General features: G+C 47.6%; 1 protein-coding gene across 3 annotated transcripts; it reads left to right on the top strand.

Moving 5' to 3' along the window:
• Positions 1 to 12,111: 12,111 nt before the first annotated feature.
• Itgb3 (integrin subunit beta 3) lies at positions 12,112 to 69,800 on the top strand. Of its 3 annotated transcripts, XM_050120433.1 has the most exons (15): positions 12,112 to 12,251; positions 28,260 to 28,345; positions 37,423 to 37,618; positions 38,677 to 38,929; positions 41,655 to 41,817; positions 42,425 to 42,586; positions 44,714 to 44,809; positions 45,391 to 45,480; positions 46,419 to 46,558; positions 48,443 to 48,867; positions 58,124 to 58,346; positions 59,355 to 59,455; positions 61,406 to 61,525; positions 64,977 to 65,143; positions 66,825 to 69,800. In XM_050120433.1, the coding sequence occupies exons 1-15, from the start codon at positions 12,176 to 12,178 to the stop codon at positions 66,888 to 66,890; spliced, it is 2,364 nt and encodes a 787-aa protein (XP_049976390.1). In that variant the 5' UTR covers positions 12,112 to 12,175; the 3' UTR covers positions 66,891 to 69,800. The 3 variants fall into 3 exon arrangements, with proteins under 3 accessions (XP_049976390.1, XP_049976392.1, XP_049976391.1); XM_050120435.1 differs by lacking the exon at positions 44,714 to 44,809; XM_050120434.1 differs by lacking the exons at positions 12,112 to 12,251; positions 28,260 to 28,345 and adding an exon at positions 34,572 to 34,942.
• The last annotated feature ends 1,028 nt before the right edge of the window (positions 69,801 to 70,828 follow it).

The following is a 70,828-nucleotide window of genomic DNA, read 5'->3' as shown; positions in this document are numbered from 1 at the left end:
AGTCTGGGATGATTGGAAGCATCACCCCAGTCCCTGGCATCCATCCTAAGCCACTTCCCTTGGGTGATGCCTTGGTCCGGACTTCACCTCCAGGAAAGCCCACCAAATGCTGACCACTCCCACAGGCTATTTAGGCTGGGGAGAGGGGTAGGAACACGTGGTTGCAGGTTTTTTCTTTTTTTTTTAAGTTTTTTTTTTTTTTGGTTTATTTTATTTTTTTTAGTTGTTGCAAAAAAAAAATTTCCGCCTCCTCCCCATTTCCCATTTCCCTCCCCCTCCTCGCACACTTCACCTCCTCTCCCTACTCCCTTACCCCTCTCCCTCTCCCCCCCACTCCATTCCCCCTCCCTCTCGAGAATGAAGAGCAGTCCAGTTTCCCTGCCCTGTGTGAAGTCCAAGGTCCTCCCACTTCTATCCAGGACCAGGAAGGTGAGCATCCAAACAGGCTAGGCTCCCACAAAGCCAGTTCATGCATTAGGATCGAAACCTAGTGCCTTTGTCCTTGGCTTCTCATCAGCCTTCATTGTCCTCCACGTTCAGGTTTGCGTGGCCTCTCCCTCTCTGTCTTCACCCCTCCCCCCATGCTCCCTACCACCCGGGAGCGCTGCATTCATTAAACGTGGGCATCTTTGATTTGGTCTAATCTGGTCTGATTGGAGTTATTTTGCCTTGGCGGAGAGGCTTCTTGTAAGATTATACCTAACAGTTCCTTCTTGGGAACTTCTTCATGGCTTCCCTCTGCTCCTTCCTGGGGACTTCTTCATGGTTGTCAGACCAGGGCTGAGGACTCCCGGGTCTTCCCGGGTTGGAAACAACCAGGGGCACAGGGAAGTGAGGCCCGCTGCTGCTGCAGGAGATTCTGCTCCAAACTCCCAGTCTCCCAGTCACCCTACTCTTCGTCATCCTCCCAGGGAAAAGCCGAATCCCGGGAGGGGCTGGGGTGGGGGTGCTGTGTTTCACCGAGGCCTTGGTCTAATGCCCGGCTTTTTCCGGTGCTGTATCAGGATTCAGTCAGACAGAGCTGGTGACTCCTTGTAATAGTCAAGACAGGAAGTGGTCAAGACCTAGAAATAGAGCAGGCGGTGGGGGTGGGAGGGTGCGACTGGCTGGCCCTAGGTGCCTTCTTGGCACAGAATTCCTGGGCTTGGTTTGGGCTGCATGGCACTAGAGATCACTTCTCTACGGGCTCCTAAGTTTTATCTCAGAAAGCAAGATATTCAAGCGCATTTTAGTCAAAAGATGGGAGCTTTCCCGTCAGCCCACAATGAAACAGTCAAGGCTGTCTGGCACCTTGTACCTTATTTACAGCAAGGGAAACTGGATTATAGAGTCAGCGTCGAGTCAGATGGATCTGTTTTTAATCCCATCTTTGCCACTAACTACTTGGGCTCTCTTAAGCTAATTACCCCGTCTCTCTGAGGTGCTGTTTTTTGCTCATGTAAAATTAGTATTCTCGTGTCTATTTTGTGTTCACTGAAAATAAGAAGTATAATGGGAAAAAATGTTTAACATAGTATTTAGCCCCTAATACTGCAAGAATAAATGGCAAGTAATAGAATAATAATGAACAATATAATAAATATATTTTCATACCTCCAAGGCTCAGTTTCCATCTCTTTAAGATGCGCTATTGTAGCTGTGCTGTGGTGGTGCACACCTTTAATCCCAGCCTTAAGGAGGTAGAGGCAGGTGGATCTCTGTGAGTTTGAGGCCACCCTGGTCTAACAGAGCGAGTTCCAGGATAGTCACTTACACAGAGAAAACCCTGTCTTGAAAAACCAAACCAAAACCAAACCAACAACAATAAAACAAACAAACAAAAAACCCAAACCATGAGAACAGGAAATGATCAGTATTTAATGCTAAATATGGTGGGTGCTCTCGGTTTCTATTTCCTACCCTTAGGAGGAACTCTGGGGGGGGGGGTGGGCCTGGCTCAGGAGCCATCACGGTAAAGGAAAGTAGCCTAGCATGAAGGAAGGAGGCCATTCCTTTGCCTGGAGACCTGTGGAGCTAACTCCTCTCACCCTCTTTTTTTGTGGTGTTGGGGGGCCAAACCCTGGGTCCTGCATATGCTCAGGGAAGTGAGCGAGAGCCCTAGGCTTGGAGGTGACTCTTGGAGGGAAGTGTTAAGGGACTGGGGAGCCACTGACTAGGTCCTGCTTCTACAGAGAGGCTGGCAGAGTGGCAGAAACAGTGGTTAAGCCGTGGACAGTGGCTAGCGTGAGGCCTTCCAGTACCCTAGGGCTCTAGACTCCAGGATTCCCCCTCTCTTCTTAACCCTTGAGGTTGCAGACCCATTTAGAAGCTGGTGAAACAGAGACAGAGCACAAGCGTCTGCCTACTAGAGAGGGTCCACAAAGCTCCCAAAACTCTTCGGTGAAGAACATCTCCCTGGCAGCAGTAGAAGCAGGTTTGCCAGTGCTTGGGACGAGGGAGCTTGTCTTAGCAGCACTACTTCAGAGCTAGGGAATAGCCACTGGCTCCTCCCAAGGTGTAGCAAAGGGGCAGAAGACCGGACCCGGATCTTTGGTGAGTTTGTTCAGCACCGACAGTGCCGCAACTTACCATACCCTCTTGCCTCAGTTCAGCCAGCACTGGCGAGAGCGGACAGCTAATGACAGCCAGCGGCATCAAAGCCATTGGTTTCCGGACTTGTAGGCAGATGTTGGGACTAGACTGAGAACCCAGACCCATACCTGCTGGCACTTCATCTCTTTAGTCTCATGGAGAAAACATTTCTTTGGCTCATAGCTATAGAGGTTCAAAGGCATGGTGCCTGCGTTAGTTTAGTTCCGGGGGGGGGGGGACCCTATGGCAAGTGGCAGATGGCAAAGGGGAAGTGTGTGTGGGGGGAGCAGTACGTCTTCAACTGGAAGAAGCACATTGGACAAGGCCAGACCTGCTCTTTTTATAATAGCTTTCTTTTTTCTTTTCTTTTCTTTTTTTTTTTTTTTTTGGTTTTTCGAGACAGAGTTTCTCTGTAGCTTTGGTGCCTGTCCCGGAACTAGCTCTTGTAGACTAGGCTGGCCTCGAACTTCCAGAGATCCACCTGCCTCTGCCTCATGAGTGCTGGGATTAAAGGCGTGCGCCACCACCGCCTGACTTATAATAACATTCTTAGGAAGAAATGACAAAGGGTCTTAGGGACCTGCTGAGTTGGCCATGTGTGAAGCATCTCACCCTTCCAGGGGCTTAGACCTCCTGTTAGGCTCCATCTCAAGGCTCACATTGCCTCCCAGTGAACAGAAACCTTTGGTGGGATACAGTCAGACCACATCTAAACACAAGCACAGGAGGACTGGTTCGGAGAGGAGCAGCAGGCTCACATTCCTGAGCCACTATTGCACACCAGCTAATGAGCTAAATGAACATTACTTCAGTCCCATCTCACAGGGCAGGGAACAGAAGTTTCGGACAGTTAAATGCCTTCCCAAGGTAAACTGTGAGGCTGAGATTAAAATTCTGGCTATTTTCAGCCAGAACCTGGAGACAACCTAAATGCCCCTCAACTAAAGAATGGATAAGGAAAATGTGGTACATTTACACAATGGAGTACTACACAGCAGGAAAAAGTAACGACATCTTGAAATTTGCAGACAAATGGATGGAGCTAAAAAAACATCATTTTGAGTGAGGCAACCCAGGCCCAGAAAGATAATTATTGTATGTACTCACTCATAAGTGGTTTTTAAACACAAAACAAAGAAAACAAGCCTACAAATTACAATCCCAGAGAACCTAGACAACAATGAGGAACTAAGAGAGAAATACATGGATATAATCTACATGGGAAGTAGAAAAAGACACGATATCCTGAGTAAATTGGGAGCATGGGGACCTTGGGAGAGGGTTGAAAGGGAGGGGAGAGGCAGGGAGGGGAGCAGAGAAAAAAATGTAGGGCTCAATAAAAATCAATAAAAAAATTCTGGCTATTTTCAACAGTCTCCTTTTTAAATTAAAAATTACTTTATTTACTTGTATGTGCATGTGGTTGTGTCCATGTGTGGCCGCTTAGGTGTGAAGGTCAGATCCTCCATGTAGGCCTCAGGGATCTAAAGTGGTCAGGTTTAGTCTCAAGGGCATTTACGGAGCCATTTAACCAAGTTGAATAAGGACACCGGAGACATCTAAAACGCGTATTGGGAGCTGGGTAGAGAATTTGTTCTTACTAGAGCTGAACCCTTGGAGTTGGGCTGGGGGACTAGCGACTTAGAGAGGCATCAGAACAAGAATTTGTGGCCAGGGCACAATTTGAAGCCAAGAAGTAGCCCATATCAGAAGGAGGCATCTTTCATCTTGAGGATTAGCTGCGGAAAGTTTATGAATTGCTTTGAGGACATGACATGGGTTGTCACGTGACATCCTTGTGGGCACAGTGTTTCCGTCCAGGCTTGATGAGACTGTCACATATATGTGGAGCTGGGATGCCAAGTTGAGGGGCTCTCACTTTTTTCTCAGCAGAGGCAGGGCTGGCTCCGTGAAGACATAGTTTCCTTCTGAGCCTGAAGTAGATTTCCCAGGGCCCTCGGTCATTGCATCCTTAGCTTCCTGGGAGCCGTCAGGCACATGGGAAACATTTCCCAATGTGGGCGAGTGACTGATAGGGCCGAGTTCATTCCTCCCAGTTTCCTTGATCCCTTCCAAGGGCACTTTCTAAGACAGCTTCCAGAACAGTGAAACTCTAAGTTAGGCCTTTTGATTTTTTTTTTTTAAATCAGTGTGAACTCAGTTAAGCTCATTCTTCTGTGAGCCAAGGACCAGCTGGGTCATTTCAATGGACAGAAGGAGATCCTCTGCCAAGCATGTAGGAGGAGAAGCCTTTGAGCCAAGAAGCTACATCACACTTCGTCTCCTTAACCAGAGGAGTGGATTTTCACCAAGAGCTCTGCAGTCTTTCCACAAATAATGGCACCGAGAACACCATTCTCTGCGGTGTACCAGTTAGGGGCTTTCCTAACTCTGGTCTCACAGAACTGAGTAGCCTGGACTGTGGCTTGGGATCAGGTGTGTGTGGGGAGATCGGTAGACACTAGGGGGAAAGTGTGGAAAACAGAAGACCAACGACAGGTCTCGGGGTTGGGTGGCAGGATGCACGCTTCTGCATGCAGGAGACTCACTATGGCTTTCTCAGTAGTTTAACCGAGAGCTGGACACTGGGGGCTGCTGATGTGGGATTCTCCTCTGTAGGCTGTGAATATATTTTATTGCCAATGGATAATAAAGAAGCTGTTTTGGCCAATGGCTTAGCAGAGTAGGAAATCAGGACAGAGATAGAGCAAGAGAAAGTAGGCGGAATCAGAGAGATGCCTTGTAGTAGCCGAAGGAGACAGATGCCAGAACTTTAGCCAGTTGGCCACAGCCTCGTGTTGATACACAGAATAATAGAAATGGGTTAATTCAAGATATAAAAGCTAACCATAAATACCTGAGTCACTGGCCAAACAGAATTGTAATTAATATAGTATCTGTGTGATTATTTGGGTCTGAACAGCCAGGAAACAAAAGAGCAGTCTCTGCTACAGACTGCTGCCACCTCTTGGAGATGTTGGGGGGCAGGGAGTCAGCCCCAACCAGAGTGATGAATTCTCCCTTAAGTGACTCCCCAGAAAGCTCATGCCCCAGGAATAAGGACCACGCTCTAGAGTGAACAACCAGCTCCCTAAAGGCTACTGATGGCAACCATGCTCAGGAAGAGATGCTCCACAAGAATCACAATCCTGGAGATGCAAATCCAAACAAGTAGGGTTGGATGATGGGTTGCCATGGCCCCAATCCAGACCCTTCTATCCACCAACAATACCTGCATGTGGATGGTTACGCTATGCATTTGAAGGAAAAGGCGCTAGCAACCAAGAAAGGCAGGGGAGTGTACTCTCGTAACCTCAGTACAAGGAGGCTGTGGCAGGAGGATCACGAGTCTAGGGTCAGCCTGCATGGTATAGAGAGATGCTGCAACAAAAGCCAAAACAAAACAAAACAAACATAGAACAAAAGACTATCCAGATGTCTGAGGATGCTTAGAGACATCAGTCTGATCCCTAGATCCCTGGAGGGAGAAAACCGACTCCCCTAGAGTTTTCTTGACCTTCACACGTGTGCAGTGGCACACACATGTCCCTTCCCCAACAATAATAAATAAAATGAAACAGTAATAAAAAGATTGAATGTGGAGACACTGGGAACTGAGTCAGGAGTTAATAATTATATTATAATTATATACTTTTTATAATACATAAATCAGTACTTATATAACAGTCCAACAAACCCCAAGAGAAACAGACCCTTAGGTGAAACAGAATTAGTTAATAAGAATTTTGTGCGTGGCTGTGTAAGAGCACATGTGTCGGGTCTAGAGGTTGACATTAGATGTTTTTTGTTTCTTTATGCCACAGGGTCGCAAGCTGAACCTAGAGTTCACCTTTTGGGAAGACTAGCTAGCTAGTGAACCTTAGAGAGCTTCTTGTCTTCACTGCCACACTTTTTCTCTCTCCTTTCTCTTTTCTATTTTAAACTGTGGGTGTTAGGTGGGGGTCCAGCGCAGATCTCTAAACTTTGGGGAAGACACTTTACTTACTGAGCCATCTCCCCAGGGCCAGCTGACTAGATTTTTTTTTTTTGAGACAGGGTTTCACAGTATATCATTGACTGTTCTTGAACTCATTTTGTAGACCAGCTTGGCCTCGAACTCACAGAGATCCACCTGCCTCTGCCTCTGGAGTGCTGGGATCAAAGGCTTGTAACACCTCTCTTTACCCTCCCCCCATCCCCTGCTAGAATTTTAAACAACTATTGTAAACAGACTTAAAAACTTAAAGAAGAGCCGGGTGGTGGTGACACACGCCTTTAATCCCAGCACTCGGGAGGCAGAGGCAGGCGGATCTCTGTGAGTTAGAGGCCAGCCTGGTCTACAAGAGCTAGTTCCAGGACAGGAACCAAAAAGCTACGGAGAAACCCTGTCTCAAAAAAAAAAACAAAATAAACAAACAAAAAACTTAAAGAAGAACAGGGACCTGACTGAAGTTGAAGAGATGAGGAATCTCAACAGAGAAATTGAAAGCAAAAAGGGAACCAAAAGAAAATACTACAGTTTGAAAAGCAGATTTTTTTTAAAAAGCAATGTCTGAAGTGACAATCCTTCCCCGATAATCTCAGCAGAATTAGGAGAGGCAGAAGAAAGGATCAGAGATCATGAAAAGAGCTCAGTAGATTGGTGCACACTACAAGCAATAGATGGATTGAAAAAAAAAAAAAAACAAACCCGGGTGTGCTCGGCAATAGAGCAAGCATCTGGGATTTGTGAGATCTTAGAGACCATCTCAACAGAACAAAACCTGAGCCTCAGCAGTGTGCAAGACACCATTTAGTCTAAAACACGTAAAGAGAAAAAATATTTGAAGAAATGATGGCTATAGGTTTCTAATATGTACAGTGAAGACAAACCACTTATATATCTAAGTTTCTGCCCCAGAACTCAAACACAAATACAAAGTTACCAGAGAGTGAAGTGGCTTTAAAAAAAGTCAAAGACAAAGAAAAAAATGTAAAGGTAGTCAGGAGAAAAACTGGGACAAACTGAACAACAAAATAATGATAGTATTGGATTATAATAATCCATGGAATAAATATCCATGGGCGTATAGTGATATGAATCCATTAATTTTAGAAACAGAAGCAGGACAGCTCTTCCTTGTGTAGAATACTAATTAATCCCTTGAAGGAAGTAGGAAAGCCTTGTTAAACACGTAGCAGCGAATGTTGCAGTTATGAAACACTGATGGAAAATTTAAAAAATAAGGGAGACACCAGTGAGAAGCACTTGCTGGCAGGCCTGACAACCCACTAATTTTGCCATCCAGCCTTCATCACTTGTTCTTTTGTTTTTAAAATTACATTTCATTTATTTACTTGTGTGTGTATATGTGTGTGTGTCTCATCCCCGCCCTTCTGCCCCCAGCCCTCAGTCCACAGTGGCTTGTGTGGCATTCAGAAGCGATCTTGTTGGGGTCAGTTCTCTTTTCTGTTCTCTTCCGTGTGGGGCTTGGGGATGGAACTCGGGTCTTGGGACACAGAAATAAATTACCTTTCTTATGAAATATGCATTAATTAATGAAATACGCATCAGTAACAAAGAGGAAAATGGTGGCTTTATAGCGAGCAAACCTGGGAAGATACTATCATAACTTGCCATCAAAGTCAACCTTCTCAGTAATAAGACATATTAACATTATGTGCTCCTGAGGTTATCTTCAAAGGCAACCATGCTGATCATTTTTGTGGCATTCTTGTCCAAAATGAGGCAATCATGAGAAAACAGAAGACAAACTAAAAAAAAAAAAATTGGCGGCTTTTTAAAAACATCTAAGTGATGAAAAAGAAAGAAAATGTGACACTCTGCACCTTCCTGGACATTCTTCCTGGGCTTTAATCCCAATGGCTATTCTCCACCTTGAGTCTGTTTGAGAAAGCGGCTTAGACTTCAGTCTGCATTTTCATGCACTCTACTCAAAATGGCTTTCCTGGGCTGGAGAAATGGCTCAGTGGTTAAGAGCATTGTCTGCTCTTCCAAAGGTCCTGAGTTCAATTCCCGGCAACCACATGGTGGCTCACAACCATCTGTAAAGAGGTCTGGTGCCCTCTTCTGGCCTGCAGACATGCACACAGACAGAATATTGTATACATAATAAATAAATATTTAAAAAACATACAAACAAACAAACAAACAAAAAACAAAATGGCTCTCCTGGCCTCAGCTTTCAGGGGACCTGCAGCTCCCAAGCTTGATTGCACAGACCCAGGCACTCAACACTCACTGGGTGTCCTCCTAATCCAGGATTCTGGGAATGGGCTCTCATTGGCAGAGCTCTTAGCCTACACAGACCCTTGTTTATTATTCTGTATCCACAAAGCATGCCACTGGCTGAAATATGGCCACCAGGAACTGTCCTTGTTCACTTAGGGTTTAGAGAGCAGGGCGAGGAAGCAGTTAGAGAAAGAGGGTAGGCCATTGACCCAGGCAATGCCTGCATCTCTGCCAACTGCGCCGTGTACTCTTCTCGGCATAGTTAGAAACCATCCTTTCAGTTTTCCAATCAGGGATGATGTTTAAAAAGTAAGACTATGCAAATGTCAAAGATTGAAGGAGAGTTGGGAGATACAACTTCAAATTTGAAGCCAAAACGAATATTTCTTCCTTTAAATTGTGTCTGTCAGGTATGTTGAGAAAGTAATGTAATACTGGAAGTACTAAGGGGAGGGCCAGCGAGATGGCTCACTGGGTGGAAGAGCTGGTTGAGCAAACCAGATGACTGACCCGAGTTCCATCCCTGGATTCCACGTTGTCCTCTGACCTCAACGTGTATGATGGCATGCATGTACCTGCATACACCACACACACATGCACACACACACACACACATGCACGCACACATAGACACACACCCATACACACACATAGACACACACATATAGACACACACAATGCAATTAACTTGAGGATGTAATAAGATAGGGGGACCTCTGACAAGCTATAAAGCTATTTCTAAGAAATATCATTAAAACCAGAGTGAAGTAACTGGAGGTTAGGCATATTTGTTTAAGGAGAGTTGTAAGCATTGCTAATTAAAAAATAATTAATGTATCTTTATTTTATGTGCATTGGTGTTTAGCCTGTGTGTATGTCTGAGGAAGGTTGTCGGATCACCGCAGTTACAGACTATTCTGAGTTGTTGCCATGTGGGTGCTGCAAACTGAACCCAGGTCCTCTGGAAGCACAGCCAGTGCTCTTAACCACTGAGCCATCTCTCCAGCCCCAGGAGTTGCTAAACTTCAGATACTTCCCAGGATGAAGGGAAGTGTTTCTAGATAGAAACTCAGAATTATACAATGGTGTTCAGTACCAGAAACAGGAAATATGTGGATGAATCTGATCTCCTTATTTAAGGGATTAAATAAATTAAAATACTGTTTAAAATTAAAAATGACATTGTGAATTACTGCTTTGTGTGTATGTGTATATGAGTGTGTGTGGGACAGGTACACATGTGTGTAGTTGTAGGTACCCATGCGTGGATGGGACGCTCAGAGCATGAGGGGGGTGTTCTGCTCTGTTACATTCTGCCTTATTGTTTTAAGCTGAGGTTTCTCACTGGACCTGGAGCTAGGCTAGCTGCCAGCCAGCCTTCCATCTCTGCACTCCTTCCCATGGCACTGGGCTCACAGGCCAGTGTATGTCTGTGCTTGGATACAGGTGCTGGAGATTTGAACCCAGGTTCTCATGTTGGTTCAGCAAGCACTCTTACCCATTCAGACGTCTCCCAGCCTCACTAGTATTATTATTTTGCTTGAGATGGGGTTTTGCTATGTAGCCTAGGCTGAGCTCAAATGGCCATCCTCCTGCCTTACCCTCAAGTGCTAGGACTGAGACATGTATCATCATGTTCTGCTATGGCTCACTCACTATGTATAAGACACTAGGTTGTAATAGCATAAAAATGCAATTGTGGTGGAGCCATGGTGGCGCACACCCAGCACTCGGGAGGCAGAGGTAGAAGGATCTCAGTGAGTTTGAGGTCAACCTGGTTTACAAAGTGAGTTCTAGGACAGCCAGGGCTATACAGAGAAACCCTGTCTTGAAAAACGAAGGAGGAGGAGGAGGAGGAGGAGAAGAAGAAATAGATAAATAAATGCAATTGTGTGAACTAATTTGTACAGTTGTAAAGTCCTTACCTGTTACACAAAATGCTATAATATCCTGGTGTTGGGGAGGTCTGAGGGAGAAGTTCTCACCTCTGCCTAGGATGAAGCCGGAAGATGAGGAGTGTCAGACAAGATGGTATGGAAGAGATGACATTTGAGGTGTTTTGAAAAAATAAGTGGAATTTTCCAAATGGAAAGAGGAAGGGAGGTCAGTCAGATGGAAAGGCATGGGACATTAAGGAGTAAAAAGAATCTCCTGGGGGAAGAGCGAGTGATGGGTCAAGGCGTCAGGTCTCTTCTTGCCACGCCCCTCCCCCAAGGTTTCCTGTAGCTCAGGCTGGCTTATATTGCCCTAAGTACTCAAGAACTACCTGGAACTTCTGGTCCTCCTGCCTCCTTAGCGCTGGAATTACAGGCATACACCATCACTTCCTGCTTTTGTAGTGCTGGGAATGGAACTCAGTGCACACAAGTAAGCGCCCTACAGATTCCAGCATCGCCAGCCCTACTCTCGTTTTCACACCGTTACCGTTCTTGCGCCAGGATACACAGCCCCAATCGCTTCCTATGGCCTCAGCTTCAGTATTTTGCAACTTTTGAGCTTCTAGAGGTTTCCTATCTAAGGGAAGACCCAAGGAAACTAGCGTAGGGGATAGGAATAGCAGGCAAGTGATCTCTGGAAGGAAAAAAACTAACAAAAATAGTGAAGTTGAGTTTGGAGGCAATACAGTGGTGACTGCCCTGAAACGGCCAGAAGACGCGTGCTAAGTGCAAGCGAACATTTCTAGACAGAGGCTCTTCACAGATCTATCTTCTCTAACACAAGTTGGAGACGTGGAAACTGCCAAGAGGCTGCAGGGAAAGCTTTCGACAGCTGCCTGTTAAGGAGTGACAGAGAGACTGAATGAGACTGGAAATAATCAAAGTGAGCCAGGCGAAGTGAAGTATCAGTGTGTTGCTGTCTCTGCGGAGGTGGGACTAGAAGAGTCCAGGAAGTGGCCCTGTAGCTACTTTCTTTCCTTCTTTTCTTTTTCCTTTCTTCTTTCTTTCTTTCTTTCTTTCTTTCTTTCTTTCTTTCTTTCTTTCTTTCTTTCTTTCTTTCTTCCTTCCTTCCTTCCTTCCTTCCTTTTTTTTTTTTTTTTTTTTTAACCAAGCATCCAGGCCCAAACCCCTGGGACCCAGATGCGCACTCGACCCTGTGGAGCTCGGTCCCCACTAGTGAGTTCTCAGGTGGATCCTCGTGGAGAAGGAAGGGCTGGGTAGGTTCTAAAGAGAGGCGTGTCAGTTTTCCCGTAGCGCTCGCAGCCTCAGGCAGGGTCCGGACCGGCGCCCGAGGGGAGGGAGCGCACGCCCTTGGCCCGCCCCGCGCGTCCCACCCACTGCGTCCCCTCCTCTTCCCTCCCCTCCCGCCGCGGGAAAAGCAGCCGTGGGCGCCAGGCTCGCTGTGGCACGCGGTGTGTGAAGGACAGCGGACAGGATGCGAGCGCGGCGGCCGGGGTGGCTCTGGGCAGCTCTGCAGGCGCTGGGGACACTGGCGGGCGTTGTCGTTGGAGGTGAGGGAGGCGAGTGTGCCAACTGCCATGGGGCCGTGGGACCCCGGAGCTCGGGCTGGGAAGCTGAGGAGCTGGGGGGCGGGTCCTTCCTCCGCTGGCCTCGAGGGCGCGTCGCGGGTGGCAGAGGCAAGGTGGGGCTCCGCGGGGCGGCCCCAGTGCCCTGGCAGAGGGATGCGGCTCACCTGCTTGGGTGAGTGCGTACACGCGGGATTGCCCCTTTCTCCGAGTAAGGCATGTCTCTCCCCTCGAGTTTGTTCATTTGGCTGCTCCACTCTTTAAGGAGGAGCATTCGAGTCCTTCTGGGACAGATCTCGTAACCAACACGCCCTGACTGTGTGCTGGGAGTCAGCACGGACATCCTTGGGGCTGGCTTTGTCCCTTCTAAGGGCAGCTCACACCATCAGTTAGTTGCCTGGGCAGTCAGCTTTTAGTCTCACTGGTGCTGCGGGATGGGGAGTGGTCCAGTCAGCAGAGCCGTAGGGGAGCGGGAGGTGATATTGCTGGAGATGGAGAAACTGACGTTCTGGGTCAGCTGGAGCAACTTCGTGTGTGTGTGTGTGTGTGTGGTGTGTGTGTGTGTGTGTGTGCGCGCGCGTGCGCGCGTGATAGGGTCTCACGTATTTCAGGATGCTTCACACTGTGTAGTCGAGGGTGACCTTGAACTTCAGACCCTCCTGTGCCTTCACTAATGAGTGCTAGGATTACAGATGGGCACCACTGCCCAGGGTTTATGCGCTGCTGGGATTTGAACCCAGAGTCTCCTCATACCAAGTGCACTTTATTAATTGAACTACATCTCCAGACCCAGATGGACTAACTTTTTTTTTAGGGTAAAATTTTATTAAAGTTGATTTTGAGGCTAAATTTTAGTGGTCACCTTCAAGACCCTTCCGTGAAGATATAGATAAACCACCATGGGCCGGGCAGGATATTTCAGGAAAACTTTCGGTTGCCCATTGTTGCTGAAGCTTCCCAAGGACAGATGAAAACTGTGATCTTTACCCTACATTGGACGAGCCTTGTGACCACAGAACAGAAAGCAGAATCTCCAGCATTGTGCCCTGGAGATGTTTGAGCCTCTGGTAGCTGCTGCTTGCCATTGACTGGGAATGGGGAAACTTACCAGAAAACATGATGTTTCTTACAGATAGACAGGCTAACTTCCTCGAACGTAAAACCTTAAAAAAAAAAAAAACCTCACCACTTCTGAATTTTAAATTGACATAGATGGCAGGGTAAAGTGTGGAAATGCACACACAAGTACCCTGTGCAATCAAACCAAGGAGCTGGTGTTCTTTGTTGTATCTGATAACTTCCAGCTCTTCTCTGCTTTTTCTTGAGATGTATTTCAAACACTTTGTGGTTTGTTTCTATCGAGATAGCTTTCAAAGTAACTCCTGGGTGTCATCATCATCATCGCCGTTATCATCATCTGTAATTTGAGAAGAGAGCCCTGAGTTCACAGATGGTGCCTAGATAGCAGAGTGCTTGATCAGCTCTAGTGAGGATGAAGTATATCTGCTACTTTGGTCCCTCACTTTCTCTCACCTTTCCTGAACTCACGTATTACTTGTTGGCTTGGTTCACACAGTTGCAATGATCCATACAGGATCACACTGCTCGGGTATAGCTAAGTCTGGGTCTAAAGATTCTTTAATGGGGATGGGGAATGTGGGGAGGCTGGACTGAGAAAGTGGGAGGACCTGGATTCTGTCCCCAGAACCTATTTAAAAAGGTTGGTGTAGTGGTGTGCTTGTAATTCCAGTACTGGGGAGGAGACAGAGGCAGACAGCTCCCTGGGGCTCACTGGTGAACCAGTCTGGTCTATTTGGGGAGCTCCAGCAATGATACCCAAGGTTGTCTTCTGGGCTCTGCCCAGGAGCAATTGTAAATGAACATGCTTGGGTAGGTGCACATACTCACCAAAACAAACAGACGAAAGCTGCAATACCGCTAGGCTATCTGTTCCCAGATCTGCTGTGATTGAAATACCCCAGAGAGGTGACGGCTTGTGCTGAGCTAGCCTCAGATTCCCTCTGAGAAGCAGGTGGAGTCCTGTCGAGGATCAGAGGACTCTAGAGCACCCTGTGAAAGAAGTGTTTGTCATACTTGCGGCAGAGCTGCAAGTATCATTAGGGCCCCAGGGAAGCAGGTGTCCTGGGATGAGGGGACAGCTGTTTGGGGACACGCAGTGTTGAAGGGACACAGAAGGAGTGAGGTGGCACAGAGAGGCTGTCCGGAGTAGGAGAGTCTGCTGTGAGGCGACAAGAGTTGTGAGTTTCAGTTTTTATCTACAAAGATAATCATTTATTTTCATCTGAATACTGGGTTGGGTGGCTTCCTCCTATTTAGTGCTCAGTCTAGCCAAGTAGGCCAGAGATGGAGTGCTTATATTTCTTCCAGAGTTTATATTCTGGAAATTCTCCAACTGAAGCCCTCTTTCAGAATCCTCAGGGCCCGGAGAGACGAGGAAAGGAGGAAGGGACCGCTGGGGTTTAAACCAGCAGGATGTAGGTTTGATTCTTGACTTTGCACCTCATTGATCATGTGATCTTGCTAGTGTCTTAGTCATGTTTCCTCACCTGTAAAGTAGGGCCTCTATTGCACAGACTAAACGAGACAAAGGCATAAATTGAGTGTTCTATAGATGGTGGTTCCTGTTGTCATTACTTTTCCTATCAATCACTGGCGTGTACTATGGGCTGTAGACCAGAGCTGCCGCTACTTCATGCATCAATGAAATCCAGGCTCCCAGTTGAGAATCCATTTCTCACATCCTCTTAATTCCGCCCATCTCTCTTTGGTGGCTTGGCACATTCCAGCCCCTCTGGTCCTGTAAGAATCTACAGAGAAGGCCCAGGAGGAGAGAGGCCCACATATTCATTTTTCCCCCTATGAATCTCAACTTTGTAAGATGAAGGTGGTAAAACCCAACACATAAGACTTCAGCCTCCACAAAGTGAGCAGTGTCTGTTTTGTTCAACACTGTGCCCGGTGCTTGGCACACAGGCAGCAAAAGAACTATGTAGGGAATGGTATAGAAAGATATCTAAGCCGGGCGGTGGTGGCGCATGCTTTTAATCCCAGTACTTGGGAGGCAGAGGCAGGTGAGTCTCTGTGCGTTTGAGGCCAGCCTGGTCTACAGAGTGAGTTCCAGGACAGCCAGGACTACACAAAGAAACCCTGTCTCAAAAACAACAAGAAAATAAACAAAACAAACAAAAGACATCTAGAGGTGATGTCTCTTAATTTGAAGAAATCCAATATTTATACATTTGTAACCACAAGTGTTCTTACCTGAATACTCTGGTGTGTGTGTGTGTGTGTGTGTGTGTGTGTGTGTGTGTGTTGTTGAGAACTGAACGCAGGGCTTTGTGCTTGCTGAATGTGCTCTACTGCTAAACCACAACCCCTTTGGCCGTTTGGGCTTTTGCACTGTTGCACATCTTCCGACCAGAGAAGGATGAAAACACAGGGATCCTCTGAAGTGTCTCTCTCCCCTTTGTCCTGTCTTTGGAGGAGTCACTAGAACATTCTTTTCTGTTCTTCCCCTTTGGTTCATGAGCGTGAAGGCGAAGGTGACATGATGGCGAAGGTGACATGTGTCTTCTGGGAATAGCATAAGATAGGACGAGGAGGCCGTGGTGTGACGAGGGGAACCGAATGTGACTCTAGGATTTCCTGAGAGAAATTCTCCCTTTGCAACTCCCTGCACTCCCCGGGTCTCTGTTTATCATCTCCTCCCAGCTGCAAGGATCCTGCCCTTGTTGGCAGGAACAGCCAGGAAGCATGCCCACAGGAACCGCAAGTCATGAATCAGCAGACGGATAATTAACCGGGCAAGGGGTATGTGTGTGACTGAGCAGCTTCGGGGACAAACTACCCTCCTTGCTGCCCACAGGCTGGCCTGCTAGAACTCACCATCCCCTCCTCTGCCTTCTCCCCAAGTGGAAGAGTCCTGTGCCTACCGCTACTCAGGTCACCAGTGGATATGAACCTAGGAGCTGGGAATGATGCTACCCAAGGCTTCTTCTCTTTAGGAACTGACAGAATTTATTGGCACTTGAGACTCTGCAGCAAAATAATAAACTCTAACTTTTCTCTCCAGGGACACGGTGTCCCCAGAAAATTCCCACCCCTTTAAAGGGTTAGAGTTGGGGGCAGTTAAGAGTGCTTGCCGATCTAGCAGAGGACCTGAATTTAGTTCAAGAACCTATGTAGGTGGTTCACAACTGCCTGGAACTTCAGTTTCAGGGGACCTGACACTCTCTTCTGATCTCCCTGGGCACCGAACACATAGTGCACACACATCCATGCAGGTACAATACTCATACACATAAAATAAAAACATATATCTTAAAAAAGGAGGATTGGGCTAGAGAGATGGCTCAGGGGTTAAGAGCATATAATACTCCTCTAGAGGACCTGGGTTCAGTTTTCAACACCCACATGAGACAGTTTCCAACCACCTGTAACTCCAGCCCTTGCATGCATGTGCTGCACATAAACTCATGTAGGTGCACACACACACACACAGATGAAAATAAAGAAGTCTTTAAAAATGAGTATCACTGAAGTATAACTTACTGTGCCATGGAGTTCAGCATCCTCACTGTGCAATTCTGTATACTCTTGGTAAAGCCATACAGTCAAATAATCGCTACCATCATGAAGATGGGGAGTATTTTCAGAGAAGTTCCCTCCAGCTTTGTCGTGAATCTTCTCTTCCCACTTCTGTTCCCTGGCAACCACTGATCTGTCTCCTGTCCCCATAGATCTGTTTTCCAGAATGTCAGTGAGCTAAAACCACGGTGTGTAGACTTTTAAGTCTGGCTTCTTCTACTTGTAATGTACTTACAGAATTCCAAGAGCTCCCTGGGGCCATCCCATCCTCCTGCAGTGAGCTATTACCTTGAAAGCGGTGAGGCTATCGCCGCTAAACCATGGAGGTGCCATCAGTGTTCAAACTGAGAGACACACACCGCCATGCTTCAGTCACCGGCGGTTCCAGATGCCAGATAAAGACCTGAGAGTTTTACATCAGTCTCCTCTTTTTACTTTTATTTTTCTTGGTACTAAAAGCAACAGATATTTTCATATATATTTTTATTAGTTTTTAAAAAATATTTTCACACAATGTGTTATGATCCTTTCCCTCTCATTTCTTCCTCCAATTCTTCCCAGGTTCATCACTCCTAACTTGGCCTCCGTTTTTTCTCTTTCTCTCTCCTTTTTTTTCTATAACCCACTGTGCCCCATTCGTGCTTCCTATACACTCGCGGGTGTGGGACTACACTGGAGCAGGGGCTATCTTCGGGAGGGGACACATCCTTAAAGAAAACTGACTCTCCCGCCCCCAGAGGCCATCAGCTGTCAGTTGTGCTTCAGTTGGGGGCGGGGCCCGTGAGCCACCACCCCTCTGTGCTGGAGTGCTGACTAACAAAGGTGCTGTGATTGCCTCACAGCCAGAAGTCACCGTGTTACTCCAGCCCTACCCAACCTCTGGCTCTTGGAATCTTTCTGCCTCTGTGACAGATGTTTTGTGGTCAAATATGTCACAGTTCTTCAGGCCAAAGGGCTGGTTAATACACTTGGAGCCATTCTTCTGAGCATGTGTTTGGTAGCAGCTCTGAAAAGCAAACCCAGCAACTCCTTAGCGGTCACATTCCTACAGAAGATGACTGTCATCCCCGCTGTTCCTTTCCCAGCAGGTCGGGGAGGAAGAGTGAGGTAGCTTCACGTTCGTCATTATAGAAAGCCTGATTTTGTAGTTGCTGGTGTCCCAGGTTGACCCCTCTACAGCATCCTTAGGCAGGCAGGTGGTGCGTTCTAGTTAGACATTTCCCGCATGTATGAGATTATCGCCTGTGTGCAGATGAGTTTTCCTGTACTTACATGTGTGCTACATGTCACTTACATTTCTGTAGAAAAAAAAATCCTAAGAAAAGAGCAGTGAACCCGCAGTTAAGAATTACATCATGTTACAGCTCTGTAGGCTCTTATGTCTGTTCGCTGGATGGCTGAACCTGTGGGGCTTCGTCCGGTATCCCAGAAGCTGTGGAGTGGGTGAAGAGGCAGACAGAGAGATTTTCTTTTGCTCTGGTCTTGCTCTGTCATCCCTTACTGGAGACATTCTTCCTTAGTGATTTGGAATCTCTACGGGAAGATTCTTTGGGAAACAAGAAGTCCCGAGGTTAGAATCAGGCTTGAAATATGGCACTAGAAGAGAGTTCCAGAATGTTGACAAAAGGCATGCTCAGTAGCCACTTTATAGGTCCCTGTAGTCGATGCATTTTGTGGATAAAGTCTTAGAGGAAAAGAATCTGGTCTGTGAGCTCTCGGACAGTTCCAAACCCTGGTGTCATAGATAATTGTCCGAGAATAAACCCTTGCTGGAACTGTTTGTGAGGACTGTGTTTGAGCATCTTGCCTAAGACCAGAGAGGGCCGACTCTTGCTCTTAGGCACTCCACTCTTGAGAACGGAGCACACTGCCCTGAGCAGCTCCAGAAGCCCATGGGGAGAGACTGGTCAAAGATCGCTTTTCCTCATTCTCTTCTAATCAACAAATACTTCTATATATGATGTATAACATATTTTAAAATGTTACACATTAGGAAATGGCTAAGCCAACCTGCATAGCACATGTGTTAGCTCACAGAGTTATCACTTATTTCTGGCGAGAACACTTAAATTGCTTATTTACTTACTTTGTTTTCTTTTACTTTTCGAGACAGGGTTTCTCAGTGTAGCCCTGGCTGTCCTGGAACTCCCTCTGTAGACCAGACAGGCCTCGAACTCACAGAGATCTGCCTGCCTCTGCTTCCCAAGTGCTGGGGTTCAAGGTGTGCAATACTAACCCAGCTAAACTGCTTTATTATAAAAGAAAATTTCAAGTAGAAGATATATAATTGGTAACTCTAGTCACTGTGTTATATATAGATCTCTTGATCTTTTTTTTCCATTCTGCAATCTGGGCCAGCATTCTCCTTCTCATTGTATCTGACAAAGCTTATTGTTGTGTTCCTGACTGGCTTTGGGATGTTGAAGATGTAGTTTGTAGAAGCCAACCAGGCTGTGGGGAACCTATTTTAATGAATACAAGCACGGAAAAAGAGGCAGAACCAAGGACATTGAAAATTAGCCTTACTTTGCTTTTAGAGAACAAAAGTGATCCAGCTTGTAAAAATAGGCAGTTCAGGGATCAGAGATGGCCCAGTGGGTAAGAGCATTTACTTGAAAGCGCAAAGATCTGAGTTTAAATCTCCAGAGTCCATGTAAAAGGTGGAGAGTGGTAGAACAGGACACCTGACATCTGTGCTTCCACATACATGGTGTGTGCAGCTGCACACACAGGTGCACTCGAAATGAAATAAATGAGCAGCGCAGAAATGCAACAATGTAGACAATGCAGGTTATTTGTAGGTTCAGTTTAGATACACTGTTGACAGTTATCCTAGAGTTTCCCTGTATATAGGTCCTCTGTATCATTATTGTTATATCTCAAACACGACCTCCCATGGTAGGATCGTTGTCACTTAATAACATCCTCTAGGCATCTTTTTAAGATATTTATTTTTATTTTATGTGCATGACTGCTTGCTTACATGTCTGTGTGTGCCCTACATGCATAGCTGGTCTCTGAAGAGGGCGTTGGATCCCCTAGAACTGGAATTACAGGTGGCTGTGAGCCTTCAGTGGGTTCTAGGAATTGGACCTAGGTCCTCCACAAGATCAAGTGCTCTTAAGCACAGGTCCATCTCTCCAGCCCCTACTCTATGTGTCTTTTATGTCAGCTTATGGATTTTCATTGTTTATTCTGAAAGTTATAGTTCTTGCAGGAGATGGCCAAGAGAAGAGGGATATATAGGTATATCAGAATACGCTTATCTATTATGTTGGCATTTATCTGCTGGTACAAATAAAGTCACAGAGACATAACCTTGTATATTATGTTCATCTGTGGAAGTGTTTCTATAAACTTATTTTCTTTTCCCCTGTCTAGTCCCTTCCTTTCCTTTGATATAGATTCTCATTTTTAGCCCAGTCTGATCTTGAACTCACCATCTTGTCTCTGCAGTCTCTGTACTGGGATTACAAGAGTAATTTCTTGAATTTATGTTGGGTAGGCCAAAGGGCATGGATTTTTTTTTAAAAAAAAATTTGTTTTTAATTGTTCTGTGATATTAGTGTATGAACTACTATTGGGGCCTCACGTTCGGTGCCATTATGTAAATGGAGACTGCTTTTGTTTCCCAGTCCCCCAGACCCGAATAATCACACAATAACTATGTTAATTACAACACTGTTTAGCCAATGGGTTAGGCATATTCCTAGCTAGCTCTTATATCTTAAATTAGCCCATTTCTATTAATCTATGTATAACTATGAGACTATGGCTTACAGGTAAGGTTCTGGCATCTTTCTCCTTTGGCAGCTACATGGCATCTGCCTGACTCCACTTTCTGTCTCCCTACATTCAGTTTAGTTTTCCTGCCTAGCTATATTCTGCCCTGCCACTGGCCAAAGCAGCTTCTTTATTAACCTATAGTAATAAAACACATTCCTAGCATACAGAGGGGAATCCTACATTAGCCTTCATGTGTGCTAGACAAGCATTCACCTACTTAGGCCCCCTCCTCCCAGTTTATTTTTAGATAAAATCCTGCTGTTATCTCGATTAGATTCCAAGTCTTAGAGTCAAACCATCTTCCATCTTAGCATCCAGAAGAACTCAAACTACAGGCATTGCTGTGCCCAACTTTATCTTTTGAGATAGGGTCTCATTTAGCCTAGGCTGGTCTCCAGTTAACTTTATAGGTGAGACAGTCCTTGAACCCCTGATCTTCCTGTTCCTATCTCCCAGGTGCTGCGATTATATCTGTGGGCTACTGCTCCCATCTCCAATTGTAATAAATGTTGCCCAATGATCTTCCAAAAACAGTTGAACTGATTTGACTTCAAGATTGGCTCTGACAGCTAGAGTTGTTCACGCCTGCCCTCCTACCATTGAGACTATGGAGAAAAGAGCTGGAGGGACCCTCAGAGCTGCAAAGCTGGATGCCAAGGTCACCTTCAGGGCATCACTGGGCTGGGTGTCAAACAGAGCATGGTACAGGCATGCTTCGTCTGTTCAGTGAATGAGTCAGTTGGGAGTGGAGCTGATGTGAGTAAAATCTTCCAGACCTCTAAATGCAACATTTGACCCAAATTTTAGGCCATAAAGAAGAAATGTTCACTGGTGTAGCAAGGGACCTCGCATATCTATGGATTCTAGAGTATCCATGGTCCTGCTGACATTTGCTGGTTCTGGAAAAATATACATGTTTAGGGCCAATAGCACCTCAAAGGTCCTCTGATCTAGTTCAGCTTGTCTTAACAGAAAAGCTAAAAAGAGAGTTTCAAAGAAGCGAGGGACTCACCAAAATCACAAACTAGTTTAGTGACTGGTGAGGTCTGCTCCTGGGGGCTCCTGTCTCCAGCCAGGGTGATTTCCTTCCTACATCTCACCAGAGACAAAGGGCCTTCTTACGTGTGACCCTGAGGTAAAAGGAAAGATGAGGTGCATTTGTGGTGCAGGGAGTATAGCTGGAGTGAGGATGAGGGAGAAGGAAGTAGCTCATTTATTGAACATGGGGGTTATTCACATATGTTACTTCACTTAATCCTCATATAGTAAATATTATACCCATATTTGGGAGACCGAGTTGGTGGGGAGGGGATAAAAATAGCTGTCTGGGTTTTCAGAGCTTGTCTGATAAAGCTGGGTGGTTGTCTAAGTCCTGGGGAGCAGTTTTAAATCTTGAAATAGGCATGCGACCTATTTTAAAGAGAGCACCAGAGAGGCATAGAGGTGACCCTGCAATCGTATGGTCTGCAGAATGGCAAAGCAGACTTTAGACCTCTTGAACTGTCCTCTGCTACATCCGCTCTGTCCCTTGTTTCACTGGCCCTGCTCTATTTCTGGAATTTCTCTAGAGCTAGGTGTTAGCTTTAGGCCACAACCGTTCATAGGAAAGGATCTCGCCGTCTTCATCCACAGCTCTCTGACTAACCTGTTAAGAGATGGTGACCAGATATGATCTGGCTTCACTTATAAAGTGTCTCATGACCAAAGAGTCGGTGAAGCGGGATGACCAATAGTCAAAATATATGAACCTTTTCTAAAGGGAGCATACTTGCTCAGGTTCAAATCCTTTCTCAGTTCTACATGCCTAGCCCATCAGTACGTCCTGGACTACATTTCGAGCTGACCGCACCATTAACCCACTGCCCTCCAAACCCAAACCATTGACATCTGTTGCCCGGACTGTTTTAATAATATCCTGCTTGACTACTTGATCCACTCCTCTGCTGGCTTCCATCCTGTCTCTGTGCCCGATGACTGAGCTTCTCTCTTCTCTTCTCTTCTCTTCTCTTCTCTTCTCTTCTCTTCTCTTCTCTTCTCTTCTCTTCTCTTCTCTTCTCTTCTCTTCTCTTCTCTTCTCAGATCCCTTCAGCATGCCCACTGAGTGGCGAACACCTCTGCCTCTCTCCTCCTCCTTCCTCTGTCTTCCAGCAGACAGGAGGAAGTCTATCTAGCTCTGGTCTTTGTTCTTTGGAGAATGCTTCCCACAATTCACTCCTCAGCATCACTGTAGAATGTCAGCTTCCCAGAAAGGCCTCTCTGGACCCCCTTCTCCAGATGAGATGCTCTCATTTATTCAGCTTTGCTTTGTGTTTAAGCATTGGCCTCTGTCTCTGCTGTTGGTTTCTTTGTTGCCACTTTCCTCACTGAAACACAAACATCACAGAATCAGGGCTTGTTTAGTTCACCCATGAGTCTCCAGCACCTGAGAGTGCTGAGTGCACGTAGGTACTCCTCAAATGCTTATTGAGTGAATGAATGAATGGACAAATGAATGAATGAAGGCTAGTACCATTGACAAATATTGGTGGAAAGTTTTAAAACTAAAGGAACCTCTTATCAGATCTTATCTGTGATTTAATGAGACATGGCAAAGTTTCCATTCCAGGGTGGCTTTTTTTCCCAGTTCATGGCAGTATCTCAGGACACCCTTCATCAAAATAATGCCATAATTGGCTATAGAAATGCAAATCCACTTAGAATTAATTTCTTAGGGCTGTTGTGACATAAATTGGACATCAAAAATGTATGTCTGGGAGTCTGAGTGGAACCCGTCTCTGCCTGGTGGTGGTGGGTACCCCTTGGTACTCCTTGTCCCTCCCGGTTCTGTCCCTGACGCCACAGGGTGTTTTCCGTCTGTGTCTGTCTCCACCTGGGATTTTCCCTTCTTACAAGGGTATCAGTCATCTTGGATTACTGTCCACAGTAATGACCTCATCTTGTTTACATCTATAAATTTCCAAATAAGGTCACAGTCACAGGTACTGGGGGATTAGGACAGCAGGATATCTTTGTGTGTCAGGGGATATATTCAAACCCATAACATATTTTAATATTTACTCTCGATGGAGGCAAACCACACATAATTTCTATTGTTAAATTCCACATTTAATTGGCATTGGTACACTTTAAAATGATTTAAACTCTGAAATCAGATACCCCTGCATCCATGGTCTTCAATTTGATGAGATATTGGAGTCTGAGTTCTCTACCCCCTCTGCAATGCTTCTTGGGCCATTTGCTCCTTAGCCCAGAAGTCCCTGTTGCCTTGAGCTTCTCAGCTTTCTCCTTTCCTTCAGCTACTGAGCTCCCCTTAAGGGAGAAATAAAAACCCAAAACATCCTTTGCAACGTGTGCTTAGTAAGGCATGTGTGCACACATGGGGCCATTAGCGTGAGAGACTTTGTTCGTTGACTCATTCCGGAACCTGCAATGGAAGATCAGGCTCCACCTGGTCACCTAGCGTCCCCATGGACCTCACTGGGAAGCAGCTACATATTAGTGGCAGGACTGAGGCTCCTGGCCAGGAATTTTCTCCGGCAGGCAGTAGCAAAGGTCTCCGAGGTGCTCACTAGTGTGGACCATCTTCCTTTCTCACCCTAACTAAGCCCTGAAGGTCTCTGGCCTCATCAGGGCGTCCTGTCTCTACTCTTTGACATCCTGTCTCCTTGGACGGTATGTCCTCAGCACAGCCTTTTATGACTTCCCCTGGTTCCAGCTCCCTTCCTCGTTTCCTTTTTGCCTATTTTCCCCCACCCTTTATCTCTTTTCTGGTTCTGCAAACCAGGCCGATGTGTCAGACCACAGTCGTCTTTATTTCTACTTTCCAGGCAGATTCCTTGGCTGGCCTCATCTGTCTTTCCCACCGTCTTTTCTCGGCCATGGTTCCTAGATTGGAGTTTTGAACACACACATTCCTTGCTCTGTTTAGATTTTCACCTCATCGTGATACTTTTTGGCTCCACACTCCCATCTTTAATCCCCTGTTCAGGGTTTAATTAGCTTTGTGCCTGGTGTCCTATAAATGACTTTAAGGAATTCTAAAAAAAAAAAAATAGTAAAATAGTTGTCTACTCTAAATAGCTTGACGCTAAGGATAAAAACGGCCACAGAAAAAACAACGCTGGCAACAATCTCCATTGAGCACTTTATGCATGCCAGCTCTTGCTTTCAAGGATGGTCCTTTAAGCATTACAACCTCAACAGGAGGTTGTAATGCTTATCTTGCTTGGCTTTTTGGATGAAGTCTTGGGAGCCATCCACTGTCTTCACCGACATTCTGGTGAGGCTCCCCTCTTCTCCAGGAAGCCCCTCCGGACTACAGAGGCCGAGAAGGCATATAGGCTTTATGAATGACTGGAAACAGGCCTGGAGGAGGCCCACATGTTCAGAAGGGAGGGACAGCCTGGGAGCAGCAGTCCTGACTTCTGACGAGTCAGCCACTTTCAACCACTGCATTCCAGGGCTCCTGCCCTTTGTGGCAGGGCTGGTTGGGGAGATTGTTGGGGGATCCTTGGGTCTTACACTTTCAATCTGGGATTCATTAAAAATAAAAGATCAAGGGACCAGGGTAACCATGACTTCCTAAAGGACAGATCCCCACAGCTCGGCTCATCCTCTGAGGTCAGGGACTGCTGGTACCCTGGGAGGGGCCTGCTGTTTCTTATTTCACATCTGGCCAGGCTTTCTATTGCAGCTGTAAGTCAAGGACTCATGGGGAATGCTAATTTGAGAATGGATGAATGGATAAATGGATAGACTGGGAAAGGTTTTTTGAAAATAACTTGGGCTGGGCTGTTGAAATGGCTCAGGAGGGTAATGGCGCTTGCTGCCAAGCCTGGAGTCTGAGTTTGATTCTCAGGACCTACCCAGCAGAAGGGAGAACTGTCTTGAGTTGTCATCTGGTCTCTACTCTGTGGCATACGTGTTCATACATTCTCTCTCTCTCTCTCTCTCTCTCTCTCTCTCTCTCAAAACAAATACATGTAATAAAAAAGAACTTGACAGTACCCATACACCTACACTTCATTTTAACTATTTTCTCTCTTTCTAGTGAACATTGATGATATTTATGTCCAGGTTCACTCTTAGCTGCTAGTCTCCATGGAAACGCCCCCAAGAGGAAAACTATCTAAAATAGTCCAGGCCGGGTTCCTGTCAGAACTCTTCTGATGGAGTGATAATGAAGAGGGGCTGGCTGTGTTCATGTCCCAGGGAGAGAACAGCAGCGAAGCTGAGATCTGGCCAGGCTGCACTTGAGGGAGAAGCCTTGGGTGGCACTGTTGGCTTTGTAGGCTCGGAACCTCGCCGGCATCTGTGGAAAGATCAGCTACCTTTTCTCTGCTACACATTGTGTTGTTGAGAGCTGCCCCACTTTGGTGCGCTGGGGCCAGGCTTGGAATCAGTGCCACAGCTGCCAGCTCACGAGCTCTTTGTCTCTGTCTCTTGTGAGTGCACACACACACACTCACACACACTGTCTTTCTCTCACACACATAGGCTCACTCACTCACAGTCACACTCTATCTCACTCTTGCACACACACTCACACATATGCACACACTCGGGTTTTATTCATGTCTGAGAATAGAGCTCCGGAAGTTAGTCATGGGCTTGTAGTGTTGTCTCATTGGTGACACCTGGAATAGAGAAAGGCTGTGGAAGAAAGATGGAGCCAAGCCTTCGAAGAAACCTCAAGCGGTGCTTCAAGGATTCCACGTGCAACCCAGTGTTTTGAAGAGGTTCATGATAGCCAAATTGTCTGAGGTTCCCTTGGTATATGTATGGTTTACGTGTTTATATATCTAAATGTACATCTAGATATTGAACTAGACTCTTGCTGTGACTGGCCTCTTACTTGCAATGTAGAACTGGCTGGCTCCAGCTCATGACCCTAATCTTGCTGTAACCACCCGACTGCTAGGGTTATAGGTGTGCACTACCAATCCTGGCCTATAGGTTTTAGTCTAGAATTCTGGTGTGCTGTTTAGAAATGAGCTCAGTGGCAATGAGATAGAACTATTTAGCCCCAAACCTTTCAGTTGGTACCAGTATGTCTTTGGACTGGTTCAGACAGGCAGACAGTCAGGCTTCAAGGGTTCCATGGACCTATCTTTTTCTTTCCCCCTCCTTGTTCCTCCCCCTCCTTTCTTATTTTATTTCTGTGCTGGGGATGGAACGCAGGGCCACATACATGCTAAACATTCATTGTACTCATGAAATATTTTTCTAGGCTCTTAAAATGTAATTTGAAAAGGTATTATTTTCATATATACAAACAAGAAGAGCATCTGTCAAAAGTTTTAGTCAGTTGAAATAGTGTGGGAACCAGAAAGACATTGGGACTGGTTCCAAAGGGAATTCAGGAAGGGGGTTTTATAGCTGGCCAGACATATGGAAATGAATTGGCCATTGGGTTTTTAAAAGCAGGCTAATGTCTGTAAAACAGTCAGCTTTAGCCTTACTTATGTTCTCTACCAGGTAGACACCATTGGTCATTTTGTTAGAAGAGATTCACATGCATTTTTCTCATAAAAATAGATTTACATTATCATAAATTTTCTGTGTTAATCTCTACCAGTAAAAGTTGTAAAATACCCTGATCGGTTCAAGACAAAGATACAGATAGTCACCAGGCAGCGTTAGCACATTTAATCCCCCGCACTGAGGAGGCAGAGGCAGGTGGATCTCTGAGTTTGAGGCCAGCCTGATCTACAGAGTGAGTTCTAGGACAGCCAGGGCTACGCAGAGAAACCCTGTCTTGAAAAACCAAGCCAGAACAAAATAAAAGGTGCAGCTAGTCTCTGACCATGGCAGGTCATTTTCTGAGTGTGTTCTGTTCAGATGTTGAAAGGGACAGAATCCAGTCATAATAAAACAGACGTTTGCCTAGATGAGGAGTTTTGGAGGTCTTGGGAAAACCCCCAAGTACTTAGGATAATTTCTTCAGAAATAGATTTGCTGGGGACAAAGCCAGAAATAGCAGTTATAGGCAAAGGAGGCACTTCAGAAACTGGGCGAGAGAACTAACAGGCAGCTGGAAAAGTGAGAAGGAACCAATCTTCATCGAATGCTTGGCCTCCAAGACAGAGGTACTGGGACATCTCTTGAGACGGTGGGACACAGCCATTAAAGTTACCTTACCACCCCCCCCACCACAGTATTTAGGTGTTAGCTGTAGTGCACCTGAGTCTAGGTCCTCTGTGCAGTGGCTCTGACTACTGGACAGCTGGAGAAGGCCCCTGGCCATGACTCTGGGCCTTGGATTTTCATTCGTCCAGTGTAGGTATAAAACCATCACTAATTAAAGCCATCCTATCGGTTCTGATAAGACATTTGGGTCTGTGGCCCAGTGCCATCAGCTGCTGTCACTGTGGCCTCCCCTGCTAATATAGTAATGAGTTTCTCCCCATCTTTTTAATTTTCTTTCTTGCTTATCAATAGCCCATGTTTGGTAAATGTCTATGGTAAAGTTAGGGCATGTTTGTGTGTACCTGGGAAATGTTCACCTGAGTGTTCGAGAAGTCTGGGGTAGTTGGGGCAGGATGGTCCCTGCCTTGAGCAAATGAGGTGCTAATGTCTTTCTTGGTCTTCTCGTTGTAGAGTCCAACATCTGTACCACCCGAGGCGTGAACTCCTGCCAGCAGTGTCTGGCTGTGAGCCCTGCGTGTGCCTGGTGTTCAGATGAGGTAAGGAGCCTGTACCTTATTTTGTCAATGCCCTCACTCCAAAGGAATCTGAGGAAGTTTATTCCAGAGCCAAGCGTAAGTGACAGTGGCCAAGCGGATTCAGGTTGCTTCAGATGCTGTGTTCCCAGGAGGATGGCCAGTTTAATCAAGGTTTTATTGTAAGAGAGCAAAGAAAGTAATAAACCAAGGTGGTTTAAAAACACATCGGTGAGACATCAGGTATGGTGGTTTGCAGCAAAGAGGCGGAGTCCCTGCTATAAGCGTCTGGTGCCCTAGCCTGGGTTGGTGGGAGCTAAGAATCTGTTTGCAAATTATTTGACATCTTAATAATGTTAGGTCAAATCCAGATGTGGGTGACAGATGTCTATTTAGGGGGATAATATAGCTACAAATATTTTGACTCCCAACCTGTAGCATTCATTTAGCCTTGTAGAATGATCAACATGGGTATGCCCCCCAAACTTCAGTTCACACCCCATTTGATTTAGGTGCTTTTGTGTAAGCACAGATGCATGGGACTCTTTTCTCCCTCCTGAATACAGTCTCTTTCCCCTGTGGAGCAAGACTAGGTGAAGCCTTCCCATTGCCGCATGGTGGGAAGCCGGTACCTGAACCGTTGAACGTTTGTCACTGGGCAGGCAGTGCCTCTAATACTTTTTATGCTAGAGGTGATGTTTTTGGTAAACAGGCGGGATTCTTGTTTGCCTAGTTCCTTTTACTTCTTTTAATCTTTCCTTGCTGCATCTAGAGCCTGCTTTGCACTCCCAGGCCCAGCCAGTTTGCTTGGGCCTCTTTTCTTGTAGTGACTGTTGCTACCCTTCACCAGGCTGTACTTGCTTTGGGCTAGACCATCTCAGGGAAGAAGGGCTTTAGTCTCAAAGTGAGAGAGGGGTGCTAGGGTGCACAGAGGGTGCTGTGGAGGGATGCTTATTTTCCCCCAGAGTGAAAAAACAATGCTAAAACCCAAAGAGCAATCCTGTGTGTGTGTGTGTGTGTGTGTGTGGTGTATGTGTGTGTGCATGCGCATGCGTGCAAACACATTTTTAGAGATCCCCTTTCCTTCTCTTTTCTCTGATGATGAGGCCCTTCTGTCTCCCTCCCTCCTTCCCTCCTTCCCTCCCTCCCTCCCCCCTCCCTCCCTTCCTTTTTGAGGTGTCAATGGGGGAACAAGCACAGCCCACAGGAGAGGGTCAGCCATGTCTGGGTAGAGAGTTTGCTGTGTCTGAGGCCCTAGGGAATGAGTGTGTCTGAGGGAATGCTGTGTTTGTGGCTGGGAATTGGGAGCTGGCAAAGGTTGATGCGGAGGTAGGGGAGGTGCATGTGTCTGGAGAGGTTCCCAGCAGTTACAGAGGGAATGAGTCACCACCCCCAGCAGATGGTCACCTGAGCTGCTAGCTGGCTCCTGAGCCACCTGTGGTCAGCTCCCTGACCAGCCTAACCCTCCCCTCACTCTGTCTGCTTCTCTTCTGGATCCTCTGAGTTTCCTAAAAAGGCAGTCTCCTGGGCAGACAGGGGAGGAAGGGAGCAGAAGGCTGTGTTTATCCCCTAGAGGAAGGCTGCCAGAGCCTCTGAGGAGCCGGCTCACACACAGCTTTGGCCTCAGCACTGTTCAGCACGGGAACCGCTTCTAGAGGCAGCTGTCTAACATCTGGGCGAGACTGATCTCATTTAGCAAATGAAACATTCTCTGGGGGCTTGGGGAGGGTAAGCCCTTCTTCTCCACCCCCGCATGTACCCCTCCCCTCTGGGCTGCGCTGGAGGCTTAAGTGTGGTGTGGTTTCTCCCTTTTCATTTGTTATATCCTTTTGCCTTTGCTCGCCATCATGGCTTTGTGAAGCTCCCTTTCTAGGGAAGTTGGAATTCTGCAAGAGTCCCAGGAGAAGGAGTCGGATATGGAGGGTGTCTTGTTGGAACTGGCTGCCCCGAGGTTGGCTTGCTGGAGCAGAGGGGAGCAGAGAGGACCTCCCTGAAGAAGACCTAGTGTCGCTCAAAAGATGTTTCCCCCTCCTCCCCTCCCTTTCAACCTGAAGTTAATGTAGGCAAGGGAGTCTTGGGGGAAAGCAAGGCTCCCCCGAGAGTCTGTCCTTTGGGGGGGTCCAGCCCTATCCCATTCTCCTCTTCCATTTTTTTACCCATCTGGGTCTTAAGGGGACAAGCTAGAGCTGGGCCCTGACCAGCCAAAGCTCCTCCTTAGCCCGTATGAACAGATTCGGAATATTTATTGGTCACTATGGTGAATCTTTGCCCTGTGGGGCAGACTGAGGGGCCAGAGGTAGAGAGGCTGGGGAGGACTGGCCTATTATTGTTGGGGTGGAGTCAGGAAATGGGTGGCAGTTAGGACCAAAGGAAACGAAAGAATGGAACACAGTGGATGACGACATCTAACATCACTAAGTGAGGAGGAGGAAGGGGATCCGGGGAGTCAGATGTGGGACAGAATGTGTCAAACAGGGAGGAACCCTGGATTAGGACGAGAACATGGCTCTTGTCTGTTCCCTGAGGGCTTCCCTAGCACAGGGCAAGCTTAAGTCTTGAAAGTGTTTGGCTCTTGACTTAAAACAACCAAAGGTAGGGCTGGGGGTGCTGCAGAGCCCCCTGCCTCCCCTGCCTTGACAGTTTCAGGCGGTGCTGATGTTGGCAGTGCCTCTGAAAACAACTGGTTGGGCTCAGCTTCTGGTCCTTAAAGGATAGCAGCTCTTGGGTGTGTATAGTAAGCACTTGGCTGGGTCAGAGGAAAATAGAGCCAGTGTGTATGAGTGGGGTGTTTTGGGACCATGTGCATAGGGTGGGTTCTTGGCGAGATAGATTGATACATGGTTAGATAGCATGGGTTTGGGCAGTGTGCCCTCTTTGGTCTATACAGCTAGCGAAGACCCCAGCTGCACACAGCGTTAGACCTTGTAATCTTGTCTTAAGTGGTATCACACTGGAGTCTAGAACTTTCTGAAGCCATGTAGTGATTTAACAAGCCTGAAGTGTTTGTTAACTATAATGGCTCCCAGAATGGACCCTGGACCTATTGCATCAGAACAGGTTGTTATGGTAGCAAGGGGATACCATAGCTACTGGTGGAGGCTGGGACTGGATAAGGTGGGTGGAGGTAGAATTGAGGTTGCCATATAAACACAGAGTACCCAATCCAAGTTGGATTAAACCATTTTTCATCTTGGTATGCTTTGGATATTTTCTAAATTTGGCCATCTTTCTAAAAGGGCAAAATGCTGGGAATTGATGTGCAGGCCTGAGCACACGTTGCAAGGTGGACCAGCTCCCAACCTGACATCCAAGAATGAAAGGGGAAGAATGGGGTTTGGGACTAGAAAGGAGAAGACTCCAGTAGGACTTCCTTCTCTGCATCTGCAGGGAAAGGCTCAGGACACTCTGTGTGTGTGTGTGTTTATCAGCATTTCGTGATCATGTCTGTAGTTTCTTTATATTTATAACTTGGAACACAAGGTGTCTACCTTGAGTTTGTCCCAAAATTTGTTATTGTAGAAAAAAATGTATAGTAGGTGTGGTGGCTTGAAAAAAAATGCCCCCAAAGGGAGTGGCACAATTAGGAGGTGTGGCCTTTTTGGAGTAAATACGGTCTTACTGGAGGAAGTGTGTCACTGTTGAGACAGGCTTTGAGGTCTTATATAATGCTCAACTTATACTCAGTGAGACAGTTCATTTCCTGTGGCCTGCAAGCTATAGGACTCTCAGCTACTTCTCCAGCACAATGTCTGTCTGCATGCCATCATGTCCCACCATGATGATGATAACAGACTAAACTTCTGAAAATGTAAACCACCCCAAGTGAATGTTTTCGTTTATAAGAGTTGCCGTGGTCATGGTGTCTCTTCGTAGCAAAGACGCCTCAACTAAGACAGCAGGTCTGTCCATGTAACTCAGTTGGTAGAGTGCTTGAAGCCCTGGGCTAAACCCAGTACTTCATAAACTGGGCGTGGTAACCACATGCCTGTAATCTTGGTCCTCAGGAGGCAGAGGTAGCAGGATCAAGGTGAAGGCAGAAGTTTGGGGTTGGGCTGTGGAGATGGCTCTGTGGGTAAGAGCACTTGCTGTGGAAGCATGAGGAGATGGGTTCAAATCCCCAGCACCCATGGAAAAGCTGGGGATAGCCACTCGTGCCTGTGATTCCAGGGTTGAGGAGCAGAGACAGGTAGATCCCAGGAGCTTGCTGGCCAGACATCTTAGCCAAAGCAGCGAACTGTAGATTCACCGAGAGACCTTCTATCAAAAAGTGAGGTGGCTGGCTGTGGTGGCGCATGCCTTCAATCCCAGCACTGGTGAAGTAGAAGTAGGCAGATCTCTTTGAGTTTGAGGCTAGCCTGGTCTATATAAGGAGTTCCAGGGCAGCCAGGGCAACATGGCGAACCCTGTCTTAAAAAAAGAAAGGGAAGTGGGAATGATGGAGAAAGACATCCGACATCTTCCTCCGGCTTCCTCGTGTGTGTGCACAGGCACACCTACACATGCATGTGTCAGTGTGCATAACATACACATATATACCATAAAAAACAGTTCAAGGTAATTTTTGCATTACACACATGAAGCGTTCAAAGCCAATAGAACAACAATAGAAGTTCAAAGCCAGCCTGGGCTAAATGAACTTCTGCCTCAATAAAAACAAAACAAACCAACCAAACAGACAAACCTCAAACAAATAACACAGTGTGTCCCTCGTCACCAACAAAGCCTGAGTCCTGACAGCTATAGACTAAAACGCCTTGTTTTCCTTTATCTTGACTCCAAACTTCTCTCTGTGTTCAGGTAATTTCCTACCCTTACTAAGTGAGCCAATCAGACAGCAGTGTCGGAGTGGGCCCAGGGAGATAGCGCTGTGGTAGACAGAGCCTGGAACACGCGTCCACTCTTAGTACTGAAAAAAAAGAGAAAACTTCAAGGATATGTTTTCCCTTGCGTCCCCCAGGAGAGAGCACACCGTACAGTGGCCGTTACAATGACGACTTCAGGAAAGCGGCCTCTGCCCCTTACCCGGGACCCCCAGAGGATTTGAGTCTATTTGACTCACACTGAGACTTTGGATTTTGAAATCATCTCACAGTCTTATTTTAGCCCCTGCCCAGCCCTGTGAGACAGAGATCACAGGGACTATTATTCATGCTGTACTTTTCCCAAACAGAATTAAGGGGGCCTGGACCTAATAGAATGTGTCAGTCTCTCAGGAGGGGCAGGGATCCAGCAGCTCACAGAGCTCAGCCCCGCCCCCGCCTCCTACCCCTGTGGGTGATCTCCCCCCCCCCGCGCCCCCCATGGGGTGGGGCTTGACTCTTTTGTGTAGCATCCGGTTTGGGTGGGAACTAGAACAGTTAACATCAACCCGGTTTCTAGTTTTCTCTTTGAGTGACCTGGAGATAGCCCTTCTCACATCTGGGCCTGGGGTGGGAATGTGGCCAAGTGTGTTGAGGACATCGCCTTGGTATCTTTGGTATCTTCCCAGGGCAGGAGGCTCTCAGGAAGAGCCAGGCCAAGGAGTCTGTTAGGTTTCTGACTTCTGACATCAGCGATCACCAAAGGAGGGAGACGGCCTGGTCTTATTTTTCCATTTTTTTTTCTTTATTTTTCAGTGTTTATTTCTAGGGACGTTCGTAGAAAGCATAACGACTCTCAGCACATGTGAGCTTGCAGCTCTCTGCTTCTGGAGACTGCGGTTAGGAAGTAGGAGCGAGGAAAGCCCCTACCCAGAGCATGGTCCCCTTGTAGAGCTTGAGGATTCTTGGTGGCTTGCAGTTCTCCCTCAGCTTCCTGGTCCCCCCCACCCCTCAGTTTCCCCCCTCCTGTTTCTGTCTTGTTCTGGAGAGGCTCAGCTTCTCTGGCAGTTCGGTGATCTAATCATTGCCTTTTCGGGAAGGTTTTCTCTGAGGTCTGTGGGAAGTGGGAATCACAGATAAGATTGGTGGTGGTGGTGTGTGTGTGTGTGTGTGTGTGTGTGTGTGTGTGGTGTGTATGTAGTGTGTGTGTGTGTAAGGGTGGAGTGTGTGTGTGTGAGGGTGGAGTGTGTGTGGTGTGTGTTGTATTTGTGTAGGTGTAGTGTGTGTGTGTAGTATGTGTGTAGTGTGTGTGTGTAAGGGTGGAGTGTGTATGTGTGAGGGTGGAATGTGTATATGTGTGTGTGTTGGGGAGGTGGGTAAGGGTAGAGTGTATTGTGTGAAGGTGGAATATGTGTAGTGTGTGTGTGTGTGGTGTGTGTGTGTGGTGTGTGTGTGTATGTGTGTGTGTATCTGTATGCTTGCACTGCTACTATGCCACCATCTACACGGGGCAGGTCTTCAACTCCTCAAAGGGGACCTTTTGAGCTTTAGAATGTGGGTGTCTTTTGTGGCCTGATCCCTCTGTGGGTGTCCTGGTGCCAGGTTCTGCACAGCTGGACTTGGAGGATATTGCCCATCTTTAGAATGTGGGTGTCTCTTGTGGCCTGTTCCCTCTGCAGGTCCAGGTCTGCACAGCTGCACATGGAGGATGTTGCCCATCTTTAGAATGTGGGTGTCTCTTGTGGCCTGTTCCCTCTGCAGGTCCAGGTCTGCACAGCTGCACATGGAGGATGTTGCCCATCTCTCCCCACACACTTCACAGGTCTCTATCTCCCGTCCTGTTCTCCGAATGCCTGGGGCATTTTCTGCTCTGGCTCCTCCCAGGACCATTCCTCCCAACCAGCTTTACTGCGTTTTATTACGTTTTCTGTGGAATGCAGTAAAACTTCCTTTATGAGGCTGCTCACAGGCAGAAAGCCTGGGTGGCATCTTAGTTGTGTGGCGCCCAAGTTCTGTGACTCTGGGCAGTCAGCTAACTTCTTCAGGCCTCAGATTTCTAGCCCAGAAAGTTGTGTTCTTCGTTGGTGAAGCCTCCTACCCTTAGGTGCCTCACCTGTGAAATAAGAATGAGTAATTCCCGCCTGACCAGGCCGTCAGCGTTGCAGTGGTTTGTGGTGTCCTGTCCCAGCCTAGCTGCAGCGAGTGCTCAGTAAATGTTAACAGTTGCTCGGGGATATTAGTAGTTTCTTTTGGGAGTGGGGGTGGGGGATCATGGTTTGGAAGGTGCTGTTAGGAAAGTCTGAAGACCTAGACATTGGGAATAGGTCCAGGTCAGCTTTCAGGTTAATCTCCTCGACCTGGCAAGTGCCAGCTAGATACACGTTCAGGCAGTTCTGGTTAAGTACGCTTAGTGCCGGGGTATGACCTAACCGAGGGCATTGTGTTCCTTAACCCCAGGAAACTAAGGTCCAGAGTGACTTCTATGGGGTCACATGGCTAGCTAGCGGTGACCTAGCTCTGGGGCCTGTTTTCTGATTTCACTGTCCTTCCAAGAACAGTTAGTTCTTGCACGTGAGCACACACAGAGTTCCAGAGGCTGAGGGCATCTGTGTCAGTGTGGTTTTCGTCCAGGGTGAAGGAGGGTCAGCAGCCTGTCCTCATGGTCTTTTCCCAGCTTGTGGGGCTTATTCAAAAGGAGCTCATTCAGGAATTCCTTATCAACACTTCATATTAAGAGCTAACGCTGATTGAGCACTTACTGTATACATACATGGTCTTTTTTTAGCCTGGCACGACATCCTGTGATGGAGGGCTCTTGTTAGTTCTTTTTAAACTAATGCTTTTTTGTTTGGTTGCTTTTTGAGACAGCATTTCTCTGTAACGTTGGAGCCTGTCCTGCAACTAGCTCTATAGACCAGGTGGCATCAAACTCACAGAAATCTGCCTGTCTCTGCCTCCCGAGTGCTGGGATTAAAGGCGTGCGCTACTACCACCTGGCTTAAACTATTTTTTTTTTATTGTGGTAAAATACATATAACAGAATTTACCATCTTAACCTGGTGTGTGTGTGTGTGTGGTGTGTACGTGTGTGAAGATCTATTTTGTGTGTCTTTCTTTCTCTCTCTCTCCACCTTATTTCTTGAGACTCAGGGTCGCTCATTATACCTGGAGCTCAGCGGTATGGTTAACCAAGCTGGTCAGCAAGCCCCCAGGGATGCTCTTGGCTCCACCTCCCTAGCTCTGGGTTTGCAGGCATGTGTCCGCAGACTCCCCCCTCCCTTTTGTTAAAACATGGTGCCGAGCTCAGGTTCTCACACTTGTGCAGCAAGCACTTCTGACTGCACCATTCCCCAGCCCTCCTAAGCATTCCGTTGTATATATTCCTTTTTAAGAGTACACTTGAGTGGCATTAAATCTGTTTGTAATGGGACCCCCTCATCATCATCCATCCCCATAACTAATGTCATTTTGCTAAACTAAAACTCTGGGCCAATTAAACAACTCTTCCTTCCACTCCTCCCTAGCCCGCAGCAACCTTCTTTTCCCCTCCTGTCTCTGTGGTTTGATTGCTGTTTGTAGCCAAGGAAGACTTTTACCCTTCACGTTACAACTGAAGGAACTGGGCTCCGAGAGCCGGGTGTCGTGCTCTGGTACCCAGTCAGTGGCGATACTGAGGGGCAGTCTGAGCTCAGCTTGTTCATTCCAGTGCTCTTACTCTTTACCCTCCCTGCCTCCCCTCTGTCACCTGTGTCCTCGGGGAGGAGGGGGGACAGGAAGCGCACAACCAAGACCTTATAAAGCAGCCAGCATCTAACACCATAGCTGTAAGTGGTTTTAACCTTGACCTACAGAAAGAAATACCTCATGTATTATTACTCATCATGTATGCTAAATCACTCATTATGTATGCTAAATCCCATTCGCCAGTAAGCAACAGGTTTCCCATCTAATATGGAAACTTTTATTTACATACTCAGGTATTTTCTGTTCCACTCAATTCAATAGTAAACCCGATTTTGCGACTCACAGACTGCTTTCTGTTTCACAGTTTGGAAAGCACTAGTTTGCCAGACACCTCACTTAGTGCACCCTCCTCTCACCTGTCAATCACGAACAGGTCCTGACTCAGCCTGTTTGCTCTTGCTTGTGTGTGTCGCTAGAAAGGACCCCAGCACTCCTGTGCTAGATTAGCTTCAAAGGGCTGGGTAAGATCTAAGTCATTGGGAGGTGACTTGTCATGCCGGAGACGTAGCCGTGCTAGCTCTGACGTCAGGCCTCCCCCTTGGGCTCCTGTCTCCGTAGGCTCTGCCCCAGGGCTCACCCCGCTGTAACCTGAAGGAGAACCTGCTGAAGGACGGCTGTGCTCCAGAGTCCATTGAGTTCCCAGTCAGCGAGGCCCAGATCCTGGAGGACAGACCACTCAGCGGCAAGGGTTCTGGAGACAGCGCCCAGATCACTCAAGTCAGCCCCCAGAGGATTGCCCTTCGACTGCGGCCAGGTAGGCACAGGGCTCATCCTGGGGAGACACTCAGCACAAGCGGGCAAGGGACATCCATAGAAGGTCTGAGCAGGAACTCTGGGGGTAAGGGGCAGCATGCACGAGGAATGGGGTGGAAAGAGGAGTGGGGGCAGTTGTGGGTAGGAGAATGGAGGAAAATGAGAGGAGTAAGGATTTGAGTCAGAAGGTCTGAGTGTGAATCCTAGGCCCACCCTGTTTCTAGTTATTTGATTGGTTATTAGTTGCTTAACCCTTCTGATGCCGCCTCCTCCTGATGTGTTTTATCTAGTCTGCAGCAGCTTTTTGTGGAGGTGCAAATAGACAGGGTTTCTCTATGTAACAGTCCTGGCTATCTTGGAACTCACTCTGTAGACCAGGCTGACCTCTAACTCACTAAGATCCTCCTGCTTCTGCCTCCTGAGTACTGGGATTAAAGGCGTGTGCCTCTACCACCCGGCCAATTTGTGAGCCTGTTTTCCACCACAGGGGATAGGGACTATTTAGGAACAGATGAAGTAGGAACTAAAGAGGAGAGGGAATTGGGCTAAGCTTATCAATGCTTGGCCTGAATAAATCAGTAAGAGCTGGAGAGAGCCCCACTATATACAAGGCATTGTGGGATTTGGAGAAAAGCAGGGTGCTATTTGTTTAGTTTTGAGACAGGACTTTTGTTCAGCCTGAAACTCGCTGTACAGCCCAGGCTGGCCTTGAATTTTCAGGAATCTCCCTGCTTCTGCTGCGTGCACTCTGGGAGTACAGTTGTGTGCCACTGTACCCAGTACAGTTCCTGTCCTTCACAGAGTCTGACCTGTAGTTGCGGTCAAGAGTTGTCTGACTTGGGATAGTAGACCTGAGGACCAAGAGGTTCACACACATGGGGATTTATAGCGGGAAACCACAGAATGGAAAGGAAGAAGTTCAAGAGACTGCGAGATGAATGGAGTTATAATGGGGAGCGGGGTGGGAATCAAAACTTTCAAGCTTAATTTGATCGGATGGCTATTTATCTCCTGTGGCGGAGAGGAGGAGAGAAAAACCGACATCCTTCTGTCTTCCAGATGACTCGAAGATCTTTTCACTTCAAGTGCGGCAGGTGGAGGATTACCCTGTAGACATCTACTACTTGATGGACCTGTCCTACTCCATGAAAGATGATCTGTCAAGCATACAGACCTTGGGTACCAAGTTGGCTTCCCAGATGCGCAAGCTTACTAGCAACCTTCGGATTGGCTTTGGGGCCTTTGTGGACAAACCTGTATCACCATACATGTTCATCTCCCCACCAGAGGCCATCAAAAACCCCTGTTACAGGTAACACAAGCCCATGAAGCACCCCTTCCCTTTGTCTCAGGCTGGTCCAAGACCCAGTAGCCATTTTAAACTCCAGGTTTTATTTTCTTTAGAAATTTATTTTTATTTCTATGTATGTATATGTATGTTTTTGTGTCTGTGCATGCCAGGTGACTGTGGAGGCTGGAGGAGGGTGTCAGACCCCCTGGGACTGGGGTTACAAGTGATTATGAGTCACTTAACGTTGGTACTGGCAACCAAATTCTGGTCGCCTGAAAGAGCATCAGATGTTTTAACCGCTGAGCCATCTCTCCAGCCCCCCTGGAGGTTGTTTGATTTGCTGCTTTATATAAACTTCCTCTCTGCCCGGCAGCTGGGCTTACTATCTGGAGTATTACGCCAACAGGCTCAAGGCTGCTAGGGGCTGCTAGGGTTCTACACAGAAATGTCATTAGCTTATTGGCTTAGTCCCAAATGAATAGAGAGGAAGAGGAAAGTGTGGGGCGGATGAGGTCAAAAGTGGAGAGAGGTCTCGGTGAGTGAAAACGTCGCTATGATTTCAGAAGAACTGGTTCTAGTCTCATTATTCTAGGCATCAAGAGCATAAATTTTCCAGAGTTAAAATGCAAGAAAATTAAGTCACTTTTTTGAATTTTTAACAGTATATAAATAGTTAAGTTCTCCCTCTCTCTATTTGCCTCCTTTATAAAAATATATATGTCTAAATTTTGTTTCATGCATACAATGTTTGCTTGCATCATGCATGTCTGTGTACCATGTGTGTGCCTGGTGCCCTCAGAGGCCAGAAGAGGGTGTTGGATCCCCTGAAGCTGGAGTTACAGATGGTTATAAGCCACCATGTGGATGCCAGAAATTAAACGTGGGTCCTCTGGAAGATCAGCTAGTGTTCTTTTTATTTTCCTTTTTCTTTTGGAGACAGGGTTTCTTTGTGTAGCCCTGGCTCTCCTGGAAATCACTCTGTAGACCAGGCTGGCCTCGAACTCAGAGACTCACCTGCCTCTGCCTCCCAAGTGCTGGGATTAAAGCGTGCCACCACTAGCCTGGCCAGACAATGCTCTTAACCACCCAACCATATCTCCAATCCTCACACCTTTTTTTTTTTTTTCTGAGACAGAGATTTTTGCTATGTAGCGTAGGCTGGTTTCAGTCTCCCGAGTGCCATATTACAGGCACGTGCCAACCCATCGTAGCTCTGGGGTTGGAGGAGCTCTAGAAATTGAATTTGGGATCTCATGTTTGCTAGGCAGGCATCCTACTGCTGAACGACGTCTCCGGCCCTGTGCCTCTGTTTAGCTTCTGCATTAGTTACTTTTCTTGCCGTTGTCACCAAACACTTGGCGGAGGCAACTTAAGTGGGGTAAGGTTTGCTTTGGCTCATGGCTCAGAGGATGTAATCCATCATGACAAGTAAGGCATGAAGTCTAAAGTGGCTTGGTCTGTGGTGGCAGGAACCTGTGGCAGCTACTTGCTACATGCCACAAGGGCTGGCAGTGGAGCTGACTGGAACAATCCAAACAAAACGAGCCCTGGCCATATAATCTTGTTCACACCAGCTGGGTTCTATGTTACAAAGATTCTACAGCCTCCCTGAAATGTGTCACCACCTGGGGACCAAGTGTTCAAACACACGAGTCCATCTCCTGTTCATGCTATAGCAGTTTACTATTGAATGGCTTGCTTGATGGAGACTGTAAATGTATGGATAGTAGTTATTTAAAATGATAACTGGGGCTGGGGAGATGGCCCAGTGGTTAGGAATGCTTCCTGCTCTTCCAGAGTCCAGTACCCGGTACCCCAGCTCAAGGGGATCTGATGCTGTCTCTGGCCTCCATAGGCGTCTGCACACATTCATTCTCTCTGTCTCTGTCTCCTCTCTCTTCCTCTCCCCTCTCATATTCTCACCCCCCCCCACGTAATTAAAAATAAAGAATATTGAAATGATGGTTGCTGGACTCATGAGGCATGGGATTTCTTTTTAACTTTTAAACAATTCTACGGCACAGTTTTTCAGCGTCTGTCTGGGCTGTTTCCCCAGAAAAACATATCCGGGAACAGCATGGGCTGTAAATTTGCTGGACACCTGCTTTATTTTTTGCACTGAAAAAAAAAAAAAAGAAGTGTTGCTGATGCCAGCCATGATGCTGGAGCCTTCCCCTTGTGTACTTGCTTTTCTTGGTCTTGCGATAGTTCTCATGAGATAAGCGCCATTATGTCTCCATATACAAACCTGTCACTGGGCTACGCCTCCAGCCCCTTGTCTTCATTTGGCTTGTGTATTACTTACTTTTCTTGTTGCTGTGTTCCAAGTACTTTCTGGAACGCGAGTTTAGAAAAGCTGTCAGAGAGCCCGTGCTTGGTAAACGGGGAGCTGGACTTTAATCTGTCTTGTCTGGTTTCATTGCTACCTTTCCTGTCCTTTTGGCTGTCTGGGGGTACGGTTGTGGTGCCTGCCATAGGGAATCTGAAGGACTTGAAGTCTAGATTGTCTCAGTAATTGTGGTTCTGTGGGACTGGAGTGCAGCTGTGTGATAGCACTTTTATCTGCCATGCATGAGGTTTTGAGTTCAATCCCCAGCACTGCAAAATAAAAATAAAAAGAGAAAAACCAATATGATATGGACCTAGTCTGGGCACACCACTGTCCACATCTGTCCCTCTCTTTACCTGACCCTCAGACCACCTTTACACCACAGCTTCTATTAAGATGACCTCTCGCTCCCCTCAGTATGAAGACCGCATGTTTGCCAATGTTTGGCTACAAGCATGTGTTGACGCTAACTGACCAGGTGACCCGCTTCAACGAGGAAGTGAAGAAACAGAGTGTGTCCCGTAACCGCGATGCCCCGGAGGGCGGCTTTGACGCCATCATGCAGGCTACAGTCTGTGATGTGAGTTTGGAGGGCAAGGGGTGCCAGGTGTAGCTGGCACAGTTCAAAACGGGGAAGGAAACAGTTCAGTTGGGGATTTCCGGTGTGATGGGGGAGAGGAGCCAGGCAGGACTTGATACAGTATGAGTAATCAATTGTTTCTGCTACACAGTCTCTCTTTACAGCCACACCAAGGCCACAGCTAACACCCCTTTGAACCACAGTAACCCCAGACCTTTCCTAGGGAGATCAGCAGCCCACATGTTCTGGTATTATTTCAGAGTCAAGCCTGGGTTAACTTGACCTCAGCAAAGCGAGCAGATCTTAGGGTGGGATTTCTTCTAGCCTGGGCCAATTCCAGGGATACAGATGCCTTCCTGTCATGGGAGGAGTTATGTGTGGAGCTGAAGAAGGCGGGACTCAGCCTCCTGCCCTAATCAACAATGGGCTGATTAAGGGAAGAAAGCCTGGAGTGGAACGTTCTAGTTTATGTTCCAAGGCTTGGGGCTGAGCTCCCTCTTCAATTCAGCTTGTCCAGCTCTTTAGGTACGGAGGTTCTGGGGTCTTTGCTCCACACTGATGATGTAGCTGAAGTTGCCATGTTTTTTTTTTTTTTTTTCTTTAACAGGAACAAATTGGCTGGAGGAATGACGCGTCCCACTTGCTGGTGTTCACCACCGATGCCAAAACCCACATTGCACTGGATGGAAGGCTGGCAGGCATTGTCCTTCCCAACGATGGGCAGTGTCACATTGGCAGTGACAACCATTACTCTGCCTCCACGACCATGGTGAGATGCCTGGTCCCCTTGTGGTCCTCGTTCACTCTGATAGGGCTGTCTTATTCCAGGCAAGGGTTTTGTGTGAATCTGGGAATGGCCTTTGCTATGGGCATTATGTGGGGCTCAGCTAATGCCTGTTTCTGCCACATCCGAATGGGGCACCCTCATTCAGGGTATAAACGGTCCGACCATGAGAGATGACCATGCCTGTCTGAGTGTTCACACTGACTCCACGGTCATCAGCATCAGCATCTTGGCATCCAGCATGTGCTCAGGCACAGCTGGAAAGCTCGCGTCCCTCCTTCCTCTGTGGATTGGTCCTTTCTTGGGATCAAGCTCACGTGTGGTTACTGGAGGAAGATGGGAAAAGAGGACAAAGGTCTCACTGATGAAATGAAAGACCCAGAGAGCAGCGCTTCTTGGGGAAAGGTTAAAGGGCACAGAGCCATTTGGTTTGAAGGAAAGATGATTTGTGGATAATTTAGGATGATAGGTAAGAAAACTCCTGAAAAGTTATTTTATATGCCTTAATTAACTACAGACAGTTAATTAAGAGGAAAGGAGCTTAAATTTAAATGGGAACAATTGGTGTCAGTCATTAGGCAAATGTAGCAAAGTTTAAAATAATAACACTTTGGCTATTTGGATTAAGTCTTGACTCTTTGCCTGTCTTGTTCCCTCACCCCTTCGTTTTCTTGAGACAGGGTCTTGCCATGCAGCCCAGGCTTGTAATTCTTAGTCCTCTTGCCATCACCCACAGATGTGAGGGTACAGTCATGTGACACTATGCCAGCTTTGTTTATTTATTTATGGAGGAAGGGTCTTGTTCTGTATATAGCCTAGGCTGGCCTTCGCCTTGCAATCCTTCTGCCAGAGTCTTCCGAGTGTTGGGATTAGAAATTTATACTACCATGAATGTTTTCCCCCCAGCATCTCACAATATATTAGATAAGTGTTCACCCACTGAGCCATCCACAGCCTACTCTTTATTTTTTAAAGTCAATAAATAGAGGAACCACCTTACAGCTTAAAAGTGATTAAAGGCAGGTGACTGAGCTGGCGAGCTCATGAGAAGTTGAGCACTGTCAGACAATGGGCGAGTCAGCAACACTTGTACTGGTTTATACAAGGCATTGGCCAGGAGCTGGGAGATGAAAAAGCTGTAAGGACTGACTCTTAGAAGGCTTTTGGCTTAGATGAAGAGAGAGGCTGTATTCCAACATCTGTATTAATATCACAGGACGCATGCTGAGTGCTAGGTGTCTGATACAATCAAAGGCTGTCGGCAGGAAAGGAGGAAAAGCTCTGTAGGAGCTAGGGTGGTCAAGGAAGGACTTGTGGAGGAGGTGAGCTTAGGCAAAGGAAGAAGGAGGATTGCCGAGATGAGGTCACTCCAGTGGCAGGAGGAATGTGCTGGAACAGTGCTGAGTAGAAGAGGGGTAGGGGAGAGTGGTGGTTGGTGATCATTCATTATGTGATCCATAGAGCGAGGCTAGACCATTTGCCCAGAGCTCACAGCAGTGGGTCCTAACTCATGGGGCTGGCTGGAATCTGAGTGGAAAGGAAGGAGCTTGGTTTCGGAACACCACCAGCCCAGGGCTCACAGCTAAGTTTGCCTTGCTTTGCCCTTCTCACTCATCTCGTGTTCCGGTTTCTGTTGCTAACAATACAATAGCGCAGACAACAGTAAGCCAGAAAAGACCTTTAGTTTTGTTCTTAGAACTTGGCGAGTTTGAGTGACCACATCTGGTCATCATCTTTTTTGGCTGAGTCCCAAGACTCGCCGGCATGAAGCAGAGGTCAGGGAGCATGTGTATGGGTTTCTGTTTCATTGTTTTCCTGTTATAAAGTTAGCGGGGATTCAACTCTGGGGGCTTCACCACAATGACCTCTAACCCTATTTATTTCCCAGACACTCTACTCCTAAATACTGTAGGGGGTTTGACTTCACCCTTCAGCATCTTACAGTTTCAACACATGAAACCCAAGGGACACACTGGAGCCACACCCAAACCACAATACCTCACTTTGATTAGTGGATAAAAATCTTAAAGTTATACATTTCCCCAGATAAGACAAGTTCAAAGGCTTAGCGTCCAGGGAAGCATGAGCCTTCACCTCTTTCCCCTTTTCCAGGACTATCCATCTCTGGGGCTCATGACTGAGAAACTATCCCAGAAAAACATTAACCTGATTTTCGCAGTCACTGAGAATGTCGCCAACCTCTATCAGGTAATCATGCCTCTGGGGCTTCCGTCCTGTCACCAAAGATGGACCTGTCCCAGGTGGCCAGCCCATGCGGTCACTATCCAGGGACCTGACCAGGAAAATCCTTTCTACACCCATTCTCCGGGTACTTCACATAGTTCTCCCTGTAACCTTTCCCCTTCAACCTCTAACCTACTAGGAAGAGGGTGTTGGTGGTGGTGGTGGGAGACAATTCAGTGGGAGGAGGGGGGCATAAAAAGGTTTCCTACTTTTCCTCAGCTAGGAAAATCTGCTAGATCTGTTCTGGTAGTGACAAGTGAGACATCCCACAGTGCCTTCCAAACTTCATTTTAAGACTGCCAGTCTGGCAGTGGGTGGTGCACACCTTTAATCCCAGTGCTTGGGAGGCAGAGGCAGGCAGATCTCTGAGTTTAAGGCCAGCTTGGTTTTGAGAGCGAATTCCAGGACAGCTAGGGCTACACAGAGAAACCCTGTCTTGATGTCACCCCCGCCCCCAATGACAACGACTGCCAGTCTGACTAGGGGGACTTTGAGGAGACCACTTTCCCTCAGTAAGCTATGGGTGTTTTTGTCTTCCTTTCTAGAATTATAGCGAGCTTATCCCGGGGACCACAGTGGGAATCCTGTCTGATGACTCAAGCAATGTCCTCCAGCTCATTGTTGATGCTTATGGGGTAAGGCTGTTGGCCTTAGGAGGGACGCAGTGGTCAGTCTGCAATGGAAACCTGATACATTCCCTTCAGTGATGAAATTTCTGAACATGAATGGGCCCTGAGGCCGTGCTTGGATCTGGAGGTGGAAGGGAGGAGGTGGAAACAATACAATATGGAGGCCTAAACAAGGGGACGAGAGGCTTCCCTTGAAAGCCTGAAGAGGGACGTGATTAAGAGTGAGGGAGGTCAAGAGGAGAGAGGGAGAGAAAGAGAGAGAACTTGCATGAGGGTGAAGGCAGGGGGAGCCTCTTCAAAAACAGCTTTTCTCCCCAGACCAATTCCCAGGTCAAAGGAGTAGTCTGGCTTTATATGAGCTTTTAGGAGTGGCAGGAAGTTTCATATCATGTGATTCAGTTGAACACGGCGGTAGAGAAGCCAGGTACTCTGACACTGAAAGCTGTCAAGTCACAGTACAAACTGCTTTGGGACTCTGTCCCAGAGAGAGCTGAAGTGTATGAACTGACCTGGGCTATGGGCTCAGGCCTAAAGGCGCAGGCCCATGTTCTAACAGAGCCAAGGTCTTTGGAACCCTGACTGCCTTCTCCCACGCGACATTCCTGTTTCCCTCTTGTGTTGCTAGGGGTAGAGGATTGCCAGCTCTGGGAATGGTGGCATCTTTTGGAAAGAAAATGGGCCAGGAAGGAAGGCCAGGGAGGAACAGGACAGAGGTAGAGGGGACGGTAGAGTGGGTTAGATGTACAGGGACAGCTGTGGGGCAGAATAAGGGATAGCCAGGTCCTAACGACACCCAGAAGAGGCAGTTGAGCACAGAGACCATAGAACAGCAACTGGCAGAGAAACCTCAGCCTCAGGCAAGTCCCAGCCCACTGTGTTGGCTTTGAGTGGGATGGACTTGGCTTTTGTCTGTGTCCTTACTTTCTTTGTCCTTTTCTGCTCAGAAAATCCGCTCTAAAGTGGAGCTGGAAGTGCGTGACCTCCCTGAAGAGCTGTCACTGTCCTTCAATGCTACCTGCCTCAACAACGAAGTCATCCCAGGCCTCAAGTCTTGTGTGGGACTCAAGATTGGAGACACGGTGAGGTGGACTAGGCAGGGTGACCCTGAGCCCCAGAATCTGTGTGTACCCCATTGTAGGCAAATATAGGTGAATCCACAGGAGCCGTTCAAATGGCTATCGGGGATTTATCAGAAAACACTCATGAGGTACACAACAAGGTAGATAGTCACCGAGGGCTTCTGCTCTGCCGGGGGTGGGGGGAGGGGAGGCAATGGAACCAGCAGTCTGATCTCTGACCATCACACAAGAGAGGATGAGCCTGCCCCCCTCTTTCTTTTAAAGGAGTTATATCAGCAGACAAGAAGCTCCGCCTCTATGGGGCTGGAGAACCCAAGGTCATGGGTGGGGTGAATACCCACTACACCCCAACCTTTTCCAGGATTAGAAGTTTGATTACGAGAGCTCTTAATCTTTCCTCTCGAAGTGTCTGCTGCCTAAGGTTTACTTCCTACCAGTTTTTGAGAACTGTTGTAGATCGTTTCCCGGCTGCCCAGACCCGAATAATAACACAGAAACTATATCAGTTACAACATTGTTTGGCCAATAACTTAGGCTTGTTTCTAGCTAACTCTTACATCTTAAATTAACCCATTTCTATTAATCTGTGTATCGTTCCAAGGGTGTGCCCTACCGGTAAGGTTCTGGCTGGCAGCTGGCATCTTTCTCCTTTGGTAGCTACGTGGCATTTCTTCTACTCCGCCTACTTTCTCTCTCTATCTCTTCGGATTTCCTGCCTGGCTTTACTCTACTAAGCCACTGGCCAAAAGAGCTTCTTTAATAATGGTAATAAAGCATATTCATTCATACAAAGGAACATCCCACATCAAACCTTCATCTCGGTACGCTGTGTTCATACCTGTACGTCTGATTGCAAGTGAAATGATCTCTAATCTACCCACCCAGAGTGCTGCCTTTCTCTTCTCTGCAATCTACCATCTGTAGACTTTTGCCAACCACTGACTGTGTGCCAGGCTTTATTCTTGCCGACGAAAACAATCCAACAAATAGCCAGCAGAACAGGCAAAAATACCCACCCACCCTGGGACTTAAGAGTGCAAATGTGCATCTTGCCCCTCTGTTCCCTCCATGGTTTTCTTAATTATTATTCTTTAAAAAGTTTATGTATATGGTTATTTTGCCAGAGTGTGTGTGTGTGTGTGTGTGTGTGTGTGTGTGTGTATTTGGGTATCACGTGGGTGCCTGGTGCCTGTGGAGGCCAGAAGAGTGTGTCTGATTCCTTTAAACTGGAGCTACAGATGGTTGTGACCTGCCATGTGGATTTGAACCCAGGCCCTCTGGAAGGGTAGCCAGTATTCTTACCTTGCTGAGCCATCTCTCTCGGTCCCCTGGTTTTCTCTGTTTGCTGGTCCTCCTCTGCTCTCTCCAAGGCACTGGTGGATGGGAGAGAGGAATGAAGAAAAATAGGTCTTTTGGTCCATTGCCCTGTATGTTTATTTCTTAAACATAGGTGTTCACAGCTCACACCCTCCAATGACACTTTATACTGCAATCCCTCAGGTTGTGACTGACCACTCTATGGCATGGTGTGATGCAAAGCAGTATTTTGCGTGTCCTGCTGTTAATATGTAATAATAATACTCCAGCAGGCTTAGTTCGCATCACAGATCCTGTCCTGCTTGAGCTGGTTGACTTCTCAGGAGAAAACCAGCCTTTTATTGCTAGGCTGTAACCATCTGTCCAATCAAATAGGTCCCAGTAGTCACTATGATGCCAGTGTAGCTTTTACTATGCAGCCTTTGACAGAATTAAGGTCAAGAAACTCCCCACGGCAGTTGGATCTGACACCCAGTTTTGTTGTCTTTGGTAGGGTGCAGCACAGCGTTTCTCTAGGGCGGGCGGTACCCAGATCCACTTAGGTCTGAATGTCATCTTTCCATCCAGGTGAGCTTTAGCGTCGAGGCCAAGGTACGCGGCTGCCCCCAGGAGAAGGAGCAGTCTTTCACCATCAAGCCTGTGGGCTTTAAGGATAGCCTCACCGTCCAGGTCACCTTTGACTGTGACTGTGCCTGCCAGGCCTCCGCCCAGCCCCTCAGCCCACGCTGCAACAATGGCAATGGGACCTTTGAGTGTGGAGTGTGCCGCTGTGACCAGGGCTGGCTGGGATCCATGTGTGAGTGCTCCGAGGAGGACTACCGGCCCTCTCAGCAGGAGGAGTGCAGCGCCAAGGAGGGCCAACCCGTCTGCAGCCAGCGGGGCGAGTGCCTCTGTGGCCAGTGTGTATGCCACAGCAGTGACTTCGGCAAGATCACGGGCAAGTTCTGCGAGTGTGACGACTTCTCCTGTGTCCGCTACAAGGGGGAGATGTGCTCCGGTGAGTAGGAGCGCACAGCCGCGTGCGCAACAGCCATGCGCGCATGCGCACCCCAGGCGTCATGTGGTGGACTTGAGGTTGGCGAGGTGGACGGAATTGAGGATCCATTTCGCTCAGAGCAGAAAACCAGAAATGAACAGAGGAGGGAACCAGACCTTTCCAACCTTGTTCATGGGGCATAAGGAAGCTGAGGGTAGGCAGGAGGATCAACTTATTTTTCATCTTAAAAAAAAATCAGTCTCATGATAAACTGTTAGTGTTCACAGATGGAAAATATGATATTGGAATATGCCGTAAAGTTCCTAGTAATTTTACTTGGATTTATCCTTCTATCACCAGTAGACAGTAGTGGTATATATGCAAGACACTGGGCACTTGGAACAGTATTTGGAAAATGATATACTTGTGCTAAATGTTATCCCTGTTCTATCATCTGTTCATAACGATTGGTATTTATATTCTAGGCCTGTGCTGTCCAAGGTATCCACTAGCCACATGTAGCTATTTAAACTAATTGAGAGAGAAACCATAAATTCAGTTTTTCAGTTGGTCAGTGGCCACGTGCCTAGTGGCTATCATTTTGGACCATGGGGACACTGAACATTTTGACATAACAGAAAGTCCACTGGAGAGTTACAGTAGAGACTTCCTACAAGAAGATTAAGGTTGCATGCACATGTATGTATATAGGTATAGAGACCAGAGGTGGGCATTTTGTGTCTTCCTCAATCACTTTCAATGTTTGGGAAGGACCAGCTCAGCCGGGGCATTGGGACCTACAAGACAAGGTCTCAGGAATAGGTGGGTAAAGGAGTCGGCAAATGACAGACAGACAGACACAAGACTCAAAGGAATTGCATCTGAATGTGTCTTTACTGGGTGTGAGGCTCATCCTTTATACAGAAAGATTGCTGAACTGTGTGTATTGTTTTTTTCATGTGGTACAGATTATTTTTAGGGTCATTATATCAGATATGTGAGGATAGATTTTCATCAGACAGATGTCCCTGGTGTGAGTCGGTTGGTCATGCTAGACGTGGCTTGGCATTAGTTTCGATATAAATCTTCATCTAGCCTATGAGTTCGTGGCATTTTGAGCTAAGGGCAAGCGGTTGTGGTTAACAGTCACACAGTCTACGGTCTTTTTATATTTATGCCTTCTATGCAGAAGAACTTCTTCTTTTTCTCCTCCTTCTCCACATTTCTAACTCCTTTTCAATCCTTCCCCAAAACCAATCTCGACATTACAGGCATTCATCTCTCTCTTCTATCCTTATCCCATCTTTGCTGAATCTGTCTTAATTGCTTAATTAAGTTTGTCTTTTGTTCTTTATTTACTAAGCACCAGATTAAACTTGGAAACCTTTTGGCCTTTAATGTTAACCCATCTTCCTCCATTAGCATCATATATTCCCTGTATATGGCAGTGTCTCATCAGTAGACTCTGGAAACTTATGTCTTCCCTTCCAGAAGAAACCAGACTGCGTTCCTAGAACATAAGCAGGTAATGCCAACAGTGCAAGGGCTCCAGTGCAGGAAGCACACACACACACCTTCTCTGCGGGCACTCTTCCTTGAAGCTTGTGCCACAGCCTACGTGAGAAATCACACAGACTCCGTAGGAGGTGGCGTAACACATGATGCTTTTTGAGATAGGCTCTTTCATGGACCCTGGAGCTGACCAGTTTGCTAGGCTAGCTGGTCAGTGAGCTCCAGGGATTCAACTGTTTTTGCTTCCCAGTGTTGGGGCTACACACATGTAGACATGTATGTGCCACTGAGCCTAGATTTATTTCCCAAAACATTGAGTGCTGTAAATGTGAACTCAGGTCCTCATGTGTGCAATGCAAGCTGTCTTTCCAGCCTGGGGACTATAATGTTGAACCTGAAGGGTCTGAATTGTCCTTATTGAAAAACCTAGCCGGGCGGTGGTGGCACACGCCTTTAATCCCAGCACTCGGGAGGCAGAGGCAGGCGAATCTCTGTGAGTTCAAGGCCAGCCTGGTCTACAAGAGCTAGTTCCAGGACAGGGTCCAAAACCACAGAGAAACCCTGTCTTGAAAAATCCAAAAAAAAAAGAAAAAAGAAAAAAGAAAAACCTAGTGCGCCTCTGAGGCCTATTGATAACTTCAAACTGGCCCCAAGGACCACTGCTAGGCACTTTTCTGACCAGGAGAAGCCAAATTGCTGTGAGTATGGTCTTTATCTGAGTACTCTCAGGGCAATGGACAGTCTGAGCTTCTTCTTAGGCTCTGGAGGAAGGTTTATGTTGGACTGTAGTTGCTATGATTTAACTCTGGGACGGACAGGCTGCAGACTTGGACCGTAGTTGCTGTGATTTAACCCTGTTTGGGACAGACAGACTGCAGACATTTTCAAGTTGGTTGGAGCTGGGTTCTGGGTATTCTGTGTGATCAACTGAACGGAGAGGCTCTACTTGTTTTCTGTGATAATCTAAGACCCAGACAGGCTTCATTTGCATTGGGGTTTAGCCTGCTGAGCTCAGTTGACTCAGGTGTTCACTTTAACGTGGTGGCACATGTCTAAAATACCAGCATTATAGGCTATATATAGACTATAATTAGGAGGTCAAGGTCATCCTCAGCTACATAGCAAGTTTGTGGTTAGCCAACACCCAATCATCACCACCACCACCATCACAAAGGAGCTCAATCAAAAAGACAAATATGCCATGACCAAACTGGCCCAAGGGGCTGGAGAAACGGCTCAGTGGTTAAGAGCAGGTGCTATCCTTGTAGATGACCTGAGTTCAGTTTCCAGGTGGTTCACAATCACCTGCAACTCCAGCCGCAGAGAAGCTAATGCCTCTGATATCTGAGGGCACCTGCACTCAAAGCACGCATGCCCAACATACGCGTAAGTAAAGAACCTTTTAAAAACATAAAACGTATGCACCACAGACATAAAAAATGATCCCTCTTCTGATCCGTGACATTGTTTACTTCAGTCACACCAGCAAGTGTTGGGGGAAGGCGGTATAACTATTCACTACAGCAGTGGAGAGAGACCAGGGCCCTGATGAGAACAGACATACGCGAGCAGTTTGAACTAGGGAATCGGGGCTTTCAGCTCATTTGAGCATCTAATAGTATTTCTTCCATGTTCAGACCACCAAAGACTCACCCAAAGGAGCAAGCTGGGAATGCTGGGACAGGTCTACAGAAGAGCCTCTGGGCCGCTTCTCTCCTCCAGGGTTGATTGGTTCCGGTCTAGTGTGAGGTCTGTGGGAGGGATCCCAGCCAGTGTGTGTTGGTTTTGGCTCCCAACCCTAAAGCCTCAGCAATTCCCACTTTCTGAGGTGTAGATTTCTGGTCCTGTGTGCTCCACTCTAATCCACCAAGGGGACTCATTTGGCGGCAGCACCCATTTTTTACTGCTTCTTGCCGGGGTGTCTGGTGCCCACCTAGCCTCATACCTTCCTCTTGTGACGCTGTTATCACATTCCCAGAGGCATGTGCCCGTGGAGTACTTGGCATCATGCTGATATTTGGTTCACACGGGTGAACAAGGGGTTATGCATGGTTCCAGCCCATCAGTGTCCCTCTTCTCCGATGCCTGCCTTGTGGGGACCATAGGACAGGAGTGCCTGCCATGACTCTGCTCTTTTTCTAGCCTGTGAGCTCTGGGCACGGCATGTGGCCCTGACTGACTCCTCCCTACTTCAGGCTTGGTGTTTGAGGTTGCATGAGTCTCTAACCCCTACCACAGACAGCAGGGAGGTAGGACAGGCACCCTCCTCCTCAGGTTCTTCCCCGCCCCCGTTACACACAGATAGGCTTCCTCCGTGGGCTCGGCCCTGTGCTCTAGCCACACGCGAGGACCAGGTGTCAATAATAGATAGAAGTGTCCTACACATAAGCAGTCTCAGCCTGCTAGAACCTGGAGATGTCCGCAGAGTCCCCAGAGAGACTCATGGATAGGGGAGACCTGGGCAGGTTCATGGAGGTGGTGATGTCTGACGGAGCTCAAAGGAAGGCTGGTTCATGTAGGAAAGGAGTGGAGTTGGTCTGGAAGTCTGGCTTGGCAGGGAGAGTAATCACACACCCTTTGGTTGGAACCCTCCTCCCTCCCCTTCCTCTCCCATTTCTTGCTCCTTCTTTTGGCTTTCCTGTGAACCCGGCCTAGGGCCCACTTTGACTGGAGAGGTGCCAACACTGTGACATTACTACACTGTGGTTTCCTTTAAGGGCGGCCTCTGCCAGGTCTCGGGGTCAGCCTGCTGGCTCTGGCTACCACTTCCATTCCCATCATCACTGGCCCAGCAGGTCATCCTGTCAAAGCTCACTTTGTTTTGCTTCACAAAGAGAACACTGTGGGATGAGGGTTCTGGGGAGGCTGAGGCCTCTTCTGAGTGCTGCCAGGCCTCTGTGGCATCCTTCTTTCCCCATCCAGGCATCATGGCTAAAGCCAAGGCATAGTGGGCACCATGGGGTCCATTCTGCTGTCTGGCATACCCACCCCCAGCTGCTGTCTGGAGGGCTGACTGATTACAGTTCACAGCTGCCTTTCTTTGGCTCTGACAGGAGTAGCCTTGCCTTCAGAAGTTGACCAAGGACTGGTGAAGGAAGGTTCTACAGGGGCACTTCCTTTTCCTCAAAGTGGTCCTAGCTCTGTGGTGCCATTCATAATTCCAGACTCTCCACAGATTCAGGCTGAAGGGAGTTTCTATTCTAGACCACATAGCTGCTGCTGCTGTGTGTGTGTGTGTGTGTGTGTGTGTGTGTGTGTGCGTGCAAGCATGTGCATGCACACGTGCATGTGTGGAAGTCACATGATCACCCTGAGTGTCATTCCTCAAGAATTGTCTACCTTGCTTATTGAGACGGGGTCTCCCACTGGGACCTGGAGTGTGAGCGGGCTCCAGGCCTCTTCCTGTCGCCGCCTTCCTGTGCTGGGTCTATAAGTATGTCTCTGCACACCGGCTTTTTACATGGGTGCTGGGCATAGAGCTCAGTTCCTCTTGCTTCTGTGGCAAGCACTTTACCATTTCCCAAGCCTAGCTGGCGTTTGACTGCTTCCTCCCTCCCTCCTGTCCTTCTCCCCAGTAAAGAAGAGCCTAGCCATAACCATGCCTCTAGAGAACCCAGCCTAAAACAGAGTATTTCTGGTTCCAAGCTTTCCTCCAGCACCCACCCCCAAAGTCTCTAGATATCCCTGGGCAGCCTTCTGGCCCCATCTTTTGTTCTTAATTTAAAACATTTATTTATTTAGGTATTTCAAGACATGTTTGTGTGTGTGTGTGTGTGTGTGTGTGTGTGTGTGTGTGTGTAGTTTTGGCTGTCCCAGAACTTGCTCTGTAGACCAGATGTGCCTGGAACTCACAGAGACCCGCTTGCCTCTGCCCCTGAGTGCTAGGATCAAAGGCATGAGTCACTACCACCCAGCTTTTTTTTATTTTTTTAAAATGATTTATTTTTATTTCATGGGCATTGGTGTTTTGCCCGCATGTGTGTCTGTGTAATGGTGTCGAATCACTTGGAACTGGAGTTACAGACAGTTGTGAGCTGCCATGTTGGGGCTGGGAATTGAACTCGTGTTTTCTGGGACAGCAGCCAGTGCTCTTAACTGCTGAGCCATTTCTCTAGTCCCATCTTTTAAAAATATATGTGGGTCCTCTGCCTGCATGTGCGCCTGTACATGTGCATGCAAATGCCTGTGGCGGCCAGAGGAGGGCATTGCATCCCCCTAGGATTGTAGTTACAGACACTTGGTAGCTACCCTGTGGGTGCTGGGACTCCAGCTCCAGTCTGGGAAGAGCATCTAGTGCTCCAACCCCAGTGTATAGCCTTGTCTGGCCTTGATCTCGTTTCTTTAGCATATCCTACAGGCTCACCATAACTGGCCCACCTGTTCTAAGAAATATTTCAAGCAAGTGATGTAGCTGAGTCTTAGTTACATGTTTACATCTTGAATGGTGATGTGTTTATGGGAGGACATTGCCAGAGCCATTAGCAGAGGGACCCATAGTGCCCAAAAGACAGCGGGCCCAATGACAACCCCCCCTCCCTGCCTTCTTGGAGCTACTGGTGTGGTTTCCAGACCATTATTTGTTCCTTGCCTTTCCTCTGATTAACAGTTATCTTTTTATTATCTGTCCAGTTCTTCCTGATGCAGAGCTCTAGAGAATGGGTCACTTTTGGTAGTGTTAACTTCCAACTTTTAAACTCCTCTTTATTAACAGGACACACCATCAATGGCTTTATCACTCTGAGGCATCAAATCATTAGCGTTCTGTTGTCTAGGTAGGGAAAGTGCTCTAGGTCACATATGCTGGAGACACACCTTCCCCAGGTGCCCTCATAGTTATAACAGAAGGAGAAGTACATTCGCCTTTCCTGACCACCCAGCAGAATGGCACTGAGCTATTTTAATTTCAAAAGAATCAAGCAATCGCCTCCTAAATTAGGACCTGCTACTATGCCTGTCAGATCTCCAAACTCTCCGACGTCAGACAAGGTGGAAACGGGCCTGCATTGTTGGCCTCCACAGTGCTGGAGCTCAGAGTGCTGCATCTTGCCTGCAACAGGAAGTCAACGGCTGTCCCACTGAGTGAAGCTTGAGAAAAAGACCTCAAAGCCCTCCCCACAGTGACACACTCCCAACAGAAAGTGTGGCCCAGATTAAAGGTGTGCCCTCCAGCCTCAAGGTCTGGATTAAGGGTGTGTATCATCCAGCCTCCTCCAGCAAGGCCACACCTTTTAATAGTGCCTTTCCCTATGAGTGTGTTGGGGCCAGATACATCCACCCCACCACAACATAGAAGCAGCCACAGTGTGCTGGGAGAACATGAGAAGACTCTTGACTCAACTTGAAGAGGTCAGAAAAAGTCAATGGGAGGAAGGAACACTTGAATTGGGCCTTAAGGATGAATGAAGAAAAAAATGAAATTTATGCCCTGGCAATGATGAAGCATGCATGGGCAGCCCATATATGGTGGTTCTGTTGAACTTGTCCATATTGGGTTTCATGGTCTAGGTTGATGAGGACGACAGACCAGGTCTCTTCCTCAAGAGGGCACCAGATCTCATTACAGATGGTTGAGAGCCACCATGTGGTTGCTGGACTTGAACTCGGGACCTTTGCAAGAGCAGGCATTGCTCTTAACTGCAGAGAGGGATTTGAAAAGACACAGAGTTAAAGGTAGAAAGAACAATATGAACGGAAACAGGAGGCCACAGAAACAGTGCAGAAGAAGGGAATAGTTCAGGGTGTCGACTGATGTGCGGTCACTCAAGGCTGAGCCCTGACTCTGCTGTGTGTCAGCTGTGGCCTGAAGCCAGTTCCGTGACCTTTCTGACACGGTGGGATTGTAAGAATGAATAGGGTACCTGGACAATAGGATAATAGGATATGACATGTGCTTAGCACATATCGAATGCTCAGCAAATGCCCATGGACATTATTGTCATTGCTGTGGGTACTGGTGGCACAACTTCCACTGGGAATATTCAGTTCCTTGGTTTTGGGAAGTAATACAGTTCTCTAGATGGCTTCCAAAGCCGATCTACTGTGCTCTCGGCTACACAGGGTAGTACTTTCCAATCTTCCTAGTGCTGTGGCCCTTTAATACAGTTAGTTCCTCGTGTTGTGGTGACTCCCAACTATAAAATTATTTCATTGCTACTTCATAACTGTAATTTTGCTATGAATCATATCATAAATATTTGATATGCAGGATATCTGATACACAGGCCCTAAGGGGTTGCAACCCAAGGGTTGAGAACTGCTGACCTAGGGCCGCAGGATGTATTAATTATTTACGTTGCTGTTGTAAAATACCTGAAAGAAATGAAGGAGGAAAGAGTTATTTTGGCTAATGATTTCAGTGGGTTCAGTCTATGTTTGTTTGGTCCTGAATGCTTTAGGCAGGACAGCGTAACAGCTGTCTCCTCTGCTGCTCACTTCATGGCCAACCTGGAAGCAGAGAGAGCAAGCCAGGAATTGGTCGGGGATATATCAGTTATGCCCTACAAGGACCCAGTGACCTATTTCTTCTAGTGAGGCCCCACCTGTCAGGTCTTCAGAATCTCTCAAAATAGCATTGTCCACTAGATGGAAACACAAGCTTATGGAGAGGTTATGAGAGAAAGACAGGATGTGCCGGTGAGGTTGGATGCTCATGAACCACGCCTGCAACTTCAGAAATTAATTATGGCGAATGTTTTTGCAGCTTTGGTGTGGAAAGGCAGAGACAACAATTGATCAGCAGTTTGGTGGAGGCCTCTGGGCTATGTGTGGTCACCGCTAACCAGTTTCTGGCTGTCTACCTTTGGAAAAATCTCTTTTCATTCAGCTTTTCTCGTTTTCTGCCGCCTTCTCTCTATGGTACTCATGGGATTTATTTAGCAGTCCTGGCTCTCAGCAGGCTATAAGGTAGGTTCTATTTGTTCTCTGCTTCCTTGGCTCTGCTGGCTGACTGTAGGCTCCCAGTGCCTGTCTGGCCTTGGGGACCCTATCCTTCTCCCTGCATACCCAGGAGTGCTGTGTGTGCTTTCCCTTCCCAGCATCGGCACAAGGCTGTGCAGGGTTTCTCCATCCCTCCATGCTCACTACAGAGCACTTTCTCATCTCATGTGTTCTCCTTCAGAGTCTTGCTTCTCACCTTGCAAGATGACAGTCAGCTGCTCCGAGAAACACAGTACTGGAGCTTGTTGGCCGGTCCATTATTTTGCTGAGGGAGGGGCTAGCTTGTTCAAATCAGAGCTTGTGTTGGCGTCTGACTTAACAGGGAGAAGAAGACAATGACAATGATGGTTGGCCTTTCAAGCCGCATCGGAGAGGAAGCATTGTCAGGTCAAAGGAGACGTGTGGAGGGCCTGGAGGAGCTTTTCACCATCACCAGCTTCATTACCATCTGGTGAAGTTCCCGGATGCTCTGTGTGCGCACAGGCTATAGATTCTTGCCGGACCAGCCCTTGGGGTTTTAAAGAGCTGGCTTTAGTTCTCAGACTGATGCTGGCAGAGAAGGCAGAAGGATTCAGAACAGGGCAAGAAAAAAGACAGGAAGTCTGGTAGACACAGATCTGAATATTCCTCTGCTTTCCAGGTCTTCTTCCTTGGGGTGCCTACATTGTTGTCTGTGTCTGCTGGGTGGAGCTTTGCTGGCAATGAGCCGGTCTCTCCACTTACCTGCAGGATCACTGTTAGTCTGGCTGGAGGAACGGGGTGACAGTAGCCTGTTGTCATGGGACCGGCTTCTCACCAGCTGGTCTGCTGTCCTGCGCTCTGTTTGTAGGCCATGGCCAGTGCAACTGCGGGGACTGCGTGTGTGACTCCGACTGGACTGGCTTCTACTGCAACTGCACAACCCGCACCGACACCTGCATGTCCAGCAATGGGCTGCTGTGCAGCGGCCGGGGCAACTGCGAATGTGGCAGCTGTGTCTGCGTCCAGCCAGGCTCCTACGGGGACACCTGTGAGAAGTGTCCCACTTGCCCAGATGCCTGCTCGTTTAAGAAGTGAGTGAACAGTCTGGAGGGGACAGGGAGGCTGGGAGATGGGAGAGGGGCAGGGAGGCTGGGAGGAACTAAGAGCCCCTCCCCCCCTCGAGTTCCCAGCTCCCAAGGATCTGGCTTGGAGAATGGTTTGCTCCGGCCAAATGACTACTTTCTTTTTTTTTTTTTTTTTTTTTCTTCATGATGCCTTTCTTTGGGAAGGCTGGAGGTGGTACCAGCTGTGCAGGGACCAGAGTGGTAGGAATTGCAGCAAGCCCTCTCTTCCAGAGTGGCACCACGAAGCCCTCTGCATTGGGAGGGGAAGCAAACAAGAAATTCTCTCAACATTCCTATGCAATGTTCTGATCCCTACGGGAGGTGCAGGGGCTGGCGTTATGGTGGGTGTCAGGTGAAATGGGCATTTTACCACTATAGAATTGCCCTGTTTGGAAGTTAGGGGAAGCCCAAGTTTGTGGCTCTGCCATTGTCGGGTTCACAGTTAAACACTTTGGCTGTGGTAGGCTCAGTGCTTAGAAGAAAGAGCCTCATGCTGGGCTAAACACTTGGTTTTCACTGCCTTGAAATTCTTAGCTGTGTTTGAACAGAACTATAATTTTTCAGTGGACTCATAAATCACATGACTAGTTCTGACCTTAAACCTCCCAGAAGTGATGAGAAATCACCACCACCACCACCACCACCATCATCGCCATCACCATCACCACCACCACCATCACCACCACCATCACCACCATCACCACCATCACCACCATCACCACCATAGCCCTTGAAGCTCCATGAAGCCTATTTGACCCTATAATCCCAGCAGTCAGGAGCTGAGGCAAGGGGATCAAGTTCAAGACCAGATTAGGCTCTATAGCGAGGCTCTGCCTCAGATCCAGGGTTGGTTGGCCGGGTCCTGTCTGCGGGTGAGGAGGGCTTCATTACCGAGCTCCATGGTACTTTCCAGGGATGTGGTACACTTAGGGCTGTTCCCCCTTTGCTTTAGCTGCTGTGTACTCTCTCCTCCAGGGAGTGTGTGGAGTGTAAGAAGTTCAACCGGGGAACCCTCCATGAAGAAAACACCTGCAGCCGGTACTGCCGCGATGACATTGAGCCTGTGACAGAACTGAGTGAGTCCAGCAGGTCTTAGGGGGTCTCACACATCCTGGCTGTGTATAGTTCCATCTCCACCTCAGAACCTGCCGGCTTCCTGCTTTGAAGTGGAAGAGTAGTTCCCACCCCAAGGAATGCTGTGCAGGCCTGATGTGCAATAGGCACACGGCGAAGGCTGGCTTTCCGAGAGTCTCCTTCATCCTTGCAAATGTGTTCAGCAGCTCACACCTTCTGCTTCCTGTGGTCCCAGACTCGGCAAGAGCCTGTGCCTCACTTGTAAAGAAAGTACAAGTCAGATGATTTTGAATTTACCCTTAAAGGAGAGGAGGGTGATACACTAGATTTTATAGACGAAGAAACCAAGGTGTAGGCCTCTGACTGTCACCCCTAGCTTAGAAGGTGAGTAACACTGGGCCTGGTGGCATACGCCTGTAATCCTGGGAGTGGTTTAGAGCAGCTTGCAGAAGACCTGGGCTCAGTTTCCAGCACCCACACGGTGGCTCACAAACACCTGAAACTCTAGTTCCAGAGGATCCAATGCCCTGTTCTAGCCTCCATGGACACATATAGACATGGTGCACAAACATACACATGCAGGCAAAATACCCATATATATATAAAATAAAACCCAAAATCTACTAACAGTGTTAAATAATTCCCAGGCTTTTGCTTACAGCTTGTTGGTTTGGAGAGAAACCTTCAGCATTGTAGATTACATAATCATGACTGCTCTCCTAAAACCCTTTTGACTTTCTGGAGCCCCCACCACCCTGAAATAAGATAGAAGTATAAACAGGGGAAGCAAAATCCTTTCTTACGGTTATTCTGTCCTGAACTCCGTGCTGTCTTTGAAGATGATCTTCGCTGCTTCCCATATATCTCTTACGTTATCTGAGTTTTGGGGGACCAGGTAGTGCCCAGGAATTGACAATCTCTGCACAGACAGCAATTGCCCATGCAGACAGGAAGTACCTCTTCACGCGAGAGCCGCCGGAAGACAGCTTCCGGTGTGGGGATTATAAGAGAACCAGGTCTCTGGACCCGTGACTGATGGCAGAAAGGGGCTACTGTGAGGTGGGCGGTTTAGGGGTTGAGGAAGTGGAATTTTCCACACTAGACTTGCTGTGATTAGATCGGGGGGAAAGGGTATTTATCTGACTCACTGAGTCTCTTTTTCTTCATCTGTGAAAGAAAAGCCGTGGCTCCCACCTTACAGGGAGAGTTAAAAGACACGGAATAGACAGTTGCTAACATGTCGTAGGTAGCTACTCCCTCTTTCCCGTCTCGGCTTGTCCAATAGCTAAGTAATGGTTCTCTGATGCTGTCCTTGTGGGTTTCGCCCATCTGCAGCCATCAGTATATGGCAAAGTCTGTTAGTGGAGAGGAATCCACAGCGTCTAGCAGGGACTCGCAGGTTCCAGAATGAGAAGGCTGAAGCCTGCAAAGTCTGATGGGAGTCAGGGATGGGGGATGGCTGTGAGAGGCACAGCAGATTGGGACAGGAATGAGGGAACTAGCAATGGGAAAGCAGAGGAAGCTGGAGGGGAGGGGATGCCTACTGTGTGTGCGACTATTCGATGCTACCTAATTCTCACGTAAGGTGGGGGCACCGGTTTCCTTTCATAGACGAAGATGATGAGGGCAGATCACAGCCGGCACCACAGATGCTAGGTGCTAGAGACAAACTCTGGATCAGAATGGACTGACTTTATAGACTGTTATCACATGCCCCATTCAGAGGAAGGAATAAGAGCCAAAAAGGGCCCGCGAGAAACCAAATTCATCACCACGGGAGAGTCAGTGCCAATTGCCAGGCGCGATCTCCATCCTGGGCATCTTGCCCAGCGTCGGGGAGTTTCCTGTCACGTACTTTCCAGACGTCCCTATGACCTGGGTTTGGGAAAAGCTCTTCTCCTCTGGGACGTGACTTGTTTCTCATTCTCCATGTGCTTCCTTCCTTCTGTCAGCCGATACTGGCAAAAACGCCGTGAACTGTACCTACAAGAATGAGAACGACTGTGTCGTCAGATTCCAGTACTATGAAGACACCAGCGGAAGGGCCATCCTGTATGTGGTCAAAGAGCCAGGTAAGTGAGCCCTGAGGCCCTGGCCCTGGCCCTAGGGAGAAAGTGACTACCTTGTTAGGCAGGATTTTCCATAGTAACCCTTTTAAACAAAACAGGCCAAAGAGGTGAGGGGTTATGTCATGAAGAATTAGTAAGAAAAGGGACTCACTGGGGCTGGAGAGACGGCTCACGTGGTTTGAGAGCACTTGATGCTCACACGGAGGACCTGAGCTTGGTTCACAACCACCTGTAACTCCAGCTCAAGATTGTACACTTCTCCTGGCCTCTGTAGGCAACGGCTCTCACACACATACTCTGACACAGACACAAACACATACACACAGTTAGAAATGAAAAAAAATATTTTTCCAATTTGGAGGCAGGATTTCTCTGTGTAGTTCTGGCCATCCTGGAATTTGTTCTGTAGACCAGACTGGCCTCATACTCAGAGATCTGCCTGCCTCTGCCTCACGAGTGCTGGGATTAAAGGTGTGCGCCACTACTGCCTGACTAAAAGTAAATCTTAAAAAAAAATAAGGTGACTTGTTAATTGAGGAGACAGAAAAATAAGGAGAGGAAGGAGGTGAGTATGGATATCTCTAAGAGCAATATTCAGCCTGGGTTTTTTTCCCCAGGTGTTGATGTCAAGGAGTTTGGAACTTAAGTTCTAGGACCTTACGGTACAGGACTCTGTTATTCTGTGGGATGAAGTGTACATATTAGGGGTGACCACAGCTTCCTGCTTACCACGTAGATTCTCGCCATCCTTACCCTAGTCGTACCTGCATCCCTCTGTGTTACGGAGGGCATTAGGTCTTTGCTTTGGGCTCTACTATCACTTTGTCTTTTTGTCACGCCATCTTTGTTGATGCTCTTGTTGAATAACTTCCCCAAGTCGTCTGGCTTGGGATTGAAAGACTGGCATCTACTCTAGTTAAGGGGAGCAAAGGTGATGGTCATCTGGGATGGTCACAGCCCTGGAGGATCACTTGGTATATTCTGATAGTACATCCATTTCTTCACAGTGGGAAGTGGGATCCCAGGTCTAGTGACCTACAGTGCTCTTGGACTTTGTGGTGCTGGAGTAGAACTGAGGCCCTCACGCAAATGCTGTATTTCGAAGACACACTCTCAACCAGGGGCCAACATTTCCATGGTTCTACCTCTGATTTGACCCAACTCCCCGCTATTTCCAGATGTTCCAGCTTGGAGCAGCATGGGCAGCTGGGGTCCTGAGTGTGGAAAGATATTATTCTCTTTCCTGCTCTTTCCAGATGTTCTGGCTTGGAGCAGCATGGGCAGCTGGGGTCCTGAGTGTGGAAAGATATTATTCTCTTTCCCGCTCTTTCCAGATGTTCTGGCTTGGAACAGCATGGGCAGCTGGGGTCCTGAGTGTGGAAAGATATTCTTCTGGCTGCCTTCACCATCCCATGGTCTTGCAGATGTTTTCTTTGAAGGGCTGAGTCACTGCAGGGCAGTAAAGAATATCTCCAAATGGACTCAGTCACATGGACCGGGCCTCCGAACTGGATCCTTTTCACTCTCTAATAGGGCTGCCAGAAAAAACACGGTGTGTTCCATGCAATATTTAGTACACACACACTAAAATAGTAACTTGTTTATCGGAAGTCAAATTGACCTGGACTTCCTATACTTTTGTTTACTAAATCTGCCAACCCTTCCGAGGCTGTGTGTGGACCACTGTGGGTCCCCTGCTGTGCTTGTGAGGGGCCTCCAGAGGCACTTGGTCCTTATTGTCTCCTGCCTTCCACCCCTAGTGGGGACAGACTGTTTTTCTTTAGGCTTCTACCTGTGTTGCCGAGACCACCATGTAAAATTTCACTTTGAGGTTTGAGGGTCAGCCCTAGCCCAAGCTTTCAAAGAATTCACGGTTGCTTTTCCCAGAAGAACTGGGACCCTTTGCCCCTGGTAATTTGGACCCTGGAACCTCAACTCTCTCCAGGAGCCCCTTAATTATCAATAGGTTGTAATTTGCTGGGTAGGGAAATGGCCAGAGTGGTTTGTGGTGGCGGTTGTTTTTGTGCAGTGTGTGGTGAGCTCGGGTGTCTGTTTAGAGAAGAAGGTGGGAGACAGCAGGGAAAGTGGGCGTGACTTCCTTCCCAGACTCATCAACACCCATATATACAAACACCTGGTTTCATAACACTGGAGGTTGCCAGTATGAGATCACTTGTTGGACACCTGAGGCTTATGGGAAGCTGAGCTCTACAAGATACAATCAGCTGACCCATGAAGGAATGACATAGCTTGTCTGCTTTGGTTGTTGACTTTGGGGTTGAACAAAGAAGTCAGCTTCCAATAGGGTTAAGATGACTAAATATTGTCCCAGCTGGCAGGTATCCTGGTCTCTAAAGATGCTGAGAAGGCCACCAAATTTATAGCTCTCAGGGATGTAAATATCTGGACCAGGGCAAGAGACACAATTGCCAATGGGACAGTAAGTGAACAGGCTCGGTATGCGAGCGTCACCAGGGACAATGGCAGCTAGTGTTTATGGAGGAGTTCATTTTGGGCCGGGCACTAGTGTGAGCTCTTTAAATCTATTTAGCTTAGTCACTGCTCGTCACAAGCTCTTGAATGAATGTGAATAGTTGTTCCATTTGAAAGATGGAGGAACAGGAAACAGACACCCAGAAAAGTAAATTTATTGAAGGTCAGATAAGCAAAGTAAGCATTAAAGCCAGCATTCAAACCCAGGCATTCCTGGCTCCAGAGTGCCCAATGGCACAGATCCAAGGACAAATCACACTTTGCCTGTGTTTAGGGAAGAAAGCGGAAAGAGATGAGGACTTTGGTAAGTAGAAAACAAATGTTCTGAATATAAAAGGAAGGGCTAGCTGCTCTGGCCTCTAGCCGGTGGCTGCTCTGTAGGGATGTGAGTTCTAGTATTGGCAGGTGTGCGTGTGCGTGTGCGTGCGTGCGTGTGTGTGTGTGTGTGTGTGTGTGTGTGTGTGTTTGTCGTGCTTTGGATAGAGGCCAAAGCTTTATGGAAACTCACCCCCAAATCAATTTTTTTTTTAAAAAAAAAACTGGTTTTGAAATTTATGTGTCTGAGTAGTCTGCTTGTATGTAGATGCACCGTATGCATGCCACCAGTGGCGGTCAGAAGAGAATGCCAGGTGATTCTTGGCCACCATGTGGGTGCTGGGAACTTAATCTGGAATAGAATATTAATCTGAAATAGCAACAAGTGCTTTTAGCTTCTGAGCCATCTCTCCTCTAAGTTCTAGAGTGTACGCTTGGGTGACCCTACACCGAATGGCTACGAGTCAGCCTGAGAATTCCGATCTAGACCACTCAGGGCAGACTGTTGCTGTCCTGAAGATTGTCCCCTTTTAGAAAGTGATGAAATTACTGTTCTGATTGTCCTATTTCCGGTCCTTTGTTCATCTGTTAAGACCTCATTCCTAGCCATGTCTGGTGACTCCTGCTCTCTGCCTCTGCCTCCCAGAGTGCCCCAAGGGTCCTGACATCCTGGTGGTCCTGCTCTCAGTGATGGGAGCCATTCTGCTCATCGGTCTTGCCACGCTGCTCATCTGGAAGCTGCTCATCACCATCCACGACCGGAAGGAATTTGCTAAATTCGAGGAAGAACGAGCCAGGGCAAAATGGGACACAGTAAGAGGCTGTCTGGGCTTCGTGTTTTCTTAAGTCTTTGGTTCAAGAAGTGAGGTTGATTTGAGGCAGCAGATGCTCACAGTGGTTGGAGTCGGCCCCGACAGCGGTTCCCTGGCTGTCCTCTGTTCTAGATCTCGGGAGACAGTTTGACTGTCCTTTTGTCTTTATACTTCATGGAGTCCTCTGCTATACAGTGACCACATGTCATGATCACTGTCTGCACACGTAGGCAACTGTGATGAGAGGAGATGCTTACCCTCCAGCGGAGGGAGACGGGACAAATCCACATCACGAACATAGAGCACACTGTATCGCTGTGAGGGAGTCCCAAGTTTAAACATGAACAGAAAGCGACAGAATAGCTAACATCTACTGAGGGCTGCGCCCCAAGAAGTGTTCTAAATGCTTTGGGCACCTTCCTTTGCTTTATCTCTGTAAAAGCCCCTTTGATGGACAGTATTACCATCCCTTTCGATAGTTAAGGAAGCTGAGGGCAGAGAATTGAAGGGGCTCGCCTGACACAGAAGGAATTAGGTGACTGTAGGAATCCCTTTCGGGGCCAACCTCCTAGATGTAGTGGTGGGACATCGGTTTCCTTCACTCTCTCCTTCCGAATTGGGCTTCTCTGGGGAGCCCAGAATGCAGTTTATCCCGATTTAACCAAATGAGTCTTAAAAAACAGTTTGTGTGAGGGCGCATGTGCACCATGCATTTGTGCTGAGGTCAGGGCACAACTTGCAGGAGTCAGTTCTCTTTTCCTTGTGGGATCTGAGGCTCAAACTCAGGCTCATCACGGTGCGCAGCCAGCGCTTTACCCCCCCCTTCTCCCCCCCCCCCTCTGCCGGCTTGCCAGCCTATCGAATGGGCGTTATTTCAGAACCATCTGTGTATTTAATTTTAGTCCGTTCTCCTTTTGCTCATTTTATTTTTCCTGGGCCTGCCAAGTGACTCTAGAGTGTTTGACTCTAGAGTGTCCAGAGTGAGGCAGAAACTTCCTGGTGACCCCAGACTTTGTCTCCACTGGACCCAAGAAGCAGACAGAGATGGTTCTATGTTTCTATGGCTATGTAGAACATTTTGCGCCACCAAGGGATCCTAGAGTGTTCTAAATTTCTTGAACTACTATTGGGTGTGGGGAGGACTCATCACTTTTTGTTGGGAAGTAATTTTGGAAAGCCAGTGAAGGCCTTCTGTTTTCCTGAGTACACAACAGGTTTGTGGGTAGCCAGTGATTCAAGAGATGAGATCAAACAAGCTAAGAATTATTCCAGTAAAGCTCTGCGTTCTGACCCCTACATCTTCCTTTCTGGCTCACACCACCTGGCACTGCCTCGATGGAGGAGAAGACAGGGTAGGGAGAGAAGAAGAGAGAGGAGACACTGGGTAAAATGGTGTATTGTTTGGGGACTGCCGAGAGCTAATGGGCACCCACCACCAAGAGCTCCAGGCTGGATTAGAGGCCCTCAGAAGCAACAGCAGGCTCGCAGCTCACCATCTCTCCTCTCCTTATTTCCTGTCCAGTTCTATCCTTGGAGCAAAAGAGTCAGTGTGACACCGGCTGCCCCTGACAGTGTGCTCTAGAGAAGGAGGTCTTGGGCTAAAATCTCAGATGAAGTTCAACCGCTGAGAGTGAGGAAGTACAAGGAACTGACCGTGGGCTTCTCTTGTGTTCTCTTTGCAGGCAAACAACCCCCTGTTTAAAGAGGCCACCTCCACCTTCACCAATATCACTTACCGGGGCACCTAACGAGAAGAGGTCATCCTTAGACCATTGTCAGACTAGGCCAGGGTTGTGGGAGTCTCTGCCGTCATGTTTACAGGGGACAGTATTTGTGGGTGGGATTTGGGGCATGGATCGGGATGGACTGGAAAGTGTCACTGTGTGGGAGTGTATCTGTGCGTGTTTATAGATATGTGTGTGTTGGGGGTGGGGAAATGTGTAATTTAAGACTTGTCATGTGTCCCCAAAGGCAGAGCTCCACAGCCTTTGTCCTCAGAATCCCCCTGGAAGGGATTCTCCCTGCTTGGCTTGAGGGGAACTGGAGGCTGAGCAGTGCCCTTCAATACCTGAGAAGCCCCCTTGCCAGGTCCTTCTCCCAGAAGAGAAGGGCAGGGCTGAGGTGTTTCGTTCCAGAGGAAGCAATGCCAAGTCTTGGCTCTATACTGAGTTTGTAAGTTTCTGGTTCTTGGTCCTGTCAACAGTTACGGTAGGAACTGCTTGGCTTTGAAGCCCAGTTGTGTCATTTGTGCCTCTGCTCCCCTCCCCTCCCTCAGGCTGACGGTGGCAGCCTTTGGGGAGAATCGAGTACTCAAGAGTTGCCTGCGTCTTTTGCCATCACCTCAGCCCTGCCATGGCCCTCTCATAAGGAAAGTCCTTGCCACCTGGTTCTTTGGCATGCAGATGGCAGGGCCACTCAGGGGTCATCGTGGCCTGGGGACGCGCCAGCACCTCCAAGCTCCCAATGGCAGGATTTGTGTAGATGTGTCATTGTTGCGGCTCTTACCTCCCATTCCCCGTTCTCTCTGTTACAGACGTTTGCTATGCACTGAGGAGCTCATGACTAAACGCTTTCCCCTCAGGGGAGAGGTCTAGCCCCACTCCCCGGGTCTTCTGCTCCTCTTCCCAGGAACCTCCACACACCTCAGTCCCTTGCCTCTGTGTGCTACACCCATCCATGGGGCTGACTGTCTTTATCTACCTCTTGGGTGTCTTGTGAAAGAATCATTCCCATTAGTCTGCCCGGCAAAGTGTTGGGAAGGAATGACAGGCCAGTCAGGTCTGCATGTGTGGCCTGTTCTCCTTGTGGGTTGCACGACCTCATTTTATCTCAGCCTTTAATCTGAGAGGCGCAAGTGCAATGTTACTTGATTCTCTCTGGGGACACCCAAAACTATGATGAGGTTCACCACTCTAAAGGAGCATGTGCATAAACACACTTGCATTATTATATTTGTGATCTCATGATGGCAGAGGAGAGCATAAGAAGCCCACAGACTGTGTGGGCGACAGGCACTCCCTTGGGGCATCTTTGTAACCTGCCTCTCACTTGCTGGGCCTCTAAGGGTTCCCTCTTCCAGGAAGCATGAGAGGATGGGTACGTGGACATACTGGGCCTTTCTCAAGGAGAACAATAAAAACCGAGCCCCATCACCTAAAGAAAAGAGACCTATTAACAGTGATCTTGATGAGTCCTGACCTCAGGGCTGCAACTAAATCTTTTAAATGTTGAAAGCCACATGTTTTCCCCCCTCTGGAGTTTAGTTTTTTTTTTTTGTTGTTGTTGTTTGAAAAATGATGAGTTTGGACCAGCTACTTGGAAGGTCTATTTCAATTGTCAATTTTCTTTTAACTCTTTTGAAAGACAGGGTCTCATGTAGCCCAGGATGGCCCTAAACTTGCTCTGTAGCCAAAAATGACTTGAACTCTGATCTCCCTTTGCCTCTGCCTCTCAGGTGCTAGAATTACAGGCATGTGCTATCATGCCTGGTTTATGCAGTGCTGGGAATAGAACCCGGGACTTCACACATGCTAAGCAAGGCCACTACCAACTGAGTTATATTCCCAGCTTTTATATCAACATCCTAAGATGCTGCGATTGAATATGGTACCAAGCATGCAGCCAAGAGTCTGTGTGTATAAGGGGACTGGAATGCTGCTCAGTGGTAGAATGCTTATGAAAAGGCCTGTGTTCGAGTCCCAGCACTGAAGACTTTGTGTGTGTGTCTGTGTGTGCGCGCGTGTGCATTGCTGTTGCTAGTGTTTGTCTTTCAGTTTTGAGATTTGAATCCCTTGGCTTTTACAAGAGCAGATGTCATTTTCATAGCCTCTCCGTGAGTCTCATTCTTTCTCAACCCCTACATCTGTTGGTAATGGGTGCATCTAATGGAGCACTTAGATATCATCCAATTAGTTCTTTCTTGTTCACTCTGCATCCATTTGCATCTTCATGTCAGGGAAGACCATCAGTAAGGAGTGGCCGATCTAGGAGTCAGTGCTGAGGACAGGCCTTGAGAACAGGAACAAGCCGATGGCGGTCCTGTCTTGTCCTTGGTTAGGAGGTATTCTATGGTAGAGGGTAAGTGAGGGAGGGAACAGGAAGGATGGTCACAGATCTAAGAAGTTTAGACATTAACCATAACCTTTAGCTACTAAGGCAGAGCCCATGATAGCAGAGTGGGATTATCTCTAGAGAAGATGGTTCAGATGAGGAAGAAGGTGAGCGGGAATCTTGTCTGATTCTGAAATGAGGCCTGTGGTTCTTGATGACCAGCAATGCCTGTCAGTACACGGGAGTCCCTGTGGCTGTTTCCACCGGAGGCCGAGGATCAGTCTGTTTGGTATCATGAGGGTGACCATCTAAAATTGTCATGGCATTGAGGAGCACAGCACAGAGGGAGCGTGCCTTGTTCTTTTACAGGTAATTTCTGGCCAGTCTCAATGTCTGAGGACAATAATAAGAAAGGGAACATGCCTGCTTGACATATTGTTCCAATTGGAGTCAGTTGTTTATTTCCCAGATATTCGGAACCTGCCCACAAGAGCAAGACATTTCTCTTTGTCAATTTCTGGTTGGAATTACTTAAGCACCTTCCCAACTCCCTCTGCTTTGTGTAAAGGAATTAAAATGTGCTTTCCAAAGGGATTGGCCTAAGGCTACCCCAAGCTTCCTGTGTTGTTGTTTGTTTTCTCTGGGCGCAAACAGTGTCACGGCTTCCAGGAGTAACAGAACGGTGAAGACTGAGGGAACTGGGGCTAGCTTCGGGATCCAGAACTTTGACATTTTCAACATGAGAAGGTCATTACTTTCTAAGGTTTTGTTTTTCTTAAATTGGGGATTTTTTTTCTTTTAGGAACTTTTGAACCCAAAGCAGAACAGACTGTCAACATAGCCTAGGTTTTGCCGTGCAAATCAGAAACCAGTGAGGCCTGATGGCAAATTATCTTCAGGGCCATTTCAGGACCTAACTTCTACTTCACACGGCGGGTGACAAAGGGTGGCCCCAGGACCAGCAGTAGCAGAATCACATAGAAAGTTTAAAAAACTGAAGTTGAGGGCCTGGAGAGATGGCTCAGGGGTTAAGAGTGCTCTCTGCTCTTTCAGAGGACTAGAGTTCAGTTCCCAGTCGCCTGCAACTCCAGCTCCAGAGGCTCCCCGACTGACTTCCTACTGTACACACATGCATGTACAGACAGACACAGACGCACGGCAGACAGATACACTCATACACACGCTCACAGAGAAAGGAAAACTGAGAGCTCTTGTCCCAGCGCCACAGTCATACATTCTGAGAAATGTTGAGTATTTCTGTTGCTGTGGGAGTGTGGCCACGTAAACCTGGGGAGTGGAGGTGAGTCACTTCAGGAGGCCTGGCGCTACACGGTAAATGAAAGATAAGAGGCTGATCCAGGGCAACAAGACATATTTTTTCTTTTTTACAGTAAACCTTAAAAAAAAAATAAGTAACTTGAAGGAGTACACACTAAAATAATGACTGAAACAGTATGGTAAGTACACAACCATCAACACGGCTATTATCAAGTACTATATACTGTATACAACTGTATGTGTTACACTTCGGCAGCAACAGGTTCCTTTACATTCTTATATATTACATGATAGCTATGATGTCACTAAGTGATAAGAAAATTCAACTCCATTATAATCATATGAGACCACTGTCATA

This window comes from Alexandromys fortis, unplaced genomic scaffold, assembly GCF_014885135.2.
Source record: "Alexandromys fortis isolate MF-2015 unplaced genomic scaffold, M_Fortis_MF-2015_v1.1 scaffold_174, whole genome shotgun sequence".
Taxonomy (NCBI): Eukaryota; Metazoa; Chordata; class Mammalia; order Rodentia; family Cricetidae; genus Alexandromys; species Alexandromys fortis.
Note: the sequence above shows the minus strand (reverse complement) of the source record. Positions and strands in the feature narration are given on the sequence as shown.

Coding starts and splice junctions, on each gene's coding strand:
- Itgb3 (XM_050120433.1), top strand. CDS start 12,176: ATGCGAGCGCGGCGGCCGGGGTGGCTCTGGGCAGCTCTGCAGGCGCTG. Junction 37,619..38,676: donor TGCCCTTCGACTGCGGCCAG/GTAGGCACAGGG, acceptor TCTGTCTTCCAG/ATGACTCGAAGATCTTTTCA. Junction 58,347..59,354: donor GATGCCTGCTCGTTTAAGAA/GTGAGTGAACAG, acceptor TCTCTCCTCCAG/GGAGTGTGTGGAGTGTAAGA.